The following is a 72,089-nucleotide window of genomic DNA, read 5'->3' on the forward strand; positions in this document are numbered from 1 at the left end:
CTCGTCTTGAGTATGCACCTTCCATCAAGTACGGGTCCTCAATGTCACACCAATTAATGGTCTTCCATCCAAGAAGTATGTCCATAACATTTGCCCATTCACCTGCAATAGAGGCAGCCGTGGCTTGCACACATCTTACAAACCATGGAATGGATCCCATATCCAAAAGGTAGCATTCAGGAGTGGGAGACATAGCCTTACCTTGCCATTGCATATACCGTGGCAAGCAGTGCAGGCAAGCATGTATGTGACAATGAAGTATGGGACACCATTAGTGTAGGAAATAAACAGATGCCCATCCAAGACAGATGACAACATATGTTGCAAACTGGTCATGGAGGCTGCCCAGACACATGCAACAACACTGAGGGACTTGCAAGAATGTCTAGCAAGTACTGCCTGTGCAGTACCTGTGTCGACAATTACCTAGACTCTGCAAACGTGTGGTCTGTGGGTTAGGTTAATCAGATGGAAGAGTTGTTCCACGGGAGACATCATCCAGGGCTCTCTACAGGTAGCATATGCATAACATCAAGTCTCCCAAAGGCATGTGTTGCAATGTGTAATGGTGTACCAAGACCAAGGCTGAAACCAACAGACAGTATTAATAAAGATACATGTGCTGCACAAGCAACACCTCACTCTACCCCAGGCCCACCATCCCCATCTGTACCTTGCTGGTACCAGTGCACACCTGTAGGTTTGCTGTTCATTAGCAGGAACTAGGCTGGTAGACATGGTGTTCTGAATTTGGGACACTGCAAAATGACACTCATGTGTGGCCCATAGTTGTCAAGCATCTGCAAAAAGGCTGAGGATGGGGAGGGGTGCCATCCTGAAACACAACAGTGAATTGAAGCAAACATCAAAAGCTGGCTAAGACTGGCTGTATCTGAACACAGTCAAGGTCATGCATTGTGCCAGACATAACCCTGACTCCACAGCAATAGTGAAGGCAGTGTGTGACCTCCAAGGGCTGTGCACATGAGCTGACCTTGCAATTTGGCAGAGTTGGGGGACATTTGTAAGGTATGAGTGACCAAATAATGGCAAGTGAAGATGGGCCATGCTAGTATACACCTTCCAGGAATAGTGACTGCTGTAGTTCACTTAACAGGTGCTGCAACAAACCATCATGTTAAGGGTGTGCAGACTTATGCAGCCCACATATTATATGCATCCCAATAAACATCTGCACAACTAACACGTTTGTTTGATACTGCATTTGATTGCACAGGTCATATGTCACACATCAGGTGTGTGTAATGTTAACATATGCAGTATTGCGGCCCCATGGCATATCAGGGAAGAGGGTGGCATGTCAATAAGGGTGTGTACACTCCTCATAGCTACATTAAGCTTTGGAGGTTGTCAGTATAATTAGATTTTATTGCTCATACATGCACTGCTGATGATGAGACCTGCAAATTGGACATCAGGCATTCACTATTGATATCTGCCCTCATATCAACCCAGGTATGTGTCAGTCAAACACATACAGGCTGTGAGCAACAGAGCAAGCATAACTGCCACACATATACACATTCAGCAATGGTGTGTACATGTGTGAGGTATGGTGCACAGTACATGGCAGGGTGCTAAACAGGTGCACAGCAATACTGTGTACATGGGTGCAGTGTGTTTCAGGGGAAGGGTCATCACCTACTAACACAACTCATGCATCACAGAGATGTATATTGTTGGTAACAGGGATTGAGTATAGCTGCAGTGCATGCTGTTGAGTGCCATATGTCATGCATGTTGACAGTTGGGTAATGAGAGGTCTGTGTAATATCTTTGTGCCATCTCACCTGTAAGTGTGTGTGTGTGTGTGTGTGTGTGTGTGTGTGTGTGTGTGTGTGTGTGTGTGTGTGTGTGTGTAGAGGTAAGCAATGACATACAGGTCTTAAAGTATGTTTTCTGTTTTCTCCTCACAGGTGGCGAGGTGGGTCAGTGTCCCTCCTGCAGGCAAACTGATGTTAGTGTTCATACAGACTCTAACAATGATGGTAGGTATGGTGAGGCACAGGCGGGGTGTCAGGGGCTGAAGCTGTGCCATCGGTTGATATCCCACTGTTATCCACCCCATCCCTGCACACAGTCACATTGCCTATACATACCCCATCACTAGTGGCCATAGATGAGGGACAGTTGATGGGTGATGGCATGGGGCAGGACAGTGTGGGGACTATGGAAAGTGTGTCTGTACACAGCAGCCATAGCCAGATGACCGGTGAGGTACCAAACAGGCAGATGTACAGGGGTGCTCGTAGGAGTGCTGCTGGCCATCATGCCCCTGGCAGAAGTGCCACAGCAGGTGACACCACACGCATGTTTTGGGCCAGCATGGAGGCAGAGGCATGTATGGAACATTATACCAGACAGGGTCTGAGGCTCCAGTGGGGTACTCATTCTGCTGTTATTGACATCTGTGATTTCACAGGTGGCCATCGTTATTTTGCAGAGGTCCTGGATAGATGGCTGGGTGAGATGGTGGGAATCCTCAACCGTGCAATGTCCATGATCGAGCATATGGTGGGAGTAGGGTGACAGCCACGTGGACATAGGTTGGCAGTACCAACAGGTGGAGGTCTATGTGGATGTGCAGCAAGTCAGAGCCGCTCCCATAGTAGGAGTACCAGCACTGCAGGGGGGGTGCTGTCCACACCACAACACAGCAGGCCACATGCACGTAGCCCTACCCGTCCCAACAGGGACCCGGATACAGCAGACATGTGTCATCATCAGGGGAGAGTAGCATATCTGGCCTTGTACCTGGTAGTGCCAGTGGAACCCCTGGCAGGCACAGTTCTCGTGTCCATAGGCAGAGATGGTGAATTGCACACCCTGCCATGTACAGGCTGCAGCTGTCCAACAAACCCCTGTATAGGGCAGCCACATGGCTGAACTGTGTGCATACATATACACACACACACACACACACACACACACACACACACACACACACACACACACACACACACACACACACACACACACACACACACACACATATCACCAACACAGCTAGGGCACCACCATACCTACACACACCACATCTGCACAGCCCAATTAATAATGAACCCCCTAACACACACACATGATGTCAACCAAACGACGCAGCCTATGTCTCTGGCAAACCCACAACACACCCTGTGCATATGATGATACCTGTGCCACATCCCTGTCATCCATACCATCGATGCAGGGACAGGCTAATATGGTTCTGATGCACAGGGTGAATGTACTAAGGTGTAGCAATGTAATGCTGTGTAACATGTTTTCAACAGTAAGGTTTAATGCTTACACACTCCACAAAGGGGGAGCCACCACTGATCCCGGGAAACTATCGACCTATTAGCCTGATGAGCCTGGTCTGCAAGGCCATGGGACGTATCATCATGGAACTCATAAACAAAGACATTGGTAACCTCCAAACTCTGGATCCCACTCAGTTCGGGTTTGTGAAAGGCAGATCATGCCTTCTGAACCTGATCGACTTCTTTGGGGCAGTCACCAAAGCCGTAGATGAGGGTAAGGTGGTTCACACAGCCTATCTTGACCTCGCCAAGGCTTTCAACACCATCCCCCATTCTGGAATTATAGCTAAACTCACTAAACTAGGTGTAAATTCCTACATCACAAGATGGGTTGCCAACTGGCTCTCTGACAGAACCCACACTGTAAAAGTTGCAGACTCCAAATCTGACCTCAAAGCAGTGACAAGTGTAGTACCACAGGGTTCTGTCCTGGGACCTCTCCTGTCTGGTATCTACTTCTCTGAAGTACAGGCTAACACAGAAGGCCTCTGGCTAATGAAGTTCGCAGATGACTGCAAACTAGGAGTCATAGTCAAGTCCCCAAATGATGTGGACATCCTACAGAAGGGCCTCGCTGAGGCAGATGCATGGTGTCAGAGCCATGGCCTCAAGTTCAATACCAAAAAGTGCAGTGTCATCCCCTTTGGTAAAAATTCTGTACCCATGAACTAACACATAGGCAGCAATCTACTTAACACCAAATGTGTGATAAGAAACCTTGGGACCCAGGTGGACAGTAGTCTCTCCTTTCATAGTCACATCACCACAGTAGTCAGGAAGTCCTTCTATGTGGCACACCTCATCATAAATGGGTTCTCATCCAGGAAAAAAAGAGGTCATTGTTCCCTCTCTACTCGACACTCATTAGACCCATTATAGAGTACAACGCCCATTTTGGAATGTACCTCACAAGACATTTGCAGCAACTGGAAAGGTCACAGAAGTACCTCACAAAGAGGATTACTGGCCTCAAACAAATGCTCTACATTGACCATCTCAAAAAACTCCAGCTTTACTCTGTAGCATATCGCCTACTCCGTGGTGATCTCTGCCTAACATATAAAGCTTTATCAAACCCAGAGCTGTTGGACATGCTACACCTAAAGAAATCCCAATCCCTCCGAGCTACATGCTTTAGGGACCTAAACCTTGTCACCACAATAAACAGGACATGCTGGAGGGATAGATTCCTGTCTCAGAGACTTCCCATACTCTGGAACAGGCTACCCATCTATGTCAAGCAAAGTTCTTCATTAGCACTCTTCAAGAAAAATCTTGATAAGTGGATGGGAAATAGGAAATACACCCCAGGGATCACTTCTGTGTCTCTGCTCAACAGTGGCACAGGAAAATAACTTTCTTGGGTGGCGTAAGCCAGGGAACCTTGTTGGCTAGTCTTACGTAGGCCCTTGGGTCGATAGCCTAGTACCTACCTATGAACCTATGTCAGGATGTGTAGCTGTCCAGCCATGTTGCATTATAACTGACTGATAGTGGTCTCCATAATGTATTCAGTTTGTGTTGTAGGTGTCTGTGTGTCAGCAGGATGTTGGTCTGTTGTTTTTTTCCTACAAGGGGTATGGCACTGTAGTGACACAGTGACTGTGTCATATCCTGGGTACAGCTGAAAACAAGTAACAGGTCTGTATAACAGTTACTGCATGTGCCCCATGGCTGATACATCTGAGGGGTGTATACAGGTGAGTGCATGGTGTCTGATGTCATCAGCCCTTCTACAGTGGACAATGGTAAGTGTACTGGGTGGCACACACCACATGTGTGTGTATAACACACACACAGAGGCTTTGGTGTTGATGCAATTCACAGAGAATACTGTACACATGGATGTACTTAATTTTGCAGTGAACCCATTTTAGCCTATGTAATTCCACCAAGACATAATAGGCAAAATACCGCATCAGAAAATAATTAGTCTGCTACTTTAATGTCATCGATGATGGTACTGGCAGGGAATATGTCCCCTCTCCAAATGTAGTGCAATCCCAGCATTGGTAAACATAGCGGTGCTGGTGTGAGTGGCACAGCCCTACACTTTGGAGGGCGTGGGGTGGTGTAGAACTGCACATAGTGTGAGTGATGACTACCTAACCTGTTAAAATACACTGTACAGTATTACAGCAGACTAAGCGTGGGGATGCACACAGCAATAATCCCAATGAGGTTGGCTGTGTCCACAACATCGACAGCCAACTATATATACCAACTCCAGTATTGCTGTACAGCTATACAGTGGGGAAAAGGGCATTTACACATTTACTACTAGTTTTGATGGAATGAATTTCCGTGACATGATTCCTTTGAAATGTTAGCATTTGCCAGTCAGTTCTCGGACCGATGGCCTTCTGAGACATGTATATTCTGAAAACTGAAGTAGATCCCCTCACATTCACACACACATGTACTTGGCAACACTGAGAGTAGAACCCCTACCTAGGTACGTATTGCTACTAATGTGTTTGGCCTTAATTGCACACGCCACACAGCTTTTAGAATGAGGTGTGTCCCGAGTCTCTTGTTAAGTGAGGAACATCACCAGGCCTTGTACAGTATGGTAATGGGGGATGTACTGGGTGTTAAAGGACATACAATATAGTGGTTGTTGCCTAGCCAAGTGTGTTTGTGTATGAGACATGGGTGGAGAGTGTTTTCTGAGTAATACAAGGGTTGCCTATATTGTTCACTGATTCATAATGTCATAAGTAGGGCTATGGATTGTCTACTCCAGCCTGTCTGTTGTTTGACATCTGTTGTCCTTGTAAGGTAGACATTGTGACATATAGTAGGTCCTCAATATAATAATTTAGCAAAACCCATCCCACAATGCATCCTGTCATTACACAATCACAGCAACCTCCACACAAGGATACTGATGACCGACACACACACTTGCCAGGACTGAGATTCAAACCCCTACCTAGCTATGTATTGCTACTACAGTATACTGCATTTATCGCATGCGCCACAGAGCGTATTGGATGGATGGTGTCCCAAGGTACTTCTAAGGTGAGGAACATCACCAGCCCTTGTAAATACTGACATTGGGTGATGTAATGGGTGAGAGATCCCAAAAATAATTTACACTAATCACACATTTACATTTACCAGGGGTGAGGTTCAAACCTCTATCTAACAATCTTTACGGACCATTATGTTATGCATTTACCACATGCACCACTGAACTGACATGATTTAGGTTTGGCAACAGGTACTTGTAAGGTGGATTATATCTGCAGGACTGCTAAAGTCAGGCTTTGAGATGTATACTGGCTGTAAATGGGGCCACAATCTTTGAGGTACACACACACAACACTTGCTACAGATGAAATTCAAACTCATAACTATGTAGTTACTGCTACTACATTGTTCTGCATTTATGGCACACACCACAGAGTTATATGGCTAGCCCTTGTCCAAAGGGGTATATCAAGGTGAATGACATCAGCAGGCTTGCTAAAGTAGGACAATGGGAGGTGTAGTGACTGTGAATAGCCTCAAAATTATTAATCTCTATACACACATACACACACACGCACACACGCACACACACACACACACACACACACACACACACACACACAGTTTTACAGTTGCCATATCTGGGATTAGAACTCCTACCTAACTAGTATGTTACATTATAGCATTATGCAGTTATCGCACATGCCGCAGAGCTTATAGGGCTAGCTCTTCTTCAAATGGGTATTTCAAGATAAATGACATCAGCAGGCTTGCTAAGATAGGGCAAAGGGAGGTGTACTGACATAAAAATGGCCTCAAAATCATTAACCTCCACAATCACTCTCACACACACACACACACACACACACACACACACACACACACACACACACACACACACACACAGTTTCACAGTTGCCATATCTGGGATTAGAACTCCTACCTAACTAGTATGTTACACTATAGCATTACGCAGTTATCGCATGTGTCACGGAGCTTATAGAGCTACCCTTTGTACAGAGGGATATTTCAAGGTGAAAAAACAATGTAGAAACGGAGAGAAAATGGCAAATATATTTTACAATAGAACTTGTACAGCGAAACTACTTCACTGAGTGTATTGTGTCTTGGTAATTAAACGTTGGCCAGAAAGAATCATATTTGCCGTTTTCTCTCCATTTCTACATTGTTTTTTGATTTTGGAGTTATTTTGTTCACCGCCTCAATCTGTATATTTCAAGGTGAATGACATCAGCAGGCTTGCTAAAGTAGGGCAATGGGAGGTGTAGTGACTGTGAATGGCCTCAAAATCATTAATCTCTACCCACAGAGTTTCACAGTTGCCATGTCTGGGGTTAGAACTCCTGCCTAACTAATATGTTACACTATAACAATACGCAGTTATTGCACTCGCCATGTAGATTATGGGGCTGATAGTTGGCCAGAGGGTTATTTCAAGGTGACTGACATCAGCATGAGTCCTAACATGGGCTATGGGAAGTGCAGTGTGTGTGAATGGGCCATAAATCATTCTTCTGGGAACACACACACAACACTCAGTCACACACAACTTTACATTTGACAGGACTGGGTATACAAATGCTAGATGAATACTGATTTGTACTATCATGCTACACAGTTATCACAAGCACCACAGACACTATTGGGCTGATGGCTACCAAAAGTAAATGTGTACCATGATTGACATCAGCACATCATGTGATATTGGCCAGTTGGATGTGTGGTGGGTGGACAGGACTCATGATGGCAATCTCTTTGTCAGTGTTTGCCTCTCTCTTCCCCACATCTGTGTGTGTGTGTGTGTGTGTGTGTGTGTGTGTGTGTGTGTGTGTGTGTGTGTGTGTGTGTGCTGCAGTGTGTGTGTGTGTGTGTGTGTGTGTGTGTGTGTATGTGTGTGTATATGTTTGATCTATTATAGCGTGTTGGTCTTGGATATGTGTGAGTATTCCTATCCAACGTGTGTGCAAAGCATGAATGGTATGCAATGTGGTGTGTGTGCACAGACATCTGCGACTGACAGATATGTATAGTCCACTGTTGTTGTCAGACATGGGCTTCATTTCTCTAATTGTAGGAGCATGCCCAGTATAACCTTCTGTATTGAGTGTGTGAATCCTCCAATGCATGATTTTGTGTTCTATACCTACAGCTAGCAAACTGTTTCTGCTGAATATCTGTAGATAGGTTGACAATATGGAGTCACAATGGGAAATAGATAGTGGGTTACTGTAACTATTGCTGTCTGTGCTGCTTGTGTTACATGGCTGATGTTAGCAGAGATGCTCAAACATGTACTGTTTTACACTGTGATGTATTACGTCATCAACTACTAACAGATATACCTATTTGCTCACAGTTATTTCCAGGGAAGTGCAAGATGAATGAAGCTGTATCCAGTATTGTGGTCTGCAGCCTACATATTCTTGCACACTTGTGGCATTCTGGAGGGGTAGCTGTAGACACTTGCTAATGGATCTGTGTAAATGGTTCAGCACCTTGATACTGTGGTGGCTGAGGATGCCCTGCTTGTACATCTATTGACATAACAGAATGGCCATATCCTGCTGTGGCCATACCTCTCAGCTGTACATTTTCACCCAGGTTACCCAGAGGTAGGGCACATATATCTGGTCAGTTCCCCTTCACATTGTGGTTTACGAGCGGGTTTGTAGCCACCCATTATTGGGTTTGTAGGCAGGGGTAGTATGGGCATGCATCAGAGTTTCAGACTTCACACACACGATGGTGTCCATGCTTTTACACCCCCCTACTCTGTTATTCTATCCTCTTCCTAACTTTATGTGAGTGATATCTGGGAAGTATCCCTATAGTTGTCCCTTCATCCCAGCGTTATTTAGGGGTTGGTCCACAGTTCATCCAGTAGGACATGGTGGGCATGCTACTGGGATTTGTCGACTTGGCCTTTCATTTGTGTTCTGTGGACTGTGTTATGTTGTTATTTGGGACCCCATGAAATAACATACATTTGCAGTACAGGTGAGGCACAGGCCTTTGACAGAGGACTGTAGGGCATTTGGTAGTGATACAGGCCATCTGTAGCAGGCCAGTGCATTCTGTCACTCCTACAGTCCCAGGCTGCAAGCCACTGAATTCCCCCAGGGTGACAGGGTAAGTGTGGGAGGTGTTACTGGCAATAGTTCCTGTCCATATTAATCCATTCGTCTGGATGCTGGCAGGGTGCTGCTTACAGCTAGGGACACACCTGCATAGGACACCTCTTTAGCATACTGCATTCTGTGGGTATTCCCATACAGAAGTGGGGGTCATGCTGTACTCATTCCCAACAGCAGGGATATGACCTTTGATAAACCTGTGGATGATGGCGGGGTGAGCTGAGTGCATGTGTGATATGGAGGCTTCTTGCAGCTGACTCACAGATATACCTGGGACATTTCCCTTATGCTGCCTTGTGCGGGGACATAGGCATTTTCTCATTACTTCATAACTGTGCCTTTTGTGGTCTGCCAGTGATTGGCCAAAATACATCAGTATTCTATACTACACAGACATCTAGTGTGCTGCTAACCTGTATGTACAATTCCAAAGGTGTGTGCAGTTGACAGTTACATGTGTACTGTGTGTACGTATGGGCCCACATTCATGGCATGTCCATCTTTCAGATGGTGACAGATATTGACATCTGAACAATAAGTATGGATGACTGCTAAATTGGGTCTTGCTAGGATGCATTGTGATTGGCACTGCAGTTTTCAGAATATGACCCTGTCACCAACAGTAGTGGCCATAGGCCACCGGGACACAACCCTTCATGCCTACATGCTGACCACTTCCACACAATGTACAAAATACAACAACCTAACACACAGAGCCCTGCATATTGCACACATGCAACAATCTATCCTGTAAATTGGGCCAGCTCAGGTAATCTGTGCTCCATTGTTATTAACCCCACTCATACCTGTTACTGCATTTCTACATATGATTGGTGGGAGGGGCACACCTGACAACTGTAAACATTTGCTATGACTGTACTGGTATTTCAGGTACTCTGTTGGCTTCCATTTCATTTTGTATTCTGCCCTATCATGCAGACTAGAGGCATATCAGTAGAGTACAGATCATAGGTTTTATTGAACTACATTTCAGTTTCAGACTTCATATCCTGCAGAACTAACATACAACTGCCTGACCTGTTGTAGTCTGTCTGTGCAGGTCTTGAGGGGGGCTGTTATCCATTGCCATTAATTGGAGGCCTTAGCACAGCCTTTCATTATGGTCATCTACACCTGTCCTGCTGGATAAGGCTATTGCTGGGTATGTGAACCTCATTGAAATGCTTGTGCGTGTCCTATGGACACACATTTGGGTCATCACATGTACTGCAGTGGGATTTGTCACCTTGTCTAGTACTGCCTACTTTGTTGACACCAGTATTTGTTATGGATTCCATGCTGCCCATATAGGTGTCCATTATCTGCTGACATCCCATTCAGCCACCCGATTCCCTTGCATGCTCACATCCATACCATAGCTACGACTAGCAGAACATACTACTCCATTCAGCAATTGATAGGAAGAGTGAGTTACTTGTGGCTGTGCCAGTATTGAGGATGGTGCTGGAGGGCTGACTATGTCGGATGTGCATAGTACACTCCCTGTACATGGTAAAGCACAGGTAGTGTCATGTTTGGCATCCCTTTTACTGTATGTGCGAGTCAGAAAGAGATGGCATTCCCAGGGTTCCTACCATGTCAGTGTATGTGCTATGCATTGCCTCTTTGCCAAAGCCTAGGCATATTGAGCATGCCTCCTTCTCCCTACATGGACATGCTCAGGTTGTTCCTCCTCTGAGTCACTCTATGCTTGTGCTGGCCTTGGCTGTGTGGCCCTGCCCCATGCTGCTCCTGCTGCAGCTGTTTCCGCAGGATCATATTGTGTAGCATGGCACATACAATGAAAATTTGGGTACATGTAGTTGGAGAGTACTGCAAGGCTCCACCGGATATGTCCAGGCACTGGAACCGTGACTTGAGCATCCCAAACACATGCTCTATTATGATTCTCGTTTGTGCGTGTGCCTCATTATGGAGTTCCTGTTCAGATGTGTGTACATTTCTGATGGGTGTCATTAGCCACGGCTCCAGAGTGTAACCAGCATCCCCCACTAGGTGGACATATGGGATCTCCCAACTGGCAAATCTCTGGTACAGCTGTGTCATATGCCAGATATGGGAGTCGTGATAGCTTCCAGGGCTGCCAGCACACAGAGTCATTATAATGCCCTGGGCATCATACATGACCTGGCAGTTGATGGAGGGGAAGCCCTTGCAGTTTATGTAGATCCTACCCCGCTCACCAGGTGGTGCTTTGATGTGTATGTGCATGTAGTCTATAGCACCCCCTACCTCAGGGCATTCTGCTATTTAGTGGAAGAGATACATATTGTTGGTTAATGCCTCATGGGTGTTGAGGAAATATATGTGCTCAGTGGCATTTGTTTAATGAAATCTTGGAAAGTGAGAGGATGCCTGAGGAATGGAGAAAAAGTGTTTTGGTACAGATTTTTAAGAATAAGGGTGATGTACAGAGCTGTAGTAACTACAGAGGTATTAAACTGATCAGTCACAGCATGAAGTTATGGGAAAGAGTAGTGGAAGCTAGGTTAAGAAGGGAGGTGATGATTAGTGATCAGCAGTATGGTTTCATGCCAGGAAAGAGCACTACAGATGTGATGTTTGCTCTGAGAGTGTTGATGGAGAAGTACAAAGAAGGTCAGAAGGAGTTGCATTGTGTCTTTGTGGACTTAGAGAAAGCATATGACAGGGTGCCTAGAGAGGAGTTGTGGTATTGTATGAGGAAGTCGGGAGTGTCAGAGAAGTATGCACGAGTAAACCAAGCAAGCACACTTTATATATGCCTATAATCTTGCTGCTATTCTTAACACATTTCAATTATGAATTAATTCTTGGGGATATTTTATTATACATATATATATTTTTTACGAATTAAGGTATACAGGTTTGTCTACTATTGTTTCATACACTTCTTGCTTTTCATATATATATATATTTTATATATATATTTTTTATATGTATATATATTTTTTATATACAACATTTGTTTCATTTTTTCATTTTTATTTATTTTATTTTTGGATTATCTAAATGTGGTTAATTTAACAAGTGGCTATGAATGTAAGATTATAAAGTTTGAACCGCGTTTTTCACAAGGGAACATTTAATGTTTTATTGTATTTTAGTTTATTGGAAGTCACAGAATTGTAATTACGACAGGTCACATGATGGAGGTAGGGGTATTTAAGCCCACCAATGGCTTTTTGGATTTTTGTTCTGAAGAAGCCTGGGATTGAACCTAGGGGAAAGCGCTTAACTTTTTACTAATTTTCCTGTTCACTGTGCTGATTTTAACAAGTGGAATAAACTACGTGGATTTTTACTTTGCTGACTGACTTTGTGGAATTTTATTTCTCCAATTGGTTATACATCCTCCTTGGAGTGTGTTGATTGGTATCACTGGTCGCACTACTGGTTTTTGAAGTATGCACGAGTGGTACAGGATATGTACGAGGGTAGTGTGACAGCGGTGAGGTCTGTGGTGGGAGTAACGGATGCATTTAAGGTGGAGGTGGAATTACATCAAGGATCAGCTCTGAGCTCTTTCTTATTTGCAATAGTGATGGACAGGTTGACAGACGAGATCAGAGAGGAGTCCCCGTGGACTATGATGTTTGCAGATGACATTGTGATCTGTAGTGAGAGTAGGGAACAAGTGGAGGAGACCCTAGAGAGGTGGAGATATGCTCTAGAGAGAAGAGGAATGAAGGTCAGCAGGACTAAGACAGAATATATGTGTGTGAATGAGGGGGAGGATAGAGGAATGGTGAGGATGCAGAGAGTAGAGGTGGCAAAGGTGGATGAATTTAAGTACTTGGGATCAACAGTTCAGAGTAATGGTGAGTGTGGAAGAGAGGTGAAGAAGAGAGTACAGGCAGGATAGAGTGGGTGGAGAAGAGTGTCAGGAGTGATTTGTGACAGACGAGTACCAGTAAGTATGAAAGGAAAGGTCTGCATGAGGGTAGTGAGACCAGCCATGTTATATAGGTTAGAGACAGTGGCATTGACAAAAAGGCAGGAGTCAGAGCTTGATGTGGCAGAGTTGAAGATGTTAAGATTTGCACCGGGTGTGACGAGGATGGACAGGATTAGGAATAAGCCTATTAGAGGGTCAGCCCAGGTTGGAAGGTTTGGAGACAAAGCCAGAGAGGCAAGATTACGTTGGTTTGGACATGTGCTGAGGAGGGATGCAGAGTATATTGGGAAAAAGATGCTAAGGATGAAGCTGCCAGGTAACAGGAAAAGAGGAAGGTCTAAGATAAGGTTTATGGATGTGGTGAGAGAGGACATGCAGGTGGTTAGTGTGACAGAGCAAGATGCAGAGGACAGGAAGAAATGGAAACAGTTGATCTGCTGTGGCAACCCCTAACGGGAGCAGCCGAAAGAAGAAGAAGAAGAAGTGGCATGTGCTGACATGGCATCCAAGAACTGGTGGAGTACCCTGGATGCTTATGCCTGTGAGATCCCCATGATATCCCCAGTTGGCCTTTGGAAGGTACCTTTGGCTAGTATTCTTAAGCCTACACATACCTTGGTATCCACTGGGATGGGTTCCCCTTTGTTGGTTCTGTGTGTGAGGCGTGGCCGGCACAGCTCAACAATTTGCTGTAGGATGTCCCTGTCCACCTTATAGCGCTCCACTATCTCCAGCTCATGTAACCCCTGGTAGGTTACCTTGGATCTGTACACTCTTTTCCTTCTCCTCACTGTGGGTTGGTCATCAGCATTATCATCCTCACCACCTTCAGCCTCTTCCACATATTAATGTATGACAGCCACAGTAGCCCCTATCATTTTGTTAGTTTTGTCTGGTAAAATTTCCCATCTGTGTATACTGGTGGTGTAGAGTTTGTGGGAAAAACCAGAGTGAAAGGTGTTTGCATAGTTTATAGTAGTGTCCTGGGCTGGGCTGCTGCCTGTGTAATTGGCTGATTCTGATACATTCTACCTGCCGGCTATGCTAGTTCTCCTTGATTGCCTTCCTACTGCTTTTTCCCTTCCCATTGCCTTCCCATTTAAGCCCTGAGGCATGCCATGCAAACCCAGTGCTCAGATGTGAACAGAGCTGCTATTTTATGGGGTTTTTTTTGTTTAAAACCCGGTGTGTGGCACACACACCCGTTTAGGCAATGTAAATACTGCTAGGCAGCCTCAGGCACACCCCCTTCCTTAGCTGTGCTTAGCTAAGGGCAAACACAGGCCACAGAGGTCCAATAAGCTTACAGCATGCATGACACACCCCCTTATGAAGTCAGCTACCTCTTAGGCTTGCACCATGGTGTTACTGCATTTACATGTTTGGGTGCTAGCTAACACTGAGGGGAAATCTGTGATTCAGTATCAGTCCCTTCATTTGCATAAAACTGACTGCTAATGCATGGTTACAAGACTGACACTCAGCCTCCCCCCTTAGCAACCACTGTTCAATGGTACTGTTGTCTTCTGCATGCCAATGACTATGGCAGAATGCTGATTTTGGTTAAAAAGGTTATTTCCAACTTTTTTTTTGGGCCAATCCCGTTTGTGCACTGCTGCCCTACTCTTAAATGGCCGAAATCGGACAAAAAAAAGTTATTTTTTATAATTTTTGCAACTATTTACCATGCCAATGGCCATATATTTGGCCATTGGCATGCCTACTACATTGAATACATGCTTTCTTTGGAGCTGTCATGCCTCCGTTTTGTAATTTTCAGAAATGTATTTGGTTAGTAACCGAATACATTTCTAGGGTTACACTATTCCTGTACAGACGCCTGCATGCTTCCTGGATTGCTAATTCACCACATTTGCATGGTTTCCACTTGAAAATGGGGTAATTAGCATACAGGAGCTGTGTCTGTGCAGGAATAGTGATGAAGTGTTTGTGCATGTCCTGGGAGCTCATTCCTGGATTGCTCCTCGGCCATATTGCATGCAGTAGCTCTTGCACTATTCCTGCACACTGTGCAGAGCTTGCTGAATCCTTGGGGCATACTTCACTACCCATACTGTTCTAAATGCAGAGTTGGGATATTTGAGGAGAGAAGATGATTTTAACTTAAATATTATGCTCATTATGGAGATGCAAGTGCATTTTTAATTTATCATAATTATTCTGCTTAAACAATTAAACACACATTCAAATATGTTTCATAACTAAATCATTAATGAGATATGCTGCTTATAACAATTTATTTTTCAAAGCATTAGTGAAACATTTTTTGCAATAAACATAAGTATGATAGCCGTTTATATGTGGCGTTACCTTCCTAATGAAAGTGTTGTTAGAAATTGCATTCTGACACACTTTGTAACAATAAGTGCTACCTGGATTTGATACCCTGGATCACCTTGCTCTGTCTCTAAAGTCAGTGCACAATGCTGAAATTAGGCATTGGTGCAGGGGCGCAAGCTACCCCTTTTTAAACCTGTTTGGAATGCTATTAAAAAAATGCACTGCACTATTAATAATATACAGTGGATATAAAAAGTTTATACACCCCTGTTAAAATGCCAGGTTTTTGTGATATTAAAAAAATGGGACCACAATAAATAATTTCAAAAATTTTCCCACCTTTAATATGACCTATAACCTGTACAATTCAATTGAAAAACAAACAAACCTGTTAGGGGAAAAATATAAAAAATAAAAAATGTACAATACACTGGTTGCATAAGTGTGCACACCCTTAAACTAATACTTTGTTGAAGCACCTTTTGATTTAATTACAGCATTCATTCTTCTTGGGTAGGAGTCTGTCAGCATGGCACATCTTGACTTGGCAATATTTGCCCACTCTTCCATGCAAAAGTGCTCCAAATCTGTAAGATTGCGAGGGCATCTCTTGTGCACAGCCCTCTTCAGGTCGCCCCACAGATTTTCTATTGGATTTAGGTCTGGGCTCTGGCTGGGCCATTCCAAAACTTTAATTTTCTTCTGGTGAAGCCATTCTTTTGTTGATTTGGATGTATGCTTGGGGTCATTGTCATGTTGAAAGGTGAAATTCCTCTTCATCTTCATCTTTCTAGCAGACACCTGAAGATTTTGGGCCAAAAGTGACTGGTATTCGGAACTGTTCATAATTCCCTCCACCTTGACTAATGCCCCAGTTGCAGCTGAAGAAAAGCAACCCCAAAGCATGAGACTGCCACCACCATGCTTCACCGTAGGGATGGTATTCTTCTGGTGATGCAAAGTGTTGTTTTAGCACCAAATGTACCTTTTTGGAATTGTGGCTAAAAAGTTCAACCTTGGTCTCATTAGACCATAACACATTTTCCCACATGCTTTTGGGAGACTATGTATTGTTTTGCATATTTAAACCAGGCCTGGATGTTTTTCTGTGTAAGAAAAGGCATCCGTCTTGCAACCCTGCCCCATAGTTCAGACATATGGAGAACAGGGGAGATTATTGTTACATGTAGTACACAACCAGTACTTGCCAGAAATTCCTGCAGCTCCTTTAGTGTTGCGTAGGTCTCTTGGCAGCCTCCATGATCAGTTTTCGTCTTGTCTTTTCATCAATTTTAGAGGGATGTCCAGTTCTTTGCAATGTCACCGTGGTTCCATATTTTCTCCACTTTTTGCTGACTGTCTTCACTGTGTTCCATGGTATATCTAATGCTGTGGAAATTTTTTTGTACCCTTCTCCTGACTGACACCTTTCAACAATGAGATCCCTTTGATGCTTTGGAAAGCTCTCTGCAAATCATGGCTTTTGCTGTAGCAGGCAACTGAGGAAATGTCAGGAAAATCCTACTAGGACAGCTGAACTTTATTTGGAGTTAATCAGTCTCTTTAATAGATGGCAGGCGTGTACCCAAGAAGACTGAATGCTATAATTAAATCAAAAGTTGCTTCAACAAAGTATTAGTTTAAGGGTGTGCACACACAACAAAGTATTGATTTAAGGGTGCGCACACTTATGCAACCAGCATATTGTACATTTTTTTTATATATTTTTCCCCTAACAGATTTGTTTATTTTTCAATTGAATTGTACAGGTTATAGGAGCATGCCACCATGGAAGTAAACACATTCAACACTTGTGCATGGAATTAAAACTATCTGTTCCATTTAGAGAGGAATTAAGTGTGTGTGTGTGTGTGTGTGTGTGTGTGTGTGTGTGTGTGTGTGTGTGTGTGTGTGTGTGTGTGTGTATGTGTGCCGGTCCATTTCTGTATGAGAGAGAGAAAATGTGTGTGTGTGTGTGTGTGTGTGTGTGTGTGTGTGTGTGTGTGTGTGTGTGTGTGTGTGTGTGTGTGAAACGCATCTCCAGGTGTTTAGAACAACATGGCTTAATTCAGTTATTTTAGTGCAGTCTTTCAATTGTGACAGTATGTTGAAAAGTTCCAAGTGGTGTAGGGAGGCAAGATAAGTAAGAAGCAGCCCCTTGGGCTAAACTTATAGATTCCCCTTATGCCCTTAATGTCTGTATGAAGTTTGCTTGCTTTCTGTAGGCACTGTTCACAACTTTATATTTACGTTTCTAAAAGTGCAGAATATGAAAAGGAATTGAGGGGTAAGTGTACCCAGAAGGGGTACTTTGTAATACTGAATATCTACTGGCATTCATGTTTGGTCAACACTAGCCACCCCATCCGTATCTGTTCTGGATCCATGCCTGGTGTGTGTGCATATGTGTGTGTGTGTGTGTGTGTGTGTGTGTGTGTGTGTGTGTGTGTGTGTGTGTGTGTGTGTGTATTTTTAACATACTTCTCAACTTTACAGATTTTTGCCTCATATTTTTAGCCAATTCCTCATAAAATGTATGGTTTTCTGGCACTTCATGGAATACTGAAGTCACTAAATAATGACCTGTGAGTGTCAGACTTCATACCTTTAAGAAAATGCATGCTAACTCAAATCCTGTTATTCTAGTAACTTTCTAAGTTAAAAAGAGAAATATTTAGAATCTTTCCCTATTTTGGGGCCATTTTATCTCCATTATTTTAGGCTTTGTTCAGATTTCTTGCACTAAGAGTTTGAAAGGTATGCATACTTCTCAACTAACCAGATTTTTTCCTCATATTTTTGGCCTATTCCTCATATAATTTGTGTTATCTGGCAATTCATGGAGGACTGACGTCACTAAATAATGACATATGAGTTTCAGACTTCATATCCTTTTGAAAATACATGCTAAGACAAATCCTGTTATTCTAGCAACCTTCCAAGCCAATAAGAGTAATATTTAAATAATTAAAATCTATCTCTATGTTTGGGCCTTTGTCTCCACCATTATTGTAGGCTTTGTCCAGATTTCTTGTGCTAAGAGGTTGAGAGATATAGAGGTATGGTATGTAATGCCCTAGTTGAGGAGGAGGCAGCTTAGTGAATTAACTTGATCAGGCTTGACCCTGTAACTTAGTTACAAGAGCCTGAATCCTCTACACCAACTATCAGACTGATGAAGGAATCGTGATCTTCATTGGAGACAAGAGCCTGAATCCTCTACACCAGCTACCAGAATGTTAACAGAATTATGAGTCTGAGTTTCAGTATATTTTCAGGGAATTATGAGTTTCAGTACATTTTCAGGGATTATGAGTTTCAGTGCATTTTCATGGAATTGAGTTTCAAGGGAAGGGAATTTCACTGTTGTTTAGCAAATGACAGCGACTGTGCTGTAGAATTTGAAAGCAATGTTAGTAGCATAATTGCCTTTGGTGCAGAAGGCTATAGATTCTACTCCCACACCATGTGGATGGAGTGCTGGTATTGCAGTGTCCTTTCAAAATGCTGATTATTTTGAAAATTTTAAGGGGGATAGGGGTTCTGCACTCCTAAGTGTGTCCTCCTTTATATGAGATGCCTAGTAACTATGAACTTATTGGTTTTTCAGTCATTCCCTATTGCAATATTACCAGCTTACCATTTTTTAATGTTACATAGACAATTAATTATTCAAGGGCAGCAGGCTCTGAATTTGTAGATGAAACACTGATATGTATAGTTGTTTGCCAGTAGCAACCTGTTCATTAGTTACAAATTTCTTTAATGTGGAAATTTTCAGATGACTTTTATTTCTGCAGAGATTGTGTTTATTGACTGATATTGGTGGATTGTAATGACAAATGCCTGAGTGGCCTTTCATGGTTGAAATTTTCTGAAATGAGTAGTTTTATTGTTATTGGTTCATACTTCTTTCATTGCTTACTGCCAAATGTTCAAAACTACAAATTTAAAACACATTCAAACTACTGGTGCTGTATTATACAAATAATATAATTTAATACAATCAGGAAGGTGAATCAAAGAACACATACATGTATGCATGACCCTAAAATGTGTGCAAAGAGCCAATGGTTTGAAAACAGCCCAAAGATAAACTTAATCCATCACTGGCTAGATGCATTTTCTTTGAATGTGGGTTTTATGCCACTTCAATGCATGTGAGTTTCAAGAGCAGAGATGTTTACTGCTCATGCTGTCTGTTTTCATTGTCAGACTGTATTGGTTGTTTAGCAAATGGCTCTTTGGCTATTAATATTTGTGCTATTTTATTTCAATATTTGTAATTATCATAGAAGTAAATAAGAAAGCAGTATGCACACTGACAGGTTTGAACAGTGTTTATGGTAACTGGAGAGAAATAGCCCAGTAGTGGAACACTGGAATGGCTGGGGAGGGGGGCTGCTCTGGGAGGGTAGGGGGTTGCTGCAGGTGGGGTTTCTCTGGGTGGCCCCAATTTATTACCCTGCCTAGGTCCGCATTTGACCTCGATCCAGCGCTGGTCCCACTTTTCCACTGTCACCCTGATGCTCAACTAACCAGACTGTACCCCCTTTTTGCAAATTCCTGGATCTGCCACTGGTGCACTTACACCTTGTGCCACTGAGGCAATTAGCAGGTGGATGTTCTCCACTCAGTACTGTACAGACTGCTGATGTCTGCATATCACACTACAGAAGGCTACCCAAATATTATTTTTGACTTTTTCTTTAAGCAGGTATGCTTGATTGCACACTGCTCAGCAGTGAGCAAGTACATATGGCAGGAAACAGCAAAAAGCATATGAAGTTCCAAGTAAAGTAAGTCATAAATCTTGAGTAATAATTTCTGCATTCTCTTCACACAATATGAATATGAACTCAGCTTTGTAATGGGTCCAAAGTTACTGCATTTACAGCTTATGCACAGAAAGAGGTATGCATCATGTTCACATTACTCACTCACTACTAATACTGAGCAGCAGTGACAGAACTGCGCTAATGAAGACTGAGAAATGAAAGTGTTCACTCTTTCCTTCCTGCATTAATGAAGACTGATAAAGGAAAATGTTCACTCTTTCCTTCAGCTGTGAGCCTTGTCTGCACTCTACTGATCAGTGCTGCCATTACACAGGCAAAAAAAAAAACAAAACAATATAACAATTTTTATTCTACACAAGAAAATGCAAGATGCATTTTTCACATCTGCTGCAAACATTGCAAGCAGCATGTGGCTTCAAGCTGGATTCAAACCCTGCATCCTCTTTCCTGTTTCTTTAAATTCAATTAATTTTACCCATATGCTACAATGATAGATGTAATGTAGAATTTCTTCTATTACTGGTGTTTAGAGTGTTGCTGCAAAGTGCACCTGTGCCACTCTAAATTGCGCTACTGATGGCATGCCAAATTAAATTTTTCAGTTTGTACCTTAGGCAGTGGATTCTCTTTAATACTGCTATTCAACAATGCTCTTTGCCAAAACATGTGCAAATGAGCAAAACACGCACACACACACACACACACACACACACACACACACACACACACACACACACACACACACACACACACACACAAACAAAACAATTGCCAGTACTAACAAATATTGGGGAAAATAATGAAAAAGCAGGACTATGAAGTTTCCTAAATCTGTGTGTATTACAGCCTTATCATGTGCTTAGTAAATATGCATTAACTCTTGTTAGACAGCACACTATCTGGAACGGAACCCTATACTCAGTGCAATAATAACAACACACAGTTGTGTCTCTTATCCCTCTTTGCCACCAACACAGGACCAGAAAATATTCCTTTCTCATTTGTTTGAACATGTCTAGATCAATGTGATAGTGACAGATACTTCACACTAATAATAGCCCTCACCATATTAATGCCAGGATGCCAACATTGCTAACTATTTTTCTTCCTTTATTTTGTGAGCATCTTCACCTCCTGTCAGCTTAACTATAGACATGCAATGTCATGGCCATTTATTTACATATTTGTTTCAAGGTGTAATAAAACTGATCAGCATTTCAGACAGATTTTAAGCAGAGGATGGATAGTGTGCTCTTATTACAAGGATATTGGTGCTGTTAATGTGGTTCTCTTAGCTCTCAAGGTGCTTACACTTTTTATTTTAAGTCCAGTCTGCATGATACACACACTTCAGAGAGAAGAGTCACTTCAGTATTGCTTGATTTTGTAGTCAGAGCAATATTGCAAGCCATTAGCAGCTAACAATTGTCCTTGTTTCTTTCTGCCATCCTAGGGTGTGGTATGCAATCATGCAGTTACTTACACCATGTTTACATCCCCTACACCAAGTGATTTTTTTTTCTTATTCAGGAATGCTAATGATTTTACACCCTATTTGCACCTTCACGGTGCTCAGAAGGCTTAATCCAGTGGTGGATCTAAGATTTTGCAGAAATGGGGTGGGGGGGGCACAGTCTGGAAACTATTCTACTGGGGGGATTGGAAAGTAGATCAGCAAAGGTGAGAGAATGATATGCAAGGCTGCCCTTAGGTGAAATGGCACTCCTGGAGAAGAGCTTCATACCCCCTATTGTCCACTGATCCCCCATGCAGAGACACCCTGTTGTCCCTGTCCTTGTTTTCAGTCATTCTGGCCTCATCACACCATACAGATTACTTTTTTTCTGCATTTTTTTCACACTTTAGCTTAGTCTTCAGCTATTTCAACACACTGTAATTAGTTAAAGCTATAATGTAATAACTGTGGGGGCAATTCATTGAATTAACTAAGTTAGGCTATGGAGCCTGGGGGAAGTTAGGCTCCAAGAAAACATTGTGGTTTTGATGCTCTGAAGTTCATTTTAGAGCAGTTTTCCAGCCTTTTGTTCCAATTGTTTCAGAGATCTGACTATTCTGTAATGCATTTTATGTTTAATTTTTGAAAGATAATGACAGAAGAGTTGTCTGTGTGCTAAGCAATGCTGTGTGCCCACATAGATAAAAATCAGTGATATTTTTTACATGCACATACACAGTTGCACAGTTATACTGTCCAAGAAAAGCCACATCTTTCACAACATGTGCTGAGTTTTCACACATGCATACACATTCTGACAAAACACGTATATCACAAGACACACACACACACACACACACACACACACACACACACACACACACACACACACACACACACACACACACACTGCATACTTATATACAGGCAAATTGAAGGAAACTCAGTTTACCTATGGCATGTTTTTGAGGTGATGTAGGAATCTAGAATACATGGAAAAACAGGGAGAACATGCAGACTCTGCACAGAGCCATAGCCAAGAACTCAATCAGAGTCAACAGCTGTGAGATAGTAAAGCTGCTCACTGCAGCACTGTGCCAAGGCACAGCTGCTTTCATACACATCCTGCACTTACTAGACCACCAAAGACAGACATTTATTGTGTACAGTGCTGATGCTTGACTGTGATGGAAAATGAAACAAATTATGACACACGTGCATAAGCCACAGCAGTACAGGTTTACACTGACTGCAACAAAATACAATACCATTGTGAGTGATTACTTCTGCCATAACAAATCAATGACTGTTGTTTAACAGTGATTACACAGCAGCAGGGGTGTATCACTTTTGTCCACATATTACTTCCATAGCCATCAATTACAACCACTTTACTAACTGCAAGTAATCAGCAGTAAAGCCAAAACAGTGGAAAAGACAAAGGGCCAAAATCATGAACATATATAAACATTGGTCTTATATGTAGGTGTCACAATAAAAGTGTTGTATTTGCATGCATTTTCTGAAACATATGAAGTCTGAAACTCAAATGTCATTATTTACTGACTGCAGTGTTCTTAATTATTTATACTGGAAAACAACATATTTTGGACAAGGAAACTGGATGTCAAAACATTAGTTGTGCAGACCTAGCAGTCACAACATTTTTGTTAAAGCAGAAATCAGGGACCTTTTCTTTTTCTGGTAGGATTCCTACCTACTAAGTGAATGAAAAACATGGATAGATACAGTGGATATAAAAACTGTACACACCCCTGTTAAAATGCTAGGTTTTTGTGATATAAAACAAATGAGACCACAATAAATAATTTCAAACCTCTGCAAACTCTCTGCGAACCATAGCTTTTCCTGTAGCAGACAACTGAGTAAATGTCAGGAAAATTCTACTAGGACAGCAGAACTTTATTTGGGGTTACTCAGAGTGTCTTTAATTGATGGCAGGTGTGTATCCAAGAAGACTGAATGCTATAATTAAATCAAAAGGTGCTTCAACAAAGTATTAGTTTAAGGGTGCGCCCACTTATGCAACCATCTTATTGTACGTTTTTTATTTTTTATATTTTCTTCTCCTAACAGATTTGTTTGTTTTTCAATTGAATTGTGCAGGTTATAGGTCACATTAAAGGTGGGAAAAGTTCTGAAATGATTTATTGTGGTGTCATTTTTATACCACATAACCTGGCATTTTAACAGGGGTGTGTACACCTTTTATATTCACTGTAGTTACTAGGCCTGCAGTCCAAGAGACAATTAAGGAGTCTAGCCCAAATTCCCAACACAATGCCTGGTTATGTGACTTACTTAAGGTCACACAGTAGGCAAATGAAAGCTGAGGGAATGAAACCCTGCACACAGGAGACAAATCTTAACCCCAGCTGAAAATCAAAGTATGCACCTTCTTCACCAGGCAACCTCTAAGTAACAGAATCAGGAGAGACTAATCCACAGGTGTTGAGGAACGAGGAACCAAATTATGGTCAGTTCTAAAACATTAGTCTCACTTATTTAGAAAGTTGGCAAAATAAAATTAAATGATGTAACTTGCATTTTTTGAAATAAAAGAAGTCTCTTACCTGTAATTAATGAATCTTTGATAATTATAATAAACCACCTTTTGCTCAAAACATCACTGCATTTCAGCAGTTCAGAGCAAAATAATGAGCTAAATCAGGGGCACTTTATTACTATTACTATTATTAGTTTCCTTTGTAGAATTTTTAGTTGTTGTATAGTGCATAAAGATTTTTGAGATAGAATATAAAAAAGTTTATAATATTTTTCCTAAAATGTCAGGACATTTGCAGTTTTCATCCTCCCCTGCTAAGTCCATAGCTCTCAAACTGTTGCCACCAGAAAGAGGGACAACAGATGCGTAGCCAGGGATTTAAAAGTTGTACTTAGTCAAGTCCACTGATACCACCACTCTGGACTACACTGAGTAGTATAGTAAAAGGATTTGTTTCTCTAAGAGTTTATTCAGTAAAACCCATGACTTGTTTTTTTTTGGTAAAGTGCTCTACTTTTAACACTAAACCTAACATGATAGCAGGAATCTCAGTTCTGATTACAATACACCATTGTGACAGGTTGCTGTATTCCAGCATTGTGGCCTTTCTCACTGAGATCTGTTTATAATAATGCTAATATCTTGCATTTCAACATCACACCACATAGTGCAAGAAGTATTTTGAAAAAGTTAGATATTAGGTTCATAGGCAATTGCATTAACTTCTATTCGCTATGCATTGAAAACCACACAGCTTTTAAGACTCAGTGAAATCTTCAAGATGGTTTTGTGGTGTGTATGACATTAACTTCCTAAATCCATCCATTCCACATGTATCAGCAGTGAACTGTTTAACAGCAATCCACACATAGTGAACATAAAGGACTGACAAGAACCAGTTGGCACAACTCCAGCATTTCAGCCACTGACCAAAACTCCACCCTTTACCCTTTGAAAATCAACCACTGATTGCACAATGAATTAGCTGACTTAAGTGACCACAACAACAATGGCCTCACAACATTGGGCAAATAACATTTCAAGCTGAACAGGAATTGTTGGAGTGTTTTGTGTAGCTACATGGTATTCTGTTTAAATCAGTTACAGACTGGGCTGTCAGCAACGGTTAAAGTATCCCAAACGGAGAGTAAAAAATCACCTAACATGCCACCCAAATGACTAAATCAAATGACAATCTAAACTATACAAAGTAATCAAAAGGTAACTGCCTCAAAAGAAACAGTTCTGCATCATATCTCTGGGAATATTTGAGGAGATATCTGTGTTAAACAAACAGTAAATTAAATAAAACTAGGATGCACCATTGCATGTCTAGTCCTCGGCATTACAAATGCATGTAAAGAGGTGAAGATAGGTATGAAAAAACACTCCTCAATATCACTGTGATGTTGATTCATGTGCCTCTATCTCACCAATGACCAGAGTGTGGATTATAGTTAGTTTGGAGGAGGAAGGGGAACCTGGTGGACTCAATGGATGAACAGAAGTCCTTGGGGCAGCTTTTGGTCAGCTGCACAGACCAAAAGACAGAGAAAAAATATCAAATAAAAATAAACATTTCTGGTGGTATGACAAAAAGAAATACTAATAAAACAAAACATTTTCAGCATGTTAAATTAAAATATCATAATTGTTAAACACACAAGCAACAGCTACTCACCACAAACAGTTGTCTGACAGAATTCCTGTAAGAAGTTGATTCAGTAATATCAGGGTTCAGCTATGTGATACCTTGGTTTAAAGTTGTTCACCTATGCCATCTCTGCCACCTCACTTAAATACCCTATGGCCAGACTGAAAGGGGAATGACTTATCAAATAAAATACAATTCAGATCACATCTACAACACAGTTTTATTAATGATCATAGATTCTTCAAAAGATCATTTAACCTTTCAGTTCACAGAATGAACAATTTGTTACTTGGTTTGAGAAATGCTATAAATATAGAATGTTGCATTTAGTTTACTGTATTCTTTTTTTCAAAAACATTTTTATTTTGTTTTCATTATAAACATATGCAAATGTACATATAACAAATACAATAAAACAATAACAAAACTATTTACAATATTTCAAGTCCAAAATGGATCAGACAACAAACGGAGGCAAAAAGAAACAGCCAAATAAAAATCAGTAAACAAAAATCTCCAAAAAGCAATGCGTCAAAACTGGCAATAAGCGTTAGGGCAAAGAAAATGTCCTATAATGTCTCACACAATCAAAGGACGAATGAAATAAAAATATTTTTCTTTAATTGGAACGTAGTGGTTTTCGCTTTTCATCAAGATCATCAGGACATAATATTACATTAATATAATAACATAATATTATGATACTAGAAACCCATTTCACCTGGTCACCCTGGTGACCTCTACGTAGTAAAAAGCCATCTAAAGTTTGTTAGAAAGTATTTTGTTACTAATATATAATCAATATACAATAAATACTAAATATACAAAAAATTTCATTTATTTTTTTCTAAAAATTATTATTTTTCCAAACACGGTCACATGATATAATATATACATATATATATATGTTATGTGTTATCATGCTTCAATGCTGCTTCATCAATCATCATCAAACAAAACAAACAATTAATAAATTAAAATAAAAAAAATAAAAAAAGATTAAAACAGTTAACATAAATGTAACTAATACACACATAAACATACATAACATAATATATAATATAAACAAATAAAAAATAAACAAATGAATAAACAATAAAAAAGCAAATATTTATAAAGCAATATATATATAAAAATACCATTATAAAATAAAAAAATCCAAAATAAAAAAAACTATACTATATAACTTAAAAAAACTATAAAACTACTAATACATGTGGCTAATCTGTAAAGGTTACTAATAAAACACATAAAAAAAACACTAAAACAGTATAAAAAAAATATAAATAAAAAAACGCTATCCTCATGTCAAACTGTGATAGCGGGATGTAATACCATACACTTAAATAATATTATCCACATAAAGTCTCCTATAATATGCTATTCTGATATTCTACTGTCCATGATAAACAATCGTTTTATCCATGAGGAGTTATCAGTATTTGTTCAAAAGGTTTTCCAATTTTTGCCATACTAGTTTTTATGAGTAATGTTATAAGTTCTATAACAAATGGTTTACAGTTCTTTTTTACAAACAACTTTTGCTAAATTAATAAAATCTTTAAACATCAAATATTGTTTACTTTTCCAGTTCAAAGTAATAACTTTTCTGGCAATTGCAAGAATTGACTAGAGTAGTAACTGAATCTGTGATTTAGGTATTACATCGGGTATAGGAACATTGAATAGGATTAGTGAGGTAGAAATATGACAATTATCAGACCGTAAAGCATTTACAAAATATCTGACATCTTTCCAGTATTGAACATTTCTACATTCAATGAACATGTGAACCCAGTTGGCCTCTAGTAATTCATCACATTTCCAACATTTACTTTCACTGTTTTTGAGTATAAGATTTATTTTATGTGGAGTATAGAAACTCTTATTCTTAAAATTCCATGCATACAATCTCCAATATAATGAATAAGAGGTACCATACATAGAATTCAATAATATTTTTTTTTTGATTCATCAGATATTTGTTCTCCATTAATCTTTACATGGTAATTCCAAAAATGTGAGTCAAACTTTAGAGTGTCTTCTCTTAGTATCCTATAGATAGGTGAGATACTTCATTTTTGATTATCTGTCTTTTCAAGACACCTAATAAAAAGCTGAATCAAACTAGGTATAGATTCAGTGTCTAGGCTGACTGATACTCTCATAGGTTCATAGGTTGGTACTAGGCTATCATCTCATTTTGTTTTCTATAAACTGCTGTAATGGGTGTATAAACAACCGTCTTGACTATTATTAAAACCACATAAAAGAGAGTTTAATAGTTTAATACTCTTATTTTCAATAAACTGATGCCAGGATATCAAGTTATTTACCTTTAATTTTTGCATCGCATTGATATTGAAAGAATCTAGGCAATCAGGGGAGTATGCTATAGGGAATATAAGCAATAGAAATTGTTTGATGCTGTAATTGCAATCAATTATATCCTTAAAGTTATTAAATATTTGATTAATGCCATAAGAAAAATGATCAAACTTCTTATTAAATAAACAAAATTCACATAAAAGCCAATGAACTCTACTTATTCCATATTGTTCCTTAAATTGATTTTCTATAGTTCTGACATCAGTTATATGAATTTCATGTATTGTTTTCCAGCCAGATATATAGGTAGGTGTGTTCCAATGTAATATTACATTAATTATAACTGATTTGGAATAAAGATCTAAGCTAGGGGAATGCTATCCCATTACTGTTCCAAGCTCTAATGTGCCATTTATATGCAATCCTAGGTTTTAAGGGGAACCATAAAAATTTAAGTAGCATGGAATTTAATTTTTTAAATAAGTTTTTGAGAGGGGGTAGTATCAATGACTGTATATAAAACAAAATTTAGCTAAAATTATAATTTTAATTAAAGAGAGCCTGTCCTCCATTGTGAAGAACATTTTATTCCATCTTTTGATTAGTTCATTAATGGTGGTTATTAAATTATTGTAGTTTAGTTTAACAGACTCTTTCCATGTACTCTCTATGCTGACACCCAAATATTCTAATACATCATCCTCCCAATTAAACAGACTAATCTCTCTTAGGTTTTTGTTGATCTTTTTGTTAATTATTAATGTTTCGGATTTATTATGATTAAATTTAAGCCCTGAAATTCTTTCAAACGTGCTTAAGGTATTTATAACATTGTGCAAAGAACCATCAATATCACCCAACGTTAACAACATATCATCAGAATATAATTATATCTTAGGACAATAATTCCTTATTAATTTGAAAGCATTTTATATTTTGCTTGTTACTGATATATGGTTCCATTGAAAGAGCAAACAATAATTGTGATAAAGGACAACCTTGTCTAGTTCCCTTGAGGATTTCTAGTGGTGAGGATAGACGTGATCTGATTTTCACATAAGCTTGTGCCTCACTATAAATTTTCATTAATAAGTTGACAAAATCTGAGGAGAATTCAAAACCAATCAGAATTTTTTGTAGATAAGACCAACTAATAGAATCAAAAGCCTTTTATATGTGTAGGTTGATAATAGTTAGCTGCTTTTTGTATTTGCATGCTATGTCTATTAATGATAGTAATTTAATAATGTTATCTTGCACTTTTCTATGAAGAATGAACCCTGTGTGATCATTATGTATTAGATTAGGTAATATTTTCTTTATCCTATTAGCTTATATTGTCATGAAAATGTTATAATCAGTGTTTAGTAACAAAATTGGCCTATGTGAATCACAAGATTTGGAGTTCTTACCTTGTTTTAATATGGGGGAGATAATTGAGTATTTCCACAATGGGGGTGTTATACATTTTTGCTTAACCATAGTAAAGGCACTCATCATTTTCTTTATTATATATTCAGGAAAAATCTTAAATAGTTCAGGAATTATTCCCTCCAGTCCTGGAGCTTTATTATCTTTTACATTTTTTATTTGCTCTTTCACTTCTGTTAGTGTTATTTGTTTATTTACTATGTTATTTTGTTGCATTGACACCTTAGTAGTTATATTTTCTTGAATAAAAGTATTTATTACATTATCTGTCTCCAAAAGTGGTGCGTTATTATTAATATCTTTATAATAGTTTTTGAACACTTTTAATATGCCCATTAAGTTAGATGTGCTCTTAACTGAACCATCCTTTTTATATTTAATCTCATTAATAAAATTTTGACTCTTTTTTTTTATCTTACCACTATTTTATGTAGGCATTTGGAATTTACAGCATAAGATTGTAATTTCAAATTTTCCAGGTTTATGGCTACCTTATGATTCAGAACTTGTAAGTATTTTTGATTTAACTTAGTAATTTTGTTATGTGCTACTTTGTTATTTGGTTTTGCATCCATGTTTATCTTGTCTATGTTTTTTGTAAGTCTAAAAGTTCTTTGTCCCACTGTCTCCTTTTTTAAGGTACAAAGATTTTATTCTACCATATATATATATAAACTTTAAAGGTGTCCTATAGTATAGTATCAGTCACTTCACCATTATCATTTATTTCCATAAACATGTCTATTTCTTTCATTATCCATTCCCTAAAGTCATTTAACTTAGTTATGTAAGCAGGAATTCTCTGTAGAAATCTTAAATCATCTGTATGCATAGTTAATGTAAAGTTTATAGCATTATGGTTCGAAAGTTGACAAGTCATTATAGATGCATCACTTATTTTAGAGTATATATTATTTGATACAAATACCTTATCAATGCTTGTTTGTGTACCAAACTGATATGAATAGTGAGTATAGAATAAGGAATAATGTTCTCTTAGACCATGTATATATTTAAGGTTCATCTGGTTTGTAAAGTCATTTAACTTATTGGCTTGAGATGTTAGTTTTATTTTACCATTTTTAGAAATATCATTGCCTGATAATAGGCAGTTAAAATCACCTGTTGCTATAATTTCCCCTTTTGCATTTAAAGTAATAAGGTCCAAATATTTGTCAATATATTTAGTACTCAGTCCTGGTATCCAGTATGTATTAATCAAAGTATAATACTTCCTATTGATTTCCAAAATAACCATGCTTAGCATCCCATCTTTACCTGAAATTGTATCTATAATTCTTGGCATAGTATAAATATGTTTCCATAGAATAAGAGTGCCCCTTCTCTTAGTCTTAAAACAGAATGGTATAGCCATTGAATGAGTATTTTTGTAGATCTTTTTTTAATAGATGGGTTTCCTGTAAAACAATTATCTGGGCTTTATGCATTTTGATATATTTAAGCAAACCAGCTCTTTTGACATTATTGTTCAAACCATTAATAGTTACTGATAGACATTTATAAGCCATTGACTATAATGTGTATGTTATTACTAACTGAAAGACCTTTCTTCTGTGTTGACTTGAAATCTACTGAAAACTTACTTATCATGGATATATAACATGTATTAAGCACTACTTTCAAAATCTCAAAAGCATTTGCAAACACATACATGAAGCATAAAGTTTCTGGTTTAGTTAAAAACTTAACTAAACCATCCATCCACCACCTCTCCAGTACCAAATGACACAAATTATCCATCTCTGCTTAGAATATAGTATAAAAACAAAAAAGAAAAGCATTATGAAAGCAACTAAAGAAATCTGAATCCATGAAATATACATTAGAATGAGAGTGTCCAATATGTCTGAAGATATACAGTATGAATAGGTCACATATGATAAAAGCACCTCTAATACGTAGATATGCCAGAAATATGCACCAGATCAAAGTATGTATAAACATTAGAAGCTGAAGGTTAAGAAGATTGTCATTATTTCCAAGACTTTTCAAGAAACATCAGATAATTTAACCATTTTGTCAATATTCTATCTAACATTTTTCATGTAAGAATCTGTTTAATATATATATATATATATAACACTTATTACAACATAACTATTATACTTTGCAATTATACACATATTACTCATATGTATTAACAATGTCTATGTCAACGTCTTTCATCAGGAAGGGGGGAGAGAGAGAGAGAGAGATTGAAAAAAAAAAGAAAAAAGGGGCCTCACAACTCTCTGTTTAGTTAAAAAAAGGTTTAGTTATATAACATAAGTTTGATGTTAATATACATAATTAGTTTTCTAATGCAGCTCCTAGTTCACTTGATGTGATTTAGTTACTAATAGTGTCATTGAATCTGCCGAATGTATGCATCTATAAGAGAACATAGGCATTATCAGAACTAATTATTTACCATTTAAAGTATCTAGTGAAGGATAACAGAATTTCAAGAGAAAAGAATTCTAAGTACAACCACTTAACAAGTTCAAAGGGTCAAATGATATCATCACTGTTGTTTCCTCAAGCTGCAGCTTCATAAACTTGTTAGAAAGTATCTAAATAGGCTCATGCACAACAGAAGTTGTCTCTAGTGAAGAAAAAAGCATTTTTGGCAGGAAATTCAGACCTTGAAGTTTTTAGAGTTTACAGAAAGCAAAAAAATATATAAATAAATAAAAACACTCAAGCTGCCTTGTCAGTGCATGTCATGAATCTCCACAATGAGAACAGTCACACAGACCACCAGTTTCCTCACAAAACATCAACATCATGAAAAAAATAACCCTTTCATATAAAAACAGCTATTTAGAAGTAGCAACAGCCGCCTCATATCAGAAATAATATTATAACATTTCAATCATTTACCCACCAGTTAACCAGGCCAGAGAGAGAGAAAAAGGAACCTAGTATATATATATATATATATATATATATATATATATATATGTATGTATAAATTCACTTCATAATCTCGAAATACTGAAACATCAAATTTCGGTATCTCGAAACTATGAAACCAAATCCACAAAACACCAAAAATACAAAACCCTGAGCCCAAAACTGCAAAATTCAAAACACTGAACAAACTGCATACACTGCACCATACATACCCCACATCACAACATAAACAAACAAAAACTACACACATACACAACTCATTCACACATAAGCAGGGGGGCAAGCCCCAATGCACCCCACACCCACCTACATATATATGCTAACTCGGAGATCGCACAAACTGGAAACAAAAGCAAACTCTCACACACACATCCTCCAGTCCCTTGCACACACATCAAGCATATCAGTACACTCTAACCTTCACTCAAATTTCTTACAAAACACTCACTTACCTGACAAAACACCTAGATCCACACATGGCACCGTGTACCATAAACACACAATCCCAGACATCACTTAGCATAAGGCCATAACCGCGAATTTGAGATATTCAAATTCGCGATTATGAACTTTTGCTATTTTAAACATTCAGGTTTATAGTCTCGAGATACTGAAATTCAACATTTCAGTATTTCGAGATTATAAACAGCTCCTATAAATATATATATATATATATATATATATATATATATATATATATATATACTTATATTTAGCTATCTATAAAACACCATTAATGTACTGTATTAATGTTTAAATGTATCTAAACAAAGAGTCTAAAACATTTAGTTAGAAACACTAATCAGAAACACCTTGTTACCCCATCACTGACCCACTAGAAAAAAATGCACTTTGGTATTAAGTCAACTTATACTATTACTGAAGAATTAGAAGACATACATCATTTGTAGTTATTTAAAAGGGAAATGTATGTAAAGTACTTATAATGGGGAAAGGAGAGAAAAGGAACATTAGTAACAAAAAGAATAGGAAGAAAGAAGAGAGAGAGAGAAAGAGAGAGAGAATGTTATTTAAATACTTAGTACTTTATGTAATTATAAGAAGTAGCTACAGAAAGGAAAAGAGAAGTTAATAATAAAAATGATTCACATTACCTTGCAGCATAGAGACTTTCCAGAATCAAATATGTATTTATTTATTTATTTTACATTTGTTTACCGGGAAAGTCCGACTGGACACAAGTCCATTTTCTGCGGAGGCCCGGGGAGAAAAGCTCCACAATACAATACAGTACATGAGAGAAGAGAAAAAAATAGAGCATAACTATAGCAAACATACACAATATGTTAGAGATGAACAATTCTTATAGTAGACAATCATTGTGGTACATAATAACTTAAAGCAGCATTTGTATTATTTTTACAGATATAAGTTTTGTCAAGTAAATATCAATGGGTTCACAAGCTTTCAGGGGAACTGTTTATATTTAGCCATACACAGAAACATTCTCTTAGTTTGGGTTAGCCTGGTGAGTGACATGAACATTGCCAGTCACTTAAATAGTGGGCTTTCAGGAGTTTTTTTGAAATGAATGAAGGATGTGGTAGAAGTTATGTGGCTTGGTAGTGTGTTCAGGTTTTAGCCAAGAGGGATTTACTGGCATCATTTCTATGTTGGATGACAGTTATGAGGTTCTGGTTACTAGATCTTAAGGCTCTAGCGGTAATGTGCAGCTGAATTAGATGCTGAAGTGGTGGGGTTTTCTCAGGAAGGCAGTTTGTAGTACCGTTTGTGTGCTATAGAGAGTTGATTCAGTAGAAGTATATGAGGCAACTCAAGCCAGTTAAGCTGCTTAAGGGATAGACAGTAGTGAGACCTATATGAGGCTTCAGTAGCAAACTTAGCAATCTTGTTGTAGCAAGATTCCATTTTATTTAGATTAGTTTGGCGGAGATTAGTCAAGATGGGAGAGGTATAGAGGAGGGTGGATAGAAGATGAGTCCTTGCGATGGTTGCTTTGGTGTGTTCAGTCATAAACTGTCTGTTCCTGTAGAGGAGTCCAAGTTTTTTATTAACTTTCTTGATGGTTTGTGCTTTGTGGATGTCGGACCTCAGGTTATTGTCTATTTCTACACCTAGCAGTTTAGTGTGTGTGGTTGGACTAATTTGAATGTTTTCTTTAGAGTAGATGGTGAAATAACTATTGAGAGGAGTAGATCTGTCTGGGCTGAAAATAATTAGTTTTTTTTTTTTTTTGGGATTAAGAAGAAGTTTGATGTTAGTGAACCAAGTTTCGGCTAGGGTGAAGTTATTTTGAGTTAGGGTTTGTAGTTCACTTAGGGTGGGGGCAGCACATATAAGGGTGGTGCCATCTGTGTATTGTACTACTGAGGCAGTGGGTGAGGATGAAGAGATCTTGTAAGTAAATAAAGAGAACAGCAAAGGGCCAAGAATGGATCCTTGAGGGACTCCTGTAGTAACTGGTAACAGGGGGGACAGTTGTCTCTGCCATAGGACTGTTTGCTGATGCCCAGATAAGTAGCTGTTGAACCATGATATAGAGGGGGGAACTTATATTTAGGGTAGATAGAGTTTCAAGAAGCATACTGTGATTTACCATGTCAAAGGCTTCTGATAAGTCTAAGAATATGGAAGAAACAAATAGACCCTTGTTTCTATGGTGGTAAACTACATTGGTGAATGATAGCAATGCTGTGGTGGTGCTATGGGAAGGTCTAAAGCCATGCTGAGATATGGAGAGTAGGTTGTTATTTTGGAGGTACTGCATTAGTTGATTATGAATAACTCTTTCTAATATTTTGGATAAAGGTGATAGGATTGCTATTAGGCGATAGTTGGTGAGCTCTAAGGCGTTACCTCCTTCATGCAGTGGAATAATATGTGATGTTTTCCATGAGGTGGGAACTTTGCATTCTAATAGAGATCTATTTATGAGAATAGAGACAAGACAGGCTATAGCTTCAGCTGATATCTGAAGGAAGTCTGCTGGTAGCATATCAGCTGCTAGAGTGGTTGGTTTCTAAGGAGTTTAGAAATTGTCTTGGTGGACATGGAGTGAAGGTGAAAACTGGCTTTATTGTTTTGTATATTGGGATGGGTTGGTGTAGTTATTGATGTGGGACTGCTAATGCTATTTTGGGCACTGGCAAGAGTCTGGACTGTTTCAATAAAGAATTTGTTAAATTGAGTGGGAATGTTTTCATGGTTATTTGGTAGCACAGGGGTTGGAGCAGTGGACTTTCCTGGGTGTAGTATGCCATTTATTGTGGTCCAGAATTTTTGGGGATTGTGAGCATATTTTTCTTGCATATTTTTACAGTAGCTAGAGTTGTCTAGTTTGATTTGTTTTTTTGCCTTTGTTTCAGAGTTCTACATAGTTTTGTCTCAAAGTAGTGGTTTTGTTTTTCTGATATTGAATCCAGGCCTTGACCCTTTCTTTCATTATAGTTTTAGTATCCTTTCTTAGCCATCGGGCATAGTTAGTTTTTATTTTAATGGTTCTGGGGGGGTGCATGATGATTTAAGATTTTTATGAAGTTTGTGTTAAAGTATTTGATGGCTTTGTCTCGAGATAGTTGTTTTAGGGGAGTCCAGTTGCAGCTTTTTAGTGCATTGATGAAGTCAGTAGCTATAAAGATCTTTTTGTTTCGAACTACTCTGAGGATAGGTTGGCTGATGGTTTGGGATCTGTTCCTAATTAGGTAGGTTGGATAATGGTCACTTAGGGTATCCGGAAGACAGACAGATTGCTGTGCAAGAGTGCGGTCAGATACCAGCATCCAGTCTAAGATGAACTGGCGTTTGGATGTTTTGTCAATTCTAGTGGGGGTGGTTATAGTTTGGGTAAACCTGTGGAGGTTAATAAAGGCAGAGGGATTATGATTGGAGCAGTTAAGCCAGTCATTGAAGTCCTCTAATAGTATGGTTTCATGTGGTAGGGAGCTGGAGATCCAATTAAGCAGGCTTTCCATTACAGTGATGTTATTGCCTGGTGGGACATAGCCACCTGCAATAATTATGTATTTGTTGGAATTTATTTTTAATTTGGCAATGATTAGTTCTACATCTTTGACTTCTTGGGTATTGTAATCTAGTTGTTCTATAGTGAGATGATTTTGGAATAATATTGCAACACCTTTGCCCTTTTTCTCTAGTCTGTCTCTTCGGATAATATTATAACCAGGGGCAGTAATCTCATTATTATGGTGTTGTAGTTTGAGCCATGTTTCAGTTAACACAGCAATATCTGGTTTGTATAGAGCTAGTAGGGCATGAAGATCCTGAATTTTGTTAAGTATACTTCTTGCATTAATGTTTAAGAAGAGGGGAGCTGAGTTAGGTATGTGGTATAGGAGATGTAGCTGATTTGAGTTTGGGTTGGCTGATGTTTTGGGTCCTGGATTGGGGTGTATGTCTCCACTACAAGTGAGTTTATGGAGTAGTTGTAGGTAGAGTTTGATTAATTTGTGAATTATTTTAGTTTGTCTTTGAGAAGAGTGGGGATTAGCTTTGATTGTCAGTTTATTGCATGAGTAAGAGAAGGCTTGGGAGGAAGTAAGGTTGCATGGTGATACAGGGAAGTTTTTTAGTTTGATGGGATTGGCTATGGATTCTGTTTGCCATGGGGATGTGGTGTGGTTATGAAGTTGAGTGTGATAGGAGGACAGGATGGAAAGTAGGAGCAGGTGAAGATTATTAATGGGTAGAATGATGTTTTTAGTAGTTGGGTTAGATACGTGTAACTCATGTTAATTAGTTTCAGAAAGAAAGGGGTGTATACAAGGGTAATATCTAAAACAGTATGAGATTGGTGTTGTATTAAAGGTACACTATAAGAGGTGTGGTGGAGTTTGCTGTTGATGGGGGAAGAGACTTCAAGAAATGGGTATTTGAGAGTGTGAGTTATCTTTTATGTGTTAGGGAGCAGATGTATGGCCAGGAAGTATTGGTCAGGCAAAAAGTTATGAGTTCCTCACCATAGTTCGACAACCGCAAACCCGGAATAAAAAAGAGATCAATGTCCATGGAAATGTATAAGGAACAAGAATGATAAAAGTCCCCAAATGTCCATATAGCAATGTTTATGCCATGATCTTATAGACTAGAACACAGAAGCAAAACAAATTGTCCAAACATCAACCATCAAAAACAACACATTTGAGTTCAAGCATCATCAAAACCAGTCTTAGTATACAAAAAAACAAAGGATGTATACAAAATGTGAAGATGCAAAAGCACTGTTCAGTGACAAAGGAATGTCACCTAATATAAATACACCAGTCAAATAATGCTACATAACAAATAGACTATTTATCTATAAGAAAAATTGTATTATAATGGTAAAAATATCGGTCGGTACACAATTCACTAGAACAAAAAATTGTATATAAAATCTAACTACCTATTTTAGAAATACAAATCCAGTATAATAAATATGTTTTTAGGTCCAATGATGGTATTGCAACATAAAGCAACCAAATTCACTGCTGATTCAGCAACCTAATGGTTCATAGCATAAGTACTACAAATAGAGCTTCCAGCAGCATAGAAATTAAGTGAGCAATCATGCAAATCAAGAAATGTTTGCCAGCAACAATAACATTACAGCCTGAAAAATACACTGCTAGTAAAAATACATAAAGCATTTACCAATATGGATGCCATGATGGATATGACAGTATTTTCTTCTTTTGGATAAAGTGTACTGCTTCTTGTAGGGAATCAAAGATCTTCACTCCTTCTGGCAAGGTGATTTTTATTCTTGCAGGAAAAAGAATTTGAGCTTTAATACTGGATTTTTTCAAGGACTTAATTAGAGGAACACACTCCTTTCTTCTGGATATGACTGTAGAGTTATAGTCATTGTCAAAACAAATAACTTTTTCACCCATCTTGATAGGGGAATTAGTCCAAGCTGATTTCAGCACTAAGTCCTTGTCTTGCGAGGATAGAAATCTATTATAGACCTGGGGTTAGATGAACTCAGAGATGAAGCTGGATTTGCCAGGGATGGATGAGCCCTCTCAATTCCAAAAGAGAGGGATTCAGGCATGTTTAGTGTTGATGAAAACCACTTATTGAGGAATTGAATCATGTTAGCACCCTCGTCTTTCTCAGGAATTCCATATATTCTTATGTTATTCCTCCTTGATGTACTTTCAAGTTCTTCCAGTTTCTCAGTCAGCCTGGTGTTTTGTTTCAGAAGAAATTCATTGTAATGTTAATTTTCTGTCACTCTAGTATCTAGGTCAGTTACTGATGTCCTTCATGGTTCACTGTTGCAGTCATCACTGTAGGGTTCTTCCTGCCAGCAGCAGCCCCCGATCGGCCAGAATCCCAAAGTCTGGATCGGGCGCCAGCTGAGGTCACATTTATCCTGACGTCAATGCGCCAGAAGGTATAAAGACCTCAGCTGATGCCATTTCCCCAGTCTTTCTTGCCGTGCAGTGCCCTTTGCAGTTCACTGATGCCGGTCGGCCTGTTCCTGTTTGTTTTTGGATCTAATCCCAGGATTTTCGTTTTTTACAGATAAGTACCCTGTTGGGGAGGTCTTTTTCTTGCTCCAGTCAGATGTCAGAAAAAGTTAATAATTGTATTTCTTGTGGGAAGCAAATACCTCATAGGGATTTTCACTCTTACTGTATTCCCTGCCTGTGTCCTGACCACAACGTTGCTAATTGTGTGTTTTGTGCTAGATTTAATCAGCATACTATTAGGCGTAGATATAACTTTGCCTTTTACTATTTTGGAAAAAGGTTTAATTATAACATATCTTCAGATTCTTTTCTGGCTTCTGGGGTGTGTAAGAGGTGCAGGGATGTAGACAGGCCTCCGAGGTCCACAGCAAAGGATGTTACTCAGTTATTGCCAGTTGCTGGTTCATCAGTCGTCAGTGAGGCGCCTTTGCAGCCCCTGTCGTCCGCCTCTTTTGAACCAATTGCCTGTACCAACTCCGGTGTGGAGCTGATGGGGTCTTCAGAATTGCCAGGGACTGGACCTTCAGATACTGCTCCCTCAGTTGGGTCCAGAGCTGGTAGGCAGGTACCGGCTTCTGAGGGAGTTCTCAGGCCTTCACTGCTTCCTGTAAATGTGGATTTGTGTTTACATGCTAAGTCAAAGTCTAAGGCTCCAGCTAAAGTGAAGTGGCTAGCACAGGCACCTTTTGATCAGGGTCCTAGGCCTCAGAGGCAGATGCTTAGGATGGCTGAAGATCTCTTAACTATGATCAGGGGTTCTCATCCCCCTCCTGACAAGAAGCCTAGATTACAGTCCGATTATGATTCTTCAGACCAAATTTCTGTTTTTTCTGCTTCTTCCCTTGAGCAGGATTATTCTTTTCCTCTTTATGAGGATTCTGATGCTGAAGATTCCTTTCCTTCCGCCTCTCCTCCTGAGGATTATTCTTTTGGTGAAACTTTGCATGATATGAGGGTGCATTTTCACTGGAAAGGGCAGGAATTCTCTGAAGCCAAGAAAAGGCTTAGGGATTTTCTTCTTCTCCCACAGCATAAGCCTCTGACTATTCCCCCTGTATTGGATATTGTTGATGATATTTTTTCGGAAGCTTCTCTCTCTCCTGATTCTTTTCCCCCTACTCCAGCCAAACCGGATAGGTATTATAGGGTTCCAGATTCTCATAAATTTCTTTTTAAAAATCTTTCGCCTGATCCTGAAACAATTTCTCAGGGTCCTAAGGGTGTTAAAGCGGCCTCTGCTAAAAATCCTATTCCCTTTGACCGAGAGTCCAGGGCTTTGGAGAGATGGGGTAAAAAGGTTTATACTTCTGCTACATTGTCTATTAGGGCTTTGAACTGTCAATTTCATATGCTGAAGTATCAGCAATACCTTTTGTCTGTATTTCAACAAAAGATGTCAGCTGTGTCTATTGGTGCGGATAATCAGGAGTTACAGGATTTATTGCATGCTATTGAACAAGTTGGTATACATACCCTGCATTGTGGTTTTGATTCTTTGGAAGCTTCTTGTAGGGCTTCAACAACTGGTGCTGTTATTAGAAGACAGGCTTGGTTAAGGGATCAAAGCTTGCCGGATCAGATTAAAGCCAAACTTTTGGATGCCCCTTTGCAGCACGATGTTCTGTTTGGGTCCAAAGCTGAAGAGGTACTGAAGAAAATGGAAGACAAAGCCAAATCTATGCAGACGGTTAAGGATTTTCTACAGGTGCAACCTCCTAGATTTAGCAGACACTGGCCAACTAAACCTTGGTCCTTTCCGGGCTCAGACAGGTCTCAGAGAGGCAGATTCAGGCGTTCCAGAGGTAGGGGACAGTCACAGTCCCATTTTAGGAATAGGCAGTGGAGTGCTGCCTCTCCCAAGGGGGGTGAAGATAAGTCTCAACCCTACCAAAAACAGTCTTTATGACTCTCCCTTTCTGGTTTGAGGGGCTCCTCTCCTGGAAGCTCCTTTAGGGGGAAGGATTTCTCTTTTTTATCAAAATTGGAACCACATAACCTGGGACAAATGGGTTCTGGACATAGTCTCAAGAGGTTACAGATTTCATTTCCACACTTTGCCAAAACCAAACAGTTGGCCAGACCTGCCAAATCATCAGTGGGCAGAGGCACAATGGCAGGTTCAGTCCCTCCTGGCTATGAGGGCCATAGAATTGGTGCCAAATTTAGAAATAGGGCAATGTTTTTATTCCAGACTTTTCCTGGTTCCCAGGAAGGAAAATTCGTAGAGACCAATCCTGGACCTCTCTGTACTAAACACCTTCCTAGATATACCAACATTCAAGTTGCTCACTCTGCAGCAGCTGCTGCCTATGTTGGGCAAGAACCCTTGGATGGTGACTTTGGACTTAAAAGAAGCTTACCTGCATATTCCTATAAGGCAAGAGTGCAGAAGGTATCTGCATTTCAAAGCGGGCTCGAAACATTACCAGTTCTCTGTGCTACCCTTTGGCTTATCTACTGCGCCCAAGGTCTTTACGAAGTGCCTAGCACCAGTAATGGTGTTTTGCAGACAGAAGGGGATTCACATTTACCCTTATCTGGATGATTGTCTTCTTCAAGCGGACGACAAAGACACTCTACTTCGGCATCTAGCCTTTGTGCAGCATCTTCTTCAGTGCCTCGGTTTCACAGTGAATCTAAAGAAATCAAACCTGGTACCCACACAACAGATTACTTTCCTGCGTGCTCTTCTGAGTACTTCAACCCAGATGGCTTCCTTGACACTAGACAGAAAAGTGCAACTGGCTTCTTTTTTCTGACACCTGGCTTCAATGAAACAGCTGACTACAAGAAAAATTCTGCAGGCTTTGGGTTACATGGCCTCCTGCATTCTGCTAATATCATATGCAAGGCTGCATATGAGGAATCTGCAGTGGTACCTCAAGAGTGTCTGGTCTCAGCATTACCACAGTTTGGAAACAGTGGTCATGATTTTGCCTTGTCTCCAGCGAGAGTTTCTTTGGTGGGCCGAAGCCTGTCTACAGAACAAGGGGAAGCCTTTTTGTCCTCCGCTGACCAGCCAAGTTCTGACAACGGTTGCTTCAGATTATGCATGGGGAGCCCACATGCACGGGAGATGTCTTCCGGGTGTTTGGACGAAGGAGCAAACGCACCTGCACATAAATTTGAAGGAGATGCTAGCTGTACAGAATGCCCTGATAGCCTTCAGGGACCTTCTTCTACCAGGACAATTGTTGATATGGACAAACAACACTACAGTGATGTGGTACATCAACAAGCAGGGGGGCTCTCACTCTTACCTCCTGTGCAGATTAGCCATGAATCTCTGGTACACTGCTCTGACCTGCAGTGTCAACTTACATGCGCAATTCCTGCCAGGGAAAGACAACACTCTGGCAGACGCATTGAGCAGACGCATTTCAGATCCACATGAATGGATGTTGGATGTTCAGATATTCAGGATGATTATAAAGGCTTGGGGATGTCTGGACATAGATCTCTTTGCATCCCCTCAGAATCATCAACTTCCAACATTCTGCACAAGGACCTACCACAAACTAGCATGGAAAGTGGATGCCCTCTCATTCAGTTGGAAACACCTTTCAGTATATGCTTTTCCTCCCTTTCCTCTTCTACCTCGGGTACTTCTGAAGATAAAACAGGACAGACCGCACATGATTCTACTGGCTCCCAATTGGCCTCGGCAATTCTGGTATTCCACTCTGATGAACTTGGTTCAGGAGCCTCCCTGGATTCTGCCTCAAATCCCTCATCTACTGTCTCAACGGGATGGCTGGACACTGCACAGTCATGTCAAGACTCTGCATCTAGCTGCCTGGCAGATCCAGGGTCTGTAAACACCTCTGCCCTTTCCAAACAGGTATTGGATGTAAACCTTGAAGCTAGATGGCCCAGCACTAGAAAATCTTATGTGGAAAAATGGAAAAGATTTTGCTCCTGGAGTCAAGTCCAGGGTGGTGATTCTTCTGTTCTGAACATTCCTCTGATTTTACAGTATCTGACAGAGTTATTACATACAGGCCTATCTTTTTCGTCTGTTAAGCTTCATGCTTCTGCTATTTCTGCACATTACGATACGGATTCTCCAATTTTTTACTCATCCATTACTTAAACAATTTCTTAGAGGGGCTAAGAATATTTGTCCCCCTATAAAGGCTCCTGTTCCCACTTGGGATCTTAACTATGTTCTGGAGAAATTAACTTTGTCTCCTTTTGAACCTGCAGCTTCCACGGATTTAAAATTTTTGTCTTGGAAAACTGCTTTTCTTTTAGCTATTACCTCTGCTAGAAGAATTTCGGAATTGCAAGCACTCATGGCTGTGGAACCCTTCCTTATTTTTCATCAGGGCAGGGTATCTCTACGGACTAATCCCACATTTATGCCCAAGGTGGTTTTGGCAGCGGCCTTAAATCAGTCTATTCATTTGTCTACCTTTTATTCTAATCCTCAAAGTGAGGAAGAAAGTCTTTTGCACTCTCTAGACGTGCACAGACAGCTTTGTCTATACCTGGACAGGACCAGGATATTCCAGAAATCTGATCAGTTGTTTGTCGCTTATGCTCCTACTGTTCAGGGGAAAGCAATCACTAAGCAAACTATTTCCAAGTGGATTGCCCATTGCATCAAGTTCTGTTACTCTTATCATGGCAATCCGGTTCCTGTTAATGTTAGGACTCATTCTACCCGGGCTACTGCTACTTCAGCAGCTTTTCTTTGTGGGGTTCCTACCAAGGATATTTTTGAAGCTGCTACTTGGAGTTCTATACATACTTTTTCTAAGCATTACAACCTCCCTCTCTATTCTAAATCCAGGGCAGGTTTTGCTTCTGCGGTTTTGCAAGGTTTTGTGACCGCTCCCTCTGTTTCTCCTCCAGCCACCATTTCTTAGCTTTGGGACTCAACCCTACAGTGATGACTGCAACAGTGAACCACGAAGGACATAGTACAGTTGTGTACTCTTACCATAAATGTAGATGTTCGAGTGTGTTCACTGTTGCAGTCTGGGTTACCCTCCCTCCTATCCCCTCTTTTGTTTTTTCCTTGATTATTGTCTGTTATGAGGTATTTTGGCTGCTGAGGTTTGAGCATGGTTTCTTTTTTAGCCTTTTCTTTCTGGGCACCTGACATTTGGGGCAAGAAAAACTGGGGAAATGGCGTCAGCTGAGGTCTTTATACCTTCCGGCGCATTGACGTCAGGATAAATGCGACCTCAGCTGGCGCCCGATCCAGACTTTGGGATTCTGGCCGATCAGGGGCTGCTGCTGGCAGGAAGAACCATACAGTGATGACTGCAACAGTGAACACACTCGAACATCTACATTTATGGTAAGAGTACACAACTGTACTTTTTCTCTAAGGCAAGAATCTGTTCAGATTGTTTTTTTACTCTTCCATTTAGAAGTTCCAGTTGTTTACTGCATTCTTGTTTGATAATATCCATTTTGTTTTCGAATTTGCCCATTTTTAGTGACAGTTCTTAGATGTGTGTTATTATAAGACGTAGTTCTTTCTTCACTGCACTCTCCTGGTGTGGGTTCTTCACGTTGCTCATGCTTTAGTGACAGTTCTTGGATGTTTGTTATTATAAGACGTAGTTCTTTCTTCACTGCACTCTCCTGGTGTGGGTTCTTTGAGTTGCTCATGCTTTAGTGACAGTTCTTGGATGTTTGTTATTATAAGATGTAGTTCTTTCTTCACTGCACTCTCCTGGTGTGGGTTCTTCACGTTGCTCATGCTTTAGTGACAGTTCTTGGATGTTTGTTATTATAAGACGTAGTTCTTTCTTCACTGCACTCTCCTGGTGTGGGTTCTTCACGTTGCTCATGCTTTAGTGACAGTTCTTGGATGTTTGTTATTATAAGACGTAGTTCTTTCTTCACTGCACTCTCCTGGTGTGGGTTCTTCACGTTGCTCATGCTTTAGTGACAGTTCTTGGATGTTTGTTATTATAAGACGTAGTTCTTTCTTCACTGCGCTCTCCTGGTGTGGGTTCTTCACGTTGCTCATGTTTTTAGTGACAGTTCTTGGATGTTTGTTATTATAAGATGCAGTTCTTTCTTCACTGCACTCTCCTGGTGTGGGTTCTTCACGTTGCTCATGCTTTAGTGACAGTTCTTGGATGTTTGTTATTATAAGATGTAGTTCTTTCTTCACTGCACTCTCCTGGTGTGGGTTCTTCACGTTGCTCATGTTTTTAATGACAGTTCTTGGATGTTTGTTATTATAAGACGTAGTTCTTTCTTCACTGCACTCTCCTGGTGTGGGTTCTTCACGTTGCTCATGCTTTAGTGACAGTTCTTGGATGTTTGTTATTATAAGACGTAGTTCTTTCTTCACTGCACTCTCCTGGTGTGGGTTCTTCACGTTGCTCATGCTTTAGTGACAGTTCTTGGATGTTTGTTATTATAAGATGTAGTTCTTTCTTCACTGCACTCTCCTGGTGTGGGTTCTTCACGTTGCTCATGTTTTTAATGACAGTTCTTGGATGTTTGTTATTATAAGACGTAGTTCTTTCTTCACTGCACTCTCCTGGTGTGGGTTCTTCACGTTGCTCATGTTTTTAATGACAGTTCTTGGATGTTTGTTATTATAAGATGTAGTTCTTTCTTCACTGCACTCTCCTGGTGTGGGTTCTTCACGTTGCTCATGTTTTTAGTGACAGTTCTTGGATGTTTGTTATTATAAGATGTAGTTCTTTCTTCACTGCACTCTCCTGGTGTGGGTTCTTCACGTTGCTCATGCTTTAGTGACAGTTCTTGGATGTTTGTTATTATAAGATGTAGTTCTTTCTTCACTGCACTCTCCTGGTGTGGGTTCTTCACGTTGCTCATGTTTTTAGTGACAGTTCTTGGATGTTTGTTATTATAAGATGTAGTTCTTTCTTCACTGCACTCTCCTGGTGTGGGTTCTTCACGTTGCTCATGCTTTAGTGACAGTTCTTGGATGTTTGTTATTATAAGACGTAGTTCTTTCTTCACTGCACTCTCCTGGTGTGGGTTCTTCACGTTGCTCATGCTTTAGTGACAGTTCTTGGATGTTTGTTATTATAAGACGTAGTTCTTTCTTCACTGCACTCTCCTGTTGTGGGCTCTTTGAGTTGCTCATCTTGAGATCTCCAGTAGAAAACGTCTTGATGGGAATGATTAAAAAATTCTCTTGACTACGTATTAATTTTTAGAAAATAATAAAGAGTCTATGTTAATCTAACTTTTAGTATACTTTTAGTTAGATTTTTCTAAAGATTAAAGTATATTTCTTGTTAGGATATTAAAATCTAAGCAGAGCTATGGATTTCTGCTGCTATCACACTGGCTTCTTGGCCACGCCCCCCAATTTATTGTATTCTGTATGGGTAGTGTTAGTGCATTTTTCTAACGCTGCATTATTTTACACAATGTGCCTTATGAATGAATGAATTAGTTAAATAACTAATGTACTATGTCTTTTGTGAGCTGCAAGAAAAGAGCAGTGCATAACATCTCAGTAATGCATAAACACGCTCAATTATAAAGTCAGAGTGAAACCCTACATAAAAAATAATAAATACGTGGGCATGTTCAGAACAGACTCAAGGAGTATACTGATGTCAAATAACCAATAAATAATATAAAATAGACTGAAAAAGAAAATGGGTCATTACAATAATGTGACATAAAAACAAACCAATGCAGAAGTGCAGCATTCCGATGGAGATAAAGGTGCAGAATAAATAGAAGGCAGAAGCTGCTGTATGTTTTTTGGGCTGTTATACTGTCCTTCCCAGAGCAGACTTTATTTACTGAGGTAACCTATAAGTTTAACTGAAACTATCTACACTTTCTGCAGTGCACTTCATTTGACAAGGCTTGCAATAACTTTATCTTAAGCTTATTTATTTATTTCTTTTGAGGGTGTAAAAAAGGCACCTCTTTCTTTCAGCTGTTATGCAATTGTCATAAAAGACAGGCATAAACGGAGAAAAGAGGATTAAAGAAAAATGACATTTTCTTTGGCTAACTTGTGATTGGCATATGCAATCAACATTATACAACAAAACTGAATTGATTGCTCACCAGAATATACTTTTAAATCAAGCATTAATAATAACGAGAAGTCCAGTACTAGAATAAAACAAAACAAAACAATGAGAAATCTGAATCTATCTATATAAAGAGATATAGAGAAATATATAGATAGGTACATAGATAGATAGAGAAGTAGATAGATAGAGAGATGTATATATATATATATATATATATATATATATATATATATATATATATATATCTATATATATAAACAATTATACTTTTTTCTATGCCCACTAATAGATGAATTGCATAACAAGCCAAAGACCATATATCAAGTCCACCTGTGTACACACAACCTTTTAAAAAAACACACTACCTCAAAATAAAGGCAAACACCCAATATAAATAGCTGGATGCATGCTCAGTCATATCTCCCTTACCAACAAAGTAAATAAATAAAATGAAACAGAGGAAGAATTAACATAAAAGTAATTGATAATGTAAAGATCATTGAGGGCCAAACAAAATAGTCCCAAGTCATTTAAAATTCTACTTTAACTCATATCAGCAGTTGCTTACTAAAGTACAGAAATTCTCAAATCCATGTAATGGTCTGTCTATAAGAAAAATGGACGTAATCAAACCAATGCACTGAGAACAGCTGCAAAAACAAAAGCAGTGAAAAGTAGCATTAATGCTGAATGTCATCATTTTCTTTCCAGCATTCCTGTTATACTCAGAACACTCCACTTTGTTTACCACATAGTCTGTGAAGATAGCAGAATGGAGAAAGCATGGTTTTCAGGGATGTTCCTGATTTTGACGTGCATTTTAGCTTTGTTCCTCTTAATCCCTCCTATTATCAGTAACCTTTGGAGAAAACGTGGTAAATTATACTTAATAAATAATGCCAATAATTAATGTTATAGACTTCTTTTACTTCAAAAAAACTATATATTAATTCACATTCTCTTGCTCTGTCAATGTCTCATGTTAATAGTACAAATATTTTAAAAGTGCTCCTGATAATCTCTGATTATTTCTGAATTTGTCCTTGATTCTGCTGAGATTTGTCTCTCACTGAGAGCTATGTTGAAACATCCTTATTTATAAAGAAGAAAGCTATCCTGGCAGCTCCCACACTCAGTTTACCAGTTGCATTTCATCATTATTATACTAATATCTTCTTTTGACACTTGCCAACACTGAAATTAAACTCCCTTTTTCGAAGTAAATAGGGCAGTATTTTGATAGTTGAGTGCATTTGTTAAATGATAGGTAAGTGATGGTGACAACAGCATAACATCTGAGTACAAAATATAAATTTCTGGCTGTACCTCTGCTTCCAGATATGGTTTGCCCATAAAAAATCCCACTTTGGGCATTTAAAAATGTGGCAACCCTTCAGACAGATACCAGTCAAATCTCCCTGATGTTCAGGGACACCTCTGATTTTGACTCAAATTTTAGCTCTGTCTCGCTCAATCCCTCCTAAACTGGAAACTTAAGGAGAAATGGTGGTGAATTACACTTAATGAATAATGACAATAATTAGAGTTATACAGTTATGTTACTTCAGAAAATGTATATGAATTCATATTATTTTATTCTATTAATTCAATGTCTCATGTTAATAGTATTTACAGTTTAAACATGTTCCTGATTATGTCTGAAGTTGCCCCTGATTTGTTGACAGCTATGATCAGGGACACTTTATACTTTTGACTTTGGGGATGTCTCTTTTTTTTTACACATATGTGACAAGCACACACTTTTATAATTTAAAAAAGGTTCAAATATGTCAGAAGTATTTGGACACAAGTTTTAAGAAGCCCTGGCAACGTCAGAGCTAGAATGCATAAAAAAGGGGTGATGTGTGTACAATGCAGCATCTCATTTATATGCACACTGCAACATCCCTTGAATTTTTGCAAGTGGTTGCCACTGTAAATAATAACCATAAAGCTTACATATAGTTTTTGCGATGTTGACGTGATTGACATTTTTAGTATTTATGAAAGTGTGACTACAACTTTCACACCTCCTCCTTTCTCCTAGCATTTACAAAAGACAACTACAAAAAAGCTAACTACAAAAAAAAAAAATTAGAGCAATTCAGTAAAAGAAAATGGAACAAAATATAAAAGACTTAATTTTCTGCTTTAGTGTTGCTTTACCCCTCCCCCTACTTCGTACCTAACAATGAAAACTAAATTAAATGCCAGAAGCCCACAAAGTGTTACCTCTGCTTTGAGGAAGACATTTGTAGATGTTTAAATTTACAAGCAGCTGTACAAAAGTTTCTGTCTTCTTGATAGCAGTGCCCCTACTCTGATAAAAATGCACATATTAACTTATAGACAATATGCTTGCCAACATGCAGATTCAACAGCTCGTGACTTCAGTTTATAATTACTGAAAAGTGGACTTGCACTTCTATTTGGGAGCAGAGTACCTTCCTGTAAAATGTAACATACCTGTTTTTTTCTTGCTCTTCATATTTTTATGCAACGACACACTGCCCAAATCTCATTGCATGCTACAATTATAAAAACATGCTTTCCAGTCTCATCAGATACTGCTGTTCACTTGCTGAGTCAGTGGGAGTACTGGGCTGGAGACAGGCTGCTTATACAAGTGCTGAAATATATGCTAAATTTTTAAACTTTTTTTTCTTAATCTTCATTTCTTAACAAGACAGTCCTTTTGTTTTTCCTGTGAAATGCGCTTTCTTAACCATGATGGAAAATGCAATTAGGGGAGACATTTGGGGTCATATCAGCTGAGCTGGCTCCTCTAATTTCATCTCCAATTGTGATTGTAACCGTAAAATAAAATACTTCTGTATCTCTTCATGGTTTGAAATTGGAAAACACACCACCAAAGGAGTACAAAATTGAGAAAATAATTCTCTTTTGGCGGTATGCTTCCCAATTTTAAACCATGATGGAGAATCATTTTCTTCAATGGCCAGTTTGTACCATAGCACAGCAAAAAGGGGTATGCACTCTTGCTCCAAAGCTTAAATCCTCCACTGGAATTTTCACTGTATGAAGGTAATTGTGTAGATATGGAAGTGGAAGGTAGGGAGACTGATTGGATACAGACAGACCATCACTTCTAGTTACTTGGAGGAGATTGTTCTAAAAATTACTGCACTATTTCATAAGGTATGTTTGCCCTCATCACAAACAGCTTATGTGTTCATATTTTGAATGTATTTCAATATGTAACAGAGAAAAGAGTTTTTATATGTATGCAATTTTAAAAATTCACTGCTGGCGTACAGCACATATGTCAGTTCTTGCTGTGTTTTCCAAGTTAGTATGGTTACATCACAGTACTGTGCTATCATTTGTTATTGCACGACTGCCTCAACCATGTGGGTCACTCATTGGATAGGATGAGTGACACGCTGAATTGGGCAGTGTCTGTGATGGAACATTTGGTGGGGGAGGGCCAGCATCCATGTACCCATAGAACCACAACATCCTCTAGTGTTAACCGACATGGACATTCCAGATCTTGCTCCTGTACTACCACTACTTCCGCTGCTCCATCACTGATTGAGGTGTTCAAACCCAGATGTGTTAGGCCATGAGGTTGTGGTCTTGGACATAGTTGTGAAGAGAGCTTGTCCAGCAGACCGCTCACATTTAGGTAGCACCCCCACTTTGAACCGGGACTTGTCAATTTTTTTTAATTATTTTTGTGAATGTTTTATAATAAGTATTCCCTAATGTAATTGGCCTCCAATGTTTTTATTTCTATGCTTTCTCCCTTTTCCACATACATTTTATCCCACCATTACAAACATTTTGAAGGTTGGACATCGGGCTGGCAACTCGACACCATAGAAATCCACTGCCAGTCATTAGCAGACGGGAGTTCCATTGTGGCGACCCCTAACCGGAAAAAGCCGAAAGACTTTATTACAAACATCTTCTTATTTTATTCCTTCTTTCATCTATTTGCAACATCCAGAAACCCTTCCTTCTCAGATTCAGACATTTCCTTATAAAACTTATACCCTTTCCCCATCTGGTCCAAGTACTAAATCTTCCATTTCTTCATTTATCATCTCTTCTAACTCCTGTCTTTGATTTTTTTTCTACCTACTTCACTAACAGTTTTCTTAGATTTTAACTTTCAAAATGACCCTTTCATCTGCTTACCTTCATATATTTTCTGCATATCTCTCCAAATACCAATAATTTATTCTTGTTTGCACCTTAACTCTCCTTTGTCATCTCACATTATATTAAATCTTCCCTCATTACACTTTTGCAAGCTTTCCCCAAAAAGTTAAGACCTCTATTTTTTTTATTCTCAAGAAAATATTTCTAAATAATAACACTTCTACTTTATCCTTATTATATAGTTTTCTCTCTTCTTTTTAGAAAATAGTGTTTCCTACCTCTAATACTCTATCACATTTTCCTTTTAATATATGCTTCCTTCTCTTTTCCCCACTCATTTCTTTCCGTTAATGTATATATTTATATTTTCTGTATATGCAATCTACCGATAGGTCAGATTCCTACAGAAAGGTTCATCCCACAAGTCTCGTCTTTCTCTTTTCAAACATTCCATCTCTGTAATATTTCCTGCTATTTTTTAAAATCTCTTCCATTTTTACTATTTCATTTTTTTCCTATTATGGCCCATTCTGTATTATAATTTGAAAACTCTGTTTCTTCACATCTATCCCATATTTCGTTCACATCCTCTGAATCTATTGTATAATCCATATTGTTCTATGCTGTCTCTTTCATATATTTAAGCATATTTTATTTTCTTTCCCTATTTTTAATCTACCATTCTTCATTATTTCTTTCATCATTTTAATACCTTACAGTTCTTTACCTTTCCCTTTTCTTAAATTATAGTCAAAATCATCCACTATAATAATAATAAACATATTAACTATCATGTATTTTGATATTTCTTCATGCTGTTGTTTCCTGTCACCTGCAATCATATATATATACATAATTTATAATTATTGTATCTTTTTTAACCTTATATCACATAATAATACTCTATCTACTGTCACCAATACCGCATCTTCACTTGTTCCTTTACCAATACTGCATTTCCTGACTATACATCCATTCCTATTGTTCAAATAACTTTTTTCCAAATCATTTCAAAATTTGCCCCTTTTCTTGTCTTCACACATTTTGCATCTAATAAACATGTCACAGCCACATCCATTCTTTTACACCATTCACATACAAACATTCTTCTTATATCATTTTTATATTATTTACATTTAATGACTTATTTCAATTCCAAGCCAAGATGGTGGACTGCTAACAGCTCTTGTGAGAAGCTTTCCAGTTTGTTAGCATTATGGTTAGGTTTTAATGATGAAAGGATCCAAAAGAAGTAATTTTGTCATTTTTATCTTCTTAAATAAAATATTTTCTTCTTGGATTTTTCTTCTAAATATTTTGAGATTTTACCTACCAGAAGTTTTTTTTCCAGTTATTTATACACAGAATAAGTCACCCTAAGTCTGTTAATCAAGACATTTCTGTGAAGAAGGAACTGAAAAACTTGTTTGTTAATATCCAGGAAGTTTCATTTTAAATGAATAGACTGCATAAAAATTTGTCAACATAAAAGAAAACTGTAATGAGCAGTTACTTTTTATGAAGGCTATGATGAAACAACACAATATTAAAATTAGTAAATGAAAACAACCTTTGTCTGATTTAGATGGAAGATATAAAGAAGAGGAGGCACAAACTGGGTTTCTTCTTAAGCAAAATACTTTATTGTTAGAAAAAAATAATAGACAAGCTAGAGAAAAGTGAAAGAAACAATTTAAGAATATACAGAGTACCAGAAAACTTGGAAGCAGGAAATGTAGTCAATTTTTTGAATACATGGATGCTGAAGATACTAAATTTACCTGAATATTTATGTCATGGTATCGAAAGAGCTCACAGATCTTTGACACCACTGACTAATAAGAAAGGAGCCTCCCCAAGATCAATTATGGCTAAATTCATCTGTGATATTGACAAAGAACTAGTGCTAAAGATGCTTAGTCTTCTTCCCCTCCTAAAACTGGAAATAGTGTTATAAGATTGAACAATGACCATTCAAGCAAAGTGTTGGGAAAAAGGAAATAGGAAATTAAAGAAAATGTCTTTAAAGTACATCTCGTTTTCTCAGCCAGACTAAAAATGTTTCTACAGGATGGACCAAAGATAGTTAATTCTATTGATGAAGTTTTATTATTTGTCCACCCAAAATAACTGTTTTTACTTAATCCATGGATTGGTCTGGGATGATTCTTAAGATGCAAGCTGTGAAATCCAGCTGGAAGACTGTCATACATCCCAAAATTAAAGGACATTTGACTCATATTTATAATTTATTTAAACAGCCAGTCTTATTACACTAAAAGCATATCATTCAGTTGTAGTTTCAACTGAAGGGTTCCTTTATGCAAAGTAAATAAATAAGTAATGTGTTGCTAGTGATGTTTGATTTGCTCTGTTTGTTTGATTTAAGATGCTTAACACTGTGTAAAAATAATGAAGCAATGTTTTAGATCTAGTATTTATATGATTGGTTTGTCCTTTTCTAAGAGCTTGTTTGTGTTGTTTAAATGGATTGTGTGTTTTTGTTTCCTCATCTTCTCATATTTTTCTAGCTTGTGTATTTGAGGTGTCTGTCACAATCTCTGTATTTTTTTTTCAGGATTAGCAGGCAATATTCTATATTCTCTATTCTGGATATATAATAATAGTGTAGTTTTGACTTTTCATACTTTATATAAGTATTAGCTTATTGTTTGCCTGTTTTTACATGACTATTAAGTTTTGGTTCTTTAGCAAATGGTCACGTTAAAAATAATGGATGAAATCTCTGTTTTTCCCGTTCTTGGGTTTTTCATAATGCATGAGACAATGCTATGCTTGGAAAAAATGAAAAATAAATGAATGTTTATTTAGTGTTATATTATCATGTGTGTGTAACCTGCATATAACTGATGTATTGGTTACTAGATCATGTGATTCACATAATACATTGTGATTGCAAACGTGCAAACTGTTATGTATAATAGGTACTATTTTTATTTTTATTACTTCAAGATATTAATTTGATAGTTTAAATTAACATTTACAGTCATTTTGGTTGTTATTCTGGTGCTAGAAATTGTATGTATTTTCATGTTAGTATGAACTTGCTGTTGATGTCACACTGAGCAATGATATGCTTTAACTGATATTTATACAAGTGACTTGGTTTCAAATAATTTATAGTCTCTCTATTTGAATTGTTTTCTTGTTTGGTTCATATCTATATATTTGTTTTTCATTAGTTGTTGGTATTCTTTGTTTTGTTCTTCCAAGTTAATGAGATGATGGTGCTTTGTTTGACAATTTTTTTATTTTTGCAGCAAGTTGGTTTGTTATTAAATGTGTGAACACCTAGGTGTATATGGGCTGTGTTGATGCTAGTGCTTGCTTTCAAAAAGTTGTTGATAGGTATACTTTTTATGTTATGAATAGTAGCATCAGTTTGTTCCCGTGGAGGAGACGGATAAGCAGACAGATGAGGTATATTATTAGGATCTATATTACATGTTCGACAGCTTAGGATGTCGAATGTCTAAACACTGACACCTAAGTGTTAAAACCATAAAATCGCAAACGGCCATTCTTTCCTTGGGAAAGAATTCGCTAGGCCATTGTGAAATAAAATAAACGTCTGAAATCAAACATAGTGGGGGGCTTCGTCCCCCACACCCCCACACCCCCTAACTAAATATACCAACTCTGACATCACTCTACATTGGGGAAAGGGCAAATCCCCGATAACAGCCAAGTGAATTATTTCCCAAGGAAAGAATTTGCACATATGGCCAGTCGCAATTTTAAAGTTTCGATGCTTAGGTGTCGATAATTAGGCATTCGACAACCTAAGCTGTCGAACATCTAATAGGAACCCTATTATTAAGCTGGCTGAACATTTTTGAAACTGTTGGTATATTATTTTTATTTTTGGGAATTAATTTACCTGAATCTGAAGAAGATTGATTTGTGCTTATTTACATATGTTTTCCATTAGAGCTGCAGCTCTTAAAAGAAAGAGATGAGAAATAAATGTAATGTATATGTTATGAATGGATTGTTTATATGTTATGAATGTATGTTTTTTGTTATAAGTTAAATGTGATTATTAAATAAGTAGTTTTACTTACAATAAGTAAACAATATTAATAATCGTTATGAATTCTAAGTACTTTACCTTCTAATTTAAAACATAACTTTTCATAGTTGAACTGAATTTTATTAACAAATACAAAACATGAACTGTAATCTTTTATAATGATATGCATATTAACCTATTAAATGTATTTATTTATACACAGTTACAAGTTAATTGGATAAATATATGTTTTGACTTTAAAACTAGGAATGTGAAATAATATAACTGGAAAGATGAAATGAGACAGAGGTATGACATTGAACTAATATACTGTTATGTAATTTGTTACTCTTCCCTTGTTTTAGAATAAAAAGCTATAAAGGGTCATGGACACACACACACACACACGCACACACACACACACACACACACACACACACACACACGCACACGCACACGCACACGCACACGCACACACGCACACGCACACACAAGCGCACACTCACTCACACATAAGTATAAAAGGTTTATTGCTTGCTTTTTATTGTTAAGTGAAATTATGGGAAATAGATATATATCATGTATTTGTTTTAGATTTTCTGTAATGACATTTGTTTCTTAAATAAGGTGATAGCTACAATAAAAATATTAATAAAATTATAGATTTTATTTTGTTATTTTGTATATATTTTTCATAAGATAATATATAATAATAATACAGTGACTAGAGGTATTTAAAAACAAGTATAAATTATTATTTTATTAGTTTTATTTGTAAATATGATTTTAACATTACTGATTAAACCATTAGATAAGATGCATAGGAAAGACTGGACTGTTTGACTAGAAGATCATATAACATCTGTAAATTACAAATTATTTGTAATCCTTCTTTATTAAAGAAGTGCGTTTCTCTTTTTTAATATATCACATTGATGTATATTATACTTATTAGTGTTGATTGGACTTGATTAATTAGTTTAGGTGTAGATTCTAAATTTGACTAGGAACTTTGTTGCTATGGATTGTAGGAACAATGTTGTTTATGGTTTTGCACATATGATGGGTTGGATTCTGTAAGGTTTGTGGAAGCATTTGCAGCCAGAGCAGAATGCCGAAGGAAGGCTTCAGTGCACCAGCTGCGGAAAGCATCTGAGTACTTAGCTCTTCAGCATAGGATAATTATGGGTTCCACACACATCTGTCTGATTCCAAAACACATTGGGTGCAACAAACAGAACTTGTACAACCAACTGCAATGCTGACTCTGTTTCCAAAATCCTTTGGCGTGTGCTATATGGCCCACCAGGAATGAAAACCACCACTACAGATTCTGCCATATTCCATAAGAATATCAAAAAAAGAAAAGAAAAATGCAACCTGCAGTTAATGAATTGAAACATGCTACAGTGATGCAAGACATAGATGAGGCTGTGCGCCCTTGAAGACAGCCAGCTAGAGTGAGAGCAAGGCAACAGCTTATCTGGTTGTTAGACCAGCAAATAATTGACAGATACTGGCTAGACAGACAACTAATGCAGGCTGTCTACAACATGTCTGCCCCACACATGTCTGTGTGTACCCTGCAAGGAAACCACATCCCCCTTAAAACCAAAGTTGTATCTGGGACATTCCAGAGACACATGTGGAATGATGTAGGAGTGTCAAAGACAGCTGGCATTGATATCCTGGCAAAATTCCTGACAGCAATCTGCAGCAATGTGGATGAATACATCCACTTTCCATCCACCCCCATGGAACAGAGAACTACAATGCACCAGTTTTACATAATTGGAAACTTCCCCATGAACTTGGTGCAATAGATTGCACACATACCTGTCAAGACACCAATACATTCTGAAACAGACTGATATATAAACAGAAAGAGCTGGCCATCTCTGAACTGCCAGGTTGTGTGTGCAGCAGATGGCAGTATAACAAACATCTTCACAACAGACTCAGGAAGTGTCAATGATCCTGTCATTTGGAGGAAAAGTGGACTCAGGGCTACATTCCAGCAAGGTAAAATACCTGAAGGACTGCTACTGGGTAAGTACAGGACCACAGCTAGGATGTAAACTAAAGGATATCCCTCCCAATGTCCATAGTGGCCAAATGTGTGTTTACTCCCCACAAGTGACTGTGGTTATTCACTTAAGACATGGCTAATGACCCATTACTGTAAACCATCTAAAACTATGGAGAAGGCCTACTATAGAGTGCACTCAACAACCAGAGACTTCATGGCACATGTTTTTAGTGTACTGAAGACTGGGTTCAGATGTCTGTACACATTTGGGAATGCACTGCAATACACATCTGAGAAGGCAGCACAGATGATAACAGTGTGTATCATGCTGCACAGCATGCTAATTAAAACACATTGTGGTATCCAGCTACAGGTGTGGGTGAACTACCCCAGGAACCCCAAATGTCTGAAGATGACATCCCACAGGTATCAGCAGAGGAGCTTGAGGGAATACGGGCAGAAAACACAGGTGTAGGCAACATAGGGTGCAATAACAAGTGCAGGCCCAGGCAACACTGTAGCACCTGACCCACAACTTTGAGTCATTACAAGGCACATGTACATAAGTACACAGATTAAACATTGAGTTCAGGTGTTGCCCCACCACAGCAGCACAGATTGCATCTAATGGAAATTACTCAGTAAATGTACACACTGAGCATCAGACATAACACCATAATCATAACAGATAACATTATGAACATATATAAATCTGTCACAACAGGGATCATCAGCTCAGGGCACAACCGACACAGCTATGCATACAGATTCAGATAGTTGTATCAGTCTATGGCACACAATAAGGGGCACACATCAATGCAACACATTCCTATCTCTCCACTGGCAAACAGGTAAACAACACAGAACTTAATGCAGAACTGTTAATATCAAAAGCCAAATATATCACTGTAGAGTATGGGTAAAGTAATGTGATAAATGGAATCAGCTATGTTTATTAAACTGTTGGACTCATGTGACATCAGACAGGTCAACAAACACTGACCGATAACATTGTCAGTGTTCTGCACAGCAATCATCACCATCACAGCTTGAGAATGACACTGCTAGACAGAGTGGATCAACTATCTGTTTTAATCTAATGCAGTCTAGGGTGCCTATGCTGACAGCTCACACAGTGGTCTGCACTGCCACTACCACATATGGAAACACTTGGCCCAGGTTGTTCCACACAGGAGACTGGTGGAGTGACCATGTGGAGGTGAAGGAGCATAACTGCAACTTGACTGACTGGTCATGACTGCTGGGCCCAGTAGATGGACTGCTACTACTTAACTCTTTATTTCATACTGAGTTAATGAACTTGTTCAATGAGCAGGGCTTTGCACTTATGGAATGTATGATTAAACATTATAGGCTTCAAATTTTAGAACTTAGTAAAGAAGTTGAGACTCTTAACAGTTATATTACGAACCATTTGGAATTTAACAGATACAGATTCGACTATGACAGAATCTTTTCATCCATTGAACAACTTTTGAATAAATTAAAGTTCACTAAAAATAATAAGCTGACCAGAGACAGACTTGCGTATGACCAAGGTAAAGCATACCCCAAACCACCAGGAGGTAACAATGTACCCAATGACACCACAGTGAATGAAGTTAGTACCTTTGAGACCTTCATTGACGAACATGACACCAGTCTTGAACCCAATTCTAGGTCCTCTACGGATAGACCTAATAACAGAAATAATAACACTTGGGCTGGCCGTTTGAGAAACGGTAGACAATTTACACCTAACAGGAATTATCAGGACGATCTACCGACTACTTCAACAAACCAGGGTAACAACTACAACAGACAGAACTCAGGGGCTATCCCTAAGAAACATTATGTTAACAATTATAATCAAAATAATCAGCAGAACTTTTACCAACACCATCAACCAAAAAACCAATTCGGTCCAACATACAAGCCGAAGAGATAGACTGAGTAGTCAACACTCCTAATATTGTGTATAATAATGCAGGGGACTTTGTGATTTATAACGTTTCTTGCATTGACATTGAACCTTCTTTGGCTGACGTCTTTTCCAGGGGACAATCTTTTGTACCTACTAAAAGTATGGATTTGGTACAGTGTATTAAGGATACTAAACTATTTGTTAGGAAACTTAATCTTAGCATTCTTTTAGAGCATGCTCCATCAGTTAACCAACCACTCAAGCTTGTGAGTGAATATAATCCTATGTTACACCCTACACTGTCCACATTTGAAGACATTATGGAATTAGACTTGCGTAGTATCAGTAATACACATTCTGGAATTTACAGGAAAAACAGGCAGAGAAGCAATATCAGCAAGGAAGAACGAATGTTATTATCTACTTTTAAAACACTAAACATTAGGGCTATCAAGCCTGATAAAGGTGGGGGAATTACTTTATTTAACAATTTTGACTATATTGATAGAGTAGAAAATATTTTAGCTAATGAAACCTACAAGGAAGTATCCTTAAATGAAGTAAATACAGCATATAGAATGATTAAAAGCTATTATAGTGATTTATTCATGGATGGTTACATTGATTTAGATAGTTATCATTATATCAGTACGAATTGGCCTAGGATCCCAATCATGTTTGCAACACCTAAAATTCACAAAAACATCTCTGACCCCCCATTTAGACCACTCATAGATGGCCGAGATTCTATAACATATGCATCAGCTAAACTGGTAGACAGTATTTTAAAAAAATATTTAACCACTGAAGTTCAGATTTGCAAAGACTCTTGGTCATTTTTAAGAAATTTTAATGACATACCATACAATGTAGAATACAATTTTGTCACTGTAGATGTTATTGACTTATACTCTTCGATTCCACACTTAGAGACTATAGAGTGGGTTAACCTTTTTTTACTTAAAAAAGGCGCTTCAACAAATGAAATATTTACAGTGACAACCTTGATTGACATTATTTTGACCAACAACTTTTTTACCTTTAACGATAAACTGTATTTACAAAAATGCGGTGTTGCAATGGGGTCACCAGTAGGGGGTAGCTTGGCTAACACAGTTATGGCATATTGGGAACATCAGTTTATATTTAACAACGACACTTGGCTCCCTTCCATTAAGTTTTATACTCGCTTCCTGGACGATATCTTTATTCTTTTTGAGGGCAACCAAAGAAAAGCAGAAGATTTATTAGACTTTCTTAATAACACCACAGACTTTTTGAGGTTCACTTCTAATTTTCAACTAGTTTCTATTGACTATTTGGATGTGAACCTATCAAAAGATATTGTTAATAATCAATATTTCTCTAAAATACATAGAAAGGAGACTTATTGCAACTCTTACTTGCATTTTTCAAGCCTCCATCCCATCACACAGAAAAAGTCTATAGTTAAGGGCCAATTGATACGAGCAGCCCGAATGACTACCTACAGTAATGACTTTGACTCTGAGTGTGACTTACTTACTAACTTTTTCAGTGAGAGAGGTTACCCGTATGAATTTGTTGAAGAGATTGTGGAGGAAGTAAGGTTCAAAAGACTTAATGGTATAATTGTTCCCATTTTAAATCAGTCTATTGATCAGGGATCACATGTTACAGCAGATGCTTTAGTTGAAGTTAGCCAAACATACCCCTTGGTAGAGAGTGAGGGTCTTGAGTTTAAAACTCAGCTTGGCAATGAGTTTAGAACTAGTTTTATTACAACTTTTAATACAGATAGTGACCTTATCAAAAAGTTGTTATTTAAAAATTGGGCAGTTATCCAACAGGACAAGAGTATTTCACAGAAATTGTGCAACTTTCCTAGGGTTGTTTATAGAAGGGGTTACAATCTGAAAAATATTCTGGTAACCCACTAAAAGCTTTAATAGAAAAACGGAATGAAAATGTGTGAGAATTGTAGTATGTGTAAACATATGTACAGTGGAGAATGGGTTACCATCAACAATAAGAAGTATGAAATTAGATACAAACTCAACTGCTGTTCTAAATTGATAGTATATGTAGCTTTATGCTCATTGTGTCCAGCTTTCTACATAGGAAGACTGAAAGACAGTTTAAAGAAAGAGTTTACGAGCATACATATGCTATACAGAACAACAAAATGGCCTATTTAAACATATATCTTTGCACCCAGGGCACAGCTTTATATACTCAGCATTGGATCAAATTCAGACTAACATTAGAGGGGGGCCTTATAACTTATTGTTAGAAGAACGTGAACTTACGTGGCAATGGCGTACTAATGCCTTTTGCCATCCAGGTTTAAACGACCATTGTAATATAGGCTGCCTACTCAAACTTAGGAGTCTGAATCGTAGCTAAATGATTCAAGTATTCATACTTCTTGAAGCTCAATATATACGATTTTTTATGTTTTACACATGTGATATATTTTCACACATATTTTTCTATATATAGCCCATTATAAGTTGTAACTATTACCTTTTTATATTAAGGTTTCTACAGGTTAGCTGTAGACTAGGTTTACTTCTTTGAATTTTTCACCTTAATATATATATTACCCCCCCTTTTTTGAGCAGGTTTAGTGTGTTATAGTTTTAGATTTTACAATTACACTTTAGTATTGAATTATATTGCTTAGGAACAACATCCTTGTTTTGAAACAGATTTGTTCTGAAACACCTTTGTTTTGAACTATATTGAATATACATTCTGGTTCTGTATTGCATTCTTTATCACAATATTTATGGTAATATACTTAGTAACTTAGTAGTTGATAGGGTTTTATGAGAATGAGACATGATTTAACATTGCAGTATGTTACAGTACTGGAAGAACGTAGATGAAATGTTAAACATTCAAATATTAAATATTGAATATATATTTTCTATTTTATACATTATTTAATTATTTTTACATGTTTATTTATATTCTTGAGAGATAAGTATAAATATAAACATTTTTACTTTATGTATTATACACTTGTTCGCTGCTGTCAGTTGTGGAAGTAGAAATGTTTTGTTTGTTTTTAACTTGGCGGGTTTTTTAATTGAATGATTGTTTGTTAATCGATTTTCCCAATGAAACACACTTGTGACGTGAGAGTATAAAAATGTTAATGGAATTAAGTTTGTTAGTCTGAGGAAGTTGCTCAAACTTGAGCTTCACCTGTATCCTATTAAACTCGAGTTTTGTCTTCAGCGGTGCGTTGGACCTGTTTTTTGATTTCCTTAGTTTGTTCTTGGATCACTGAGTTTGCCAGTAGATGGGCCAGCAGTGGAAGTGCATGCACATTGTAGCATATACACTGATGCATTATGGGTAAAGTTAGTTCTGCTGAGAGGGGACCTGCCTCTTTCCTGTGGCAATCGGCTAAGCACACTTAGGGCAGGTAGAACCCTGCTTGTATTACAGCACTGCTGTAGTACTGTAGAGGCCAGGGATTTTACTGACCATGCCATAGAGAACATACTTTCATTCTGTCCAGGCAATGATGCTATTATCTCAGTGTGTCTCCACTTTTGTCCTTCACGCAGCACACCCAGTTGGTGTGCAACATGATCTGTGGCATGAGCAACTGCACAGATGTCAGATCCATGACATTTCTGAGAATGTTCATTTGCCTGTAGGAGTAGGAGGACACCTTCTGACACCTGCCCATGCACACCATCTGCACCTCTACCTCTACTGTGATGGCCAGTATCAGTGTGTTGTGGGAAAATGTCAACATCAGCAGCAGTCTTAACTTGGGTCTGTTGTTCACCGGCCTCATCTTGTCCACCATCTGATGTCCCCTTATTGTCAGAATGGCTGGCAAGTCCCACCACATCTGAGGGTACAGCTGCATCAGCTTGACTGTCACCATCTTGGCTGGACTATAACATGTCACTGTCCTGTGTGTCATGGGCCATGCTACCATACTGAAACACATTAGATCCCACATTGTGATCACTGGACAGGCTAATGGAGGGTACAGATAGTTGATGTGCTAAAAGAAGAGACAGATGACACAGATCAGGACAATGTGCTTATATCACATGCTGGCTGTCATTAAATATGTATGACATATATATCTCACTGCAATGTTACAGATAATACTGAAATACCATTAGGTCTTGTCTGTGTATGGGTCATGAAATCTACATAATAGAGAGTTAACAATTACATAGCCAGCATATGTGTGATGAATGCAAACATTACACACACCTAAAAATTCCTCCTGGAAAGACAGTGCTGTAAAAGAGGGATGAACTTCAACTATCACAGGTAAAAAGTCAGCATTATTAATCACATTATTGCTAGCATGAACCATTTGCATAGTGTTAAAACAAGTACAGTAGGATTTGCATTAACATACCACTTGGTTGTGCTCTTAATGATGATGATGTTGATGCAGTCTGGCCTAGGAATAGGTAGAAGGACACAGGATTAATGGAGGACAACAACAGGAGTAACAGCAATGACATTTATTTATTTATTATACATTTGTTTACTGGGAATGTCTTACTTGGCCAAAGGCCCATTTTCAGTGGAGGCCCAAGGAGAAAAGCTCCAAACAGAAAATTAAAAATGATAATATCTAACTAAGCCATCTGAGCTGTACTTAAATGGCTGTTGCAGGTCTTGAACCCAGGACCTTGTACCCTATAGTCACAGCTATGTACCACTAAGAAAATGGTGTAACCCACACACACACACTACATCATTCTCACACAAACAGACATCAAAACAGTTGCCTGTAGGAAGATTAGAACTCCTGCCTATCTAGTTATTGCTACTATAGTGCTATGCATTTATCAGACACGCTACAGAGCTTATAAATGCAAATGTATATGCTGTGGGAGTAGAACCTACAACCTTCTGTATCAGGACACAACTATGCTTTCTGTTGCGCTACTAACACTGCTAACAATAAATGGTGCTAATACAAGTTCAGTATTTTAACAGAGGAAGTAAAACATGCATTAAAATACGAGTATATGCAAGGTGACTTTGCAGTGCTTACAAAAGACATTGATGGTAAAAGAAAAAATAGTAGATACCTGGAAAGAAAAAATAAGGGGATCTTCGATAACAGGAGAGATATATAAAAGGGAGACAGACATTAATAGAGAGCTGGAGGATATAATGGAAAAAAAAAGAAGAAAGGGTAAGTAGAAAGATAAAGAGAAAGAATATCTGGGTACTACTGAATAAAGACATTATATTTTGAGGATGCACAAGGCTACATAAGAAAACAATGGAAGAAAGGGGAAAATAAATCTTATAATAACATATAACCTTTTGTATTGACATTTATGATAGCTAGGTAATGGCATACCATGGACAGACTGCTGCTGTTGTGAGTTCATGTGTTGTATTGTGGATCCTGCAGTGGGAAAATAAACAAAAAGGCAACACAGTCATGTATGCAGTCAGCAGAATACTGCCAGTATGACATATATGACACAGCAACAGGGACTATAGATACTCACATGACTGACATAGCACCGGTTGGCCAGATGTCCCTGTGTTGAAAAATAATGTCATTAATGTCACATGTCATAGCTCTACCACACATTGCTACTAACTATGAACCTGTTGTGGTAACATACCTGGTCTGTCTGAACTTGCACCTGCACAGCTTGAGCCCCCACTGGATGTACCTGTAGTGTACAATGTTAGGTAAATATCAGTGTGGCAGTAAACAGCTGTGCCATGTCATGAGGCTGAGGAAATAACAGGTAGCATTCACAGTAACACAATATAGAGACACTACCCTGCCCTTCCCTGATGTTGTCCAGAAGTGAATGGACCTGTGAATTTTAATGCAGACAGCTTTACACATGTTGGTTTCACTGTTCTGTCTGTACTACAGTGGTATGAGTACATGTCATTACACTTATGTTCATCATCATCTCCCTGTGTGGATCTGTGTTCATGGTTCAGTTATGCTGCTGTAAATTCAAAGCAACACTACATGAATATGCATGCAACAGCAGTATATGATGATTTAAGTAAGACATGCATGTTTGGCCTAGAACACCTGCTTCTATCCCATCCCCAGGTGTGTGTTGCTCCCTACTCACCATATGCAGGGAGGCAAGAAGTACTGTGATCTCACTGGGTGGGGACAATGGTGGTATACCACTAGTAGCATCCCTCGATCTCTCATACCATAGTAACTTGTTGGCTGCATGCAGGATTATGTCAGAGCAGTATTGTCAACAAGCCTCATGAGATCTATTGTGACCCCCATCCGCATTAATCATGTTGATTATGTTGGCCCACACTACAATCCTCCATACTGTATTCCCTACATATCCAGGGAGTCTCGGTCCATATTGTTGCATAGCACATAGTATGATGTCATTTTCCTGTGGGGAGAAAATGGCACCCAATTCCTACATCACTGAAAGACAGTGATATGCATGTGATCATATTCCTGAGGAGACCCAGTTATGCAGATGATTATGCTGACAGCGTATATCACAATAAACAGTATGCATTCCTGTGCAATGCAAAGGTCTATAAAGCACTTAATGGGACAAATACTAATATGACATATAAAAAGTAACAACAATATAACTTGTGACAGCTATAGAGGCTATCTGTGAGCACTACATGTCTGCTGAATGGAGGTCCAAAGACAGCAGCATCATCATGTAGGAGTCTGCATGATTTCAGATTAAAATACTACACAAATTATCACCACCCCAACCAGAATCCATAAACCCAGTAGCAAAGAAAGTACCTTAGACTGGATCTTAGTAAATAGCCATCCCCTCTCTTATAAAGCAGGTACCCTTTCTGATGATATTAGTGACCACTCCCTTACTTACATAATCAGACAAAAAAACTTTTATTCCCAACCATACTATCTTTAAAACTACCTGGAACAAAAAAGATTTTAATCCAGCAAGCTTCCAAGCAGAGATTCAAGCCTGTGACTGGTCACTCTTAAAACAACTTCCTCTTGAGGAAACAGTAACCTATTTTAACACTAAATTCTTACAAATCCTGGAATACCATGCCCCTACTCGCTCTATAAGAACTAGAAGTAAAGCTGCTCCATGGCTCACTAAAGAGACTAGGCAGAAAATCTTATTGAGAAATACAATCTGGTCTAAATGGAGAAACACTAAAAACCCAACAGATCATCAAAACTTTAAACAGCTGAGAAATGCCACTAAAAAATCAATACTTCTTGATAAAAAAAACTTCTATTTTAAACTCCAGCAAAAGCATCAACAAAAAACACAAACTTTCTGGTTAGGTGTAAATAGACTTCTACACCCAGGCCATTCCAAGACACCAACCCCATCAGGTCTCTCCCTTAACACTCCCAACCAGATAGCTGATGCTTTCAATACCTTCTTTACTGAAACCGTATAGTCTCTAGTGAACTCCTTACCATCCGTTAGCTCAACCCTCCCAACCTCATTAGCTAAGATACCTCCTACCTTTCATTTAAAACCAATTCCTACATCCCTCATCTACATCCTACTTCACAAACTTAAACCATGTACCCCCTCAGCTGATCTCCTTCCAGCTGAATACCTGCAAATTGCAGCAACAGTTATTGCCTATCCCATTTCCATCCTAATTAATAGAACCATTACTGAAGACTCCAACACATCTCTCTGGAAAATCTCTCACATTATCCCACTTCACAAGAGTGGTAACTCAACTGAACTCTCTAACTTTCGTCCCATAGCCTTACTCTCTCCTTTAGCCAAAATAATGGAAAAATGCATCCACCAGCAACTACTTGATCACCTTCTCCAAAATAACCTTCTAGCTGATTGTCAGCATGGTTTTAGGCACTGCCATAGTACCACTACTGCTCTCCTATCCTCTGACTCTATTAACAAACATCGTAATAACAACATGCTTTCCTCTGCACTCTTTATTGACCTGTCTAAAGCCTTCAATAGGGTTAACCATCAGACACTTCTAAACATACTCAAATTACTCTCACTAGACACACAGGCATTACAATGGTTCAAGTCCTACTTAGAAAATAGACAGCAAACTGTCCTTTGGGACAATCACTTATCCACACATCTCCCTATTACCCTTGGTGTCCCTCAAGGCTCTATCATGGGACCTCTCCTTTTCTCTATCTTCATTAATGGTCTAAATGTAAATCTTCCTCAAGCTACCTGCATACAATATGCAGATGACTCCATATTAATTTGTGCCACCTCTTCTTCAGCTGAACTCCAATCCATCACCCAAACAGTATTTAACTTAGTAGAAAACTGGTTCCTTCAACGGTGTCTCCTCCTAAATGCCAAAAAAACAAAAATATTGTTATTTACTCCAACACTAAAATCCTCCCCAATACATCTCACAGTTATATCCAACAATGGTACTGTCATAGCACCTGACCCAACCACCAAACTCTTAAGTGTAATAATTGACCACAACCTGAACTTTGGCACACATATTAACTCAACTATTAAAACTGTAAACAAAAAACTTGGTTCCCTTCACAGGATAAAACCTTTCCTTACCCCTGAAGCCAGAACTACCATTGCCCATACCCATCTGATCTCTACCATCCCCTATGCCTCCCCCATTTATACTAATCTTTCCAAAAGCAACCTTAACAAACTGGCAACCTCCTATAACAACATTGCCAGATTTGCCACCGGCTCCCATTTCGAAACCACCATTATCAAAATCTTAAACAGCTAGGATGGCTAGAACTGCAAAACCAGTTACAATTCCAACAACTTACTATCACCCATAAGATTTTGTATCATCCCAGTAATACTCCTATTCTCTGTAGCCTTATCTCCCCCTACAAAAATCTTACCACCCTTCGCTCAGCAGATAAATTACTAGTAACCATCCAGAAGTCCTACAACAAAGCAGGTGATTCTCTTTTCTCTAATTCTGTGGGGAAAACCTGGAATAGGCTTCCCAGCAAACTAGCATCACTTACATCATTACCACTCTTCAAAAGACAACTAAAAATACTCCTTAAATCACAATGGCTATGCCCGTGTACTAATCCAGACTAATACTCCCCCTGTAAAGCATTACTGCATTCCTCCCTCCCGATACCCTTAAAGTGAGATTAGTAAGCTTCCTTACTCTGATTCTAGTCTTACCTTTTCTGGTAACTACCACTGAGTATGTACTCTGTAACAATCAACCTGCTGTGAGCACATGTGTTTAGACATTCAACAACCTCAGCTGTCAAACATGTAATATAGACCCTAATAATATACCTCATCTGCCTGCATATATGCTAACTTGTGGTTTTTTCACTTTGAGCATTATACTTCAAAACAACTGTAATAATTAGTTTGAATCTGTTCTTTTTTCCTTGTCTTCTACATGATGAATGCCAAACCCTTTCTTATGTAAATATGCTTCTAGTAGTACTGTATTGTTTTAGTAAACTTTGTACTCAAGTTCTTGATGTTAATCTCCATCAACAATGCATTAAATTTTTATTTCCTGAATTATTAGTGTAATTGGAGCTTATCTCCCTGGGCCTCTACTGAAAATGGACATGCATCTAGTTGGACTAGCCCAGTCAACAAATGTAAAATAAAAAAAATAAATAAAAATAAAAATAAACAGCTTAAGCAACTTTACTATCCCTTAGCAGGCCACTGACAGTCTGGATCCTTTTTATTTTGAGACAGTAGTTTTAAGACTTGTGTTAAGAATCATCAAGGAAGAAATATCCATAAGAGCAACAGGACATAGTACATACAGATGCTGCTGGAATCCATAGGTTTCTGTACATACACCACAGAGTGTATGGAATCTCTCATAAGACATAAGGATGATCTGTAAATCTGTCTTTATTTACTGTTCACTTTTACTGTGTAAATCATATGGGAAATTAATGCAAGTCCTTAATGCAGACAGTAACGTCTGTATGCATAAAGGTAAATTAGACAGAACTCCAGTAATTTACAAGCATTTGTCTTAAAGCACACATTTTTAATAAAAATAACTCTAAACAGGTGCAGTTGAGAGTGAGTAATGTTAACAGAGGTAATATTCCATTCCCCAAAACAGAAATGCTAGCAGTTGGCAATTTACTTTATCAGCTACCTATGATTCGGGTGTCACTGAAAGTAAGAGAATGTAATGTGCACCCACCTTTAAGTAACATTTGTACCACACATAATTAATTAAGTTCATTAAAATTCCAGTTTTTGGAATCCCATTTGTGCATCTCCCCATAACCTCTCAAAATTTGGTGCATTATCCAATAGTGTAAAGGGAAGGTGCTCTTTGCAAGTACAAAGACGATATTGATAAATGGTGCCATGTGTAGCATGTGCCAGTTATCTTCCAATGATGTGATAACATGACATGTGTCACTTTTAAATATTGATTTTAATGCATTTACAGATCAGACCATTGCTATCTGCAAACTGAGTGGGACCTCAGTGAGCATTTTTCCATGTATACTACATTTTCCATTGGTATATTGAGTTGGCTACTTCCAGAAGGATGTGTCATATTTGGGTTCCCCCCTGGACTGAGGAGGAGACCACATAGATACTGATCTATGCTGGAGTGGAGCATCGGATGAGAACCAGGCCAAGGAAGTTCATGATGAGTGACATCTGGAACTGGATTGCAAGGTAGCAATGGTGACATATGGAGATCTACTGGACTGTTGTACAGGTTCAACCACTGCTGTGATGACCTGCATCTGAGTGATGCAAAGGAGCTTTGTCGGAGGGTTGCAGAGGAGCTTTGCCAGAGGGTTGCTGAGGAGCAGAGACAGCAAGTGGATCCTTACAATGTGTCACAATCTTATGTATAGCTGAGCATCCCTATAGAATTTAGAGATATAGCTGTGTCTCACATCTATGAAATATATTGCTTTTATAACCAAAAAGTAGCTGTCCTGACAATTAGCTCATATGAATGATTAAGAAGACATGGTGACTGTTTTCCATATAAATATGGGTTCTAGTCCATCTCTATTTCTGTCCAACCTGATCTCCTGGTACACCCCTCCCCATTCCCTGTGCAGCTCTGATAAACACTTACTACAAGTCTATAGACCCAATAAGAACATAGGTAAAATACTCTATAAACACTCCATTTCCCTTATCTGGAAAATTCTTCCACTCCAAATCAGAAGCCATAACTCCCTTTCTAACTTCAAACATGACCTGATACTGTATCCCCATAACAACCCTATATGTACCTGCAACCACCCTACTTAACCCCTCCCTCTCCCTAGACCCACTTTACCACTACGTCTGATCTATAAGACCTTTCCTATTTCTATAACTTACTTTATCTATATGCTCTCCCTTCTACATCCTCCCTCTAGATCACTACATCCCTCCCTACTACTTTCTTCTTCTGTACCATCTCCTCCTCTGATCTCAGCCCCTTGTACATACACTTTTCTTTTTTTTACTCCTGCACTAGTTTCTTCCTCAGATCTGAGGCCCCCTGCACATACACAATTTCTCCTTCTAGCCACTAATCTAATAATGCCATATTATTTTCAAATGATTACCTATAACCTTAATTCCCTTACTGCATACCTCTTGGATTTATTATCATTGTTTTTCCTTTTACATCCTTATTATTATATTTTTGTATATAGCTATGTTTAAGTCCATTGAGTACATTATTTTTTTCTTATCCATTGTATTCATGACATTGTTTTGCTCTGTATTATGGTAAACTTGTCTCTACTTGTATGTCTGTTTGGGGCTTTTCCCCTTGGGTCTCCACTGAAAAAGGGTAAATTCTTACCCAGCTGGACCAACCCGGTTAACAAATGCAAAATAAATAAATAAATATTCCCATGTTGTTAATTTATTTACTAATGTTTATAAACTGTCTTTTGGCTTTTCCCGGTTAGGGGTTGCCACAGCAGAACTCCGGTCCGCTAATGCTTGGCAGTAGATTTTTACGTGCTGGCTTGCTGGGCCTAACGCACAACCTTCAGTGAAGGAACGCCCATTCATGCATGTTGACACACAGAAGACGCTCTAACTGAGAATCGAACGTGCCACGTCTAACTATGAGGTGACAACGCTACCGCAGCACCACCACCGCAGTACATAATTCGGAAATTTGTAGATAATAGATAATGTAAATAACTTATTTACTTCATTCCTCCTAATAAAGTGAGCAGTCTTACAGCATCCCCATTTGTTTAAGCCAAGAGGAATGCCTGTGCAACTGATTACACATATGTTTTCAGTTTTGTGTTGCTAGCTGTTATTTCTTTGGATTGTAATGGCCAATAAGAGTTGGAAGTTTCTGTAGTCATCAGTTATCTGCAGGAATATGAATAAACACAAGCGGTACCTGTTTGTTAAAAAGAAACCTGTGCTGCTTGTTATCTCTGCTTGTAAGGAAAGCAGCCAACATGCCTGTATTTTGGCATGCAGCGGGTTCAAATCCACATAGGGAAAACATATCATTAAATTATCTTGACTTTTTTCACACATAGTGAAATATTCTTCTCTACATAACTGCTTATTGATATTAATATTTATTTTGTGCATGGTTATGAATAAGTCTGTTATTTGTTGAATTCCTATGAATATGTTTTTAATCTGTAATGGTCTGTTAACAGCAGCTCTTTAACTGCAAGGTTAGTAAAGTTTGCTGCAGACTGTTATATATCTGACAAAGTTTTCTGCAATACTGTACTAATCTCAAAAGTGTGATCAGGTGTTGTTTTCTCATTTATTATTAAATTCACTTCAACAATGACCTCATCCTTATCTTTTG

Source organism: Protopterus annectens, chromosome 2.part1 (genome assembly GCF_019279795.1).
Source record: "Protopterus annectens isolate FY-2018-M chromosome 2.part1, PAN1.0, whole genome shotgun sequence".
NCBI lineage: Eukaryota > Metazoa > Chordata > Ceratodontiformes > Protopteridae > Protopterus > Protopterus annectens.